Source organism: Melopsittacus undulatus, chromosome 7 (genome assembly GCF_012275295.1).
Source record: "Melopsittacus undulatus isolate bMelUnd1 chromosome 7, bMelUnd1.mat.Z, whole genome shotgun sequence".
Classification (NCBI taxonomy): domain Eukaryota; kingdom Metazoa; phylum Chordata; class Aves; order Psittaciformes; family Psittaculidae; genus Melopsittacus; species Melopsittacus undulatus.
Genome location: NC_047533.1, coordinates 18,865,747 through 18,937,835, shown reverse-complemented (window position 1 = coordinate 18,937,835; position 72,089 = coordinate 18,865,747). Strand labels below are relative to the sequence as shown.

General features: G+C 39.9%; 1 protein-coding gene across 1 annotated transcript; it reads left to right on the top strand.

The window, feature by feature from the left end:
* Nucleotides 1-13,978: 13,978 nt before the first annotated feature.
* DHX15 (DEAH-box helicase 15) lies at nt 13,979-62,280 on the top strand. The gene is made up of 14 exons (XM_005142881.3): nt 13,979-14,183; nt 22,167-22,515; nt 28,241-28,434; nt 29,599-29,758; nt 30,172-30,390; nt 40,861-41,028; nt 44,852-44,938; nt 47,098-47,247; nt 47,389-47,497; nt 48,613-48,804; nt 52,009-52,131; nt 54,130-54,320; nt 60,327-60,496; nt 61,702-62,280. The coding sequence occupies exons 1-14, from the start codon at nt 14,116-14,118 to the stop codon at nt 61,817-61,819; spliced, it is 2,298 nt and encodes a 765-aa protein (XP_005142938.1). The 5' UTR covers nt 13,979-14,115; the 3' UTR covers nt 61,820-62,280.
* The last annotated feature ends 9,809 nt before the right edge of the window (nt 62,281-72,089 follow it).

Below are 72,089 nucleotides of genomic sequence, written 5' to 3'. Positions count from 1 at the left end.
ACAGCACTGCACCAGCTACTAAGGAGAAAAATGACTGCTACTGCTGAACCCAGGACAAATATGCAGGTTCATTCTGTGTATCTCTATCCCACAGCATCTTGAATATCCTAGGAATATTTGCTTCTGTGGTATCTCCCTTCTTGACCAATATTGGAAGTTTTCACCGTTGTGTGCAGAAGCTTTTAGAACCTGAGCTTATAAATGAGGCTAAGAGGTTTAGCTGAGAGCTACAATAGTCATCCTCTCTAGTTCAAGCATGGCTGACATTGTAGAATTCATACTGTCCAGTGAGTAATACTTGTACTGATTTGCTGCATTGTGTTTCATGGCTTGTATTATATTCTGATTCCAAATATAAAGTACAATCAGTAGGATTATACTAATGCAGTAAGTTTACTTCCAAATGTTTTAAAATTAGCGCTTGTTTACAGCTTACTTGTACATTTAATGTATTGAACAGTTACATATGATTTAAGTTGCAAATTCCAATACAGTACTTCTACATGATACAGAAATGCAGAAAATTTCCTCACACCCTCCCCCCACTATGTATTCATATATCTTATGCCTGCCAGATGGTGTGGAGCAAATTATTCTAGCACTCAGTCCATGTGAATTTTAAGCAGATGAATATAACAGTCTGCGCAGCACTTTGCCTTCTTCTATCAATGACTGTGGTGCTGGCCTGTTTGATCACACCCCAGAACAAACAAATCTCATTAATCAGTGTTTTCTTTTTTTTTCCCCTTGGCTGCTTTTTCCTCTCCAATCACTTTTGGAGTATTTCTCTGGAAAATCTTGATTTTAGAGAGAGATTAATTTTTTAGACTGTTTGGTGTTTTGATTTAAAAGTTAATTTGGATTTAAGAACAAGTGCCAATGTGATACAACTAGAGATAGTGCAGTTCACGTATAAATGAAACTTGGCCTGGACATCTGTGATCAAAGTTATCTCCTAATTCTCCACAGCAATTTACATCTCTATAGTTGAAAGGGTAATGTGGTTTAAAATACCATGTACCTTGCATTACTAGGACTCTTACTGAAACTGTCATTGAAGATTCTGAATTATGCAACTCTATTATAGTTACTTCACCTCAAATGTCATGGACATCATCCAAGCAATAATTTGATGATGTTACTTAATTTACTCTGTCATGACTAAACTGGACTTGAAGCACTCCTGACTTTTTGTTTTACTTTCAGTTCACAGAGTTGTAAAATATTGGTCAGGAAGGGCCTTTGGAAATCAACTGGTCTAACCTCCCATGTGATTTGGGACTCTTGCCAATACAAGATGAGGTCAGGCATGGTTTTATCTGTGTAAGTCTTGAAAAGTCCAGAGGATAAAGATTTCACTGTCTCCGTGAGGAAACATAGGTATGAACCTGCTCCAGTGCTGCACTGTCCTAGAGAGTCAAAACCTCCCTTACTGAAATTTGTGTCTGTGTTGCTCCTATTACATTGTTTGTTACTACAGAGAAGAGTTTTGCTTTGTCACATTTGTGACTCCTCTTCAAGCATGGTAGGCTGCTAAGAGATGTTGCTTAGCTCTTCTTTGCCAGACTGAACAACCCCAGCTCCCTCATTTCTCATGGATGGCCAGTGACTACCTCCTTGATGGCCAATGGCTCCTCCTTGATGCTGTGTCTTGGTGGCCCTCTCCAGTTTCTCCATACCCCCTTCAAAGATGGATACAGACTCCAGATATGCCCTGGTCAGTGCACCTTACCAACAGTGTCTGAATGAATCATATCTCTGCAGATGACGTAACAGGTACTATTTAAGATCGCTGGCTACTGAGTTCTTTCAGTACTTTTCCTGTATTAGGGCTTTGAACCATAAAGACCTTTGGCAATTGTGGAACACACAACTTCTCATACGGTCTTGGATTTGCTTCTTGACTGTACTGGAGCTGCTTACAAGTCTGGGGAAGATCATTCTTTAAGTTTATTTGGTAGCATGAATATATTGTCCATAGTCATCCTCCAGACTAAGAAGAAAATGTAACAAAGCCAGTTTTCAGGCCAAGGCACTATCACTTCAGCACATTTCAAATAAATATTGAGCAAAGTATGACTGTCCATCATATTTGAAAAATCACGGCAGTCAGGTGAAGTTCCTGATGACTGAAAAAAGGGAACTATAACCCCCATTTCCAAGAAGGGAGAAATGGATGTCCCAGCGAATTACAGACCAGTCAGTCTCACCTCTGTGCCTGGCAAAATCCTGGAGCAGATTCTCCTGGAAGGCATGCCAAGGCACATGAAAAACAACAAGGTGCTTGGTGACAGCCAGCATGGCTTCACTAGGGGAAATCCTGCCTGACCAATTTGGTGGGCTTCTATGGTTGGGCTACAGAACTGATGGACAGGGGCAAAGCAGTTGATGTCATCTACATGGACTTGTGCAAAGCATTCAACACTGCCCCACACAGCAGCCGTGTCTCTAAACGGGATAGACATCAATTTGATAGGTGGAGCACTCAGTGGATAAAGAACTGGCTGGATGACTGCACACAAAGAGCTGTGGTCAATGGCTCAATCTCCAGCTGGAGATCAGGGATCGCTGTTGGGACCAGTCTTGTTCAACATCTTTGTTGGTGACATCGACAGTGGGATTGAGTGCACCCTCAGCAAGTTTGCCGATGACACCAAGCTGTGTGGTTCTGTTGATACGCTGCAGGGAAGGAATGTCATCCAGAGGGACCTTGACACACTTGTGAGGTGGGCTGATGCCGACCTCATTAAGTTTAACCATGACAAGTGCGAGGTCCTACACCTGGGTCGGAAGAATCCCATGCACAGCTACAGGCTGGGCAGAGAGGAAATTCAGAGCAGCTCTGCAGTGAAGGACTTGGGGATGCTGGTTGATGAGAAAATGAACATGAGCCAGCTTCAGTGTGCACTCGCAAGCCCAGAAAGCCAATTGTATCCTGGGCTGTATCAAAAGGAGCGTGACCAGCAGGTCAAAGGAGGTGATCCTGCCCCTCTGCTCTCGTGAGACCTCACTTGGAGTATTGTGTGCAGTTCTGGTGTCCTCAACATAAAAAGGACATGGAACTGTTAGAACAAGTCCAGAGGAAGAGCACAAGGATGATCAGGGGACTGGAGCACCTCCCGTACGAAGAGAGGCTGAGAAAGTTGGGTCTGTTCAGCCTGGAGAAGAGAAGGCTGCGTGGAGACCTCATAGCAGCCTTCCAGTATCTGAAGGGGGGCCTACAAGGATGCTGGAGAGGGACTCTTCATCAGGGACTGCAGCAATAGTACAAGGGGTAATGGGTTAAAACTTGAACAGGGGAAGTTTAGATTGGATATAAGGAAGAAATTCTTTACTGTTAGGGTGGTGAGGCACTGGAATGGGCTGCCCAGGGAAGTTGTGAATGCACCATCCCTGGTGGTGTTCAACACCAGACTTGACAGAGCCTTAGTTGAGATGTTTTGGTGGGAGGTGACCCTGCCCATGGCAGGGGGGTTAGAACTAGATGATTTGAAGGCCCTTTCCAACCCTAACTATTCTATGATTCTAAAAATAGAGTCTTTTGCACTGCTGTTTTCCCTACAAAGCTTTGTGATGGGGGTGGGAAAGAGCTGGATGTTAGGGAATTTGGGGCAGGGTAGGGTAGGTTGCAATGTTAGTTGCCAGAGCTAAATTTTATCATGAAGTAATTTTTTGCCCTTAATAATATGTACATATTTTTGTAAGTGAAGACCTATTCAGAAAAACAGAGTACACGCTGGCAAGAGATCTTAGTGTGGAAGTACAGGAACACTGTAATATGTGGTAAAGAAACCCTTACTTATCTCCTCTTCAAAACTAGAAGACCTTGTTAATATTCCAGCACACACCTGGTTTGTAGAGCTGCTGGCAGTAACAGCAGATCTATCTGAATTAAAACAAAAGCTGATGGAAGAAATAAAAAATACAGTGCAGCAGCCCAGTGCTAGTACCTGTGTGTGGTACTTGCCACATTGAGAAACAGGCAGGAAGGAGGAGGCAAAACTAGTAGCATCGGTGCAGACTGGGATGTATTGCATCACAGTCATCTTGAAAGAAAATACAATGAAACTCAGAAAGCTGCATTCACTGAATAACAGCAAGGTTGGAATTTCAGCGAACACTTAGTTCTGATTTTGACTCAGGGTAGGGTATTTAGATTTATATGGTATTTAACACTGTGAATTTTTGTCTTTCCTTGTTTCTTATTCTCACCTGCCTCAATGACAAAGTTACAGTTGCATTCTACACAGCATCTGGGCTCATCTCCTGGGGGATGTGTGACATTGCACCTAGAACATATGGCCACTTTGCACTTTCCCTGACCAAAGTTTCAGTTGCAGTCTTCTCTCTTAATTTGCTTTATATTTTTTTTCCTCCAAAGAAATACTAGGTCTGCTTCTCTCTCCATTGTGGTTTACAGCTGATTACTCAATATTGGTAACTTGCAAATTATTTTTAACTGAAAGTAAATGTTGGTGTGTGGGAGTAGATACACAGTGCATGCAAGCCCGTGCATGTGTGCAGCACAGAAAGACTGCTGAGGACAGGCAGGGCTGGTAACCACAAGCTGTATGTGTTTCAGAGCACTAGGACAGAGGGGGAACAATAAGTAAGTAACAGGTCTGAGGTTTGCAATGAAATTTCATATCACTGTGCTGTGAAGACACACACATAAGGTGATACCCTTCCTTTTCCCTAAGTGATTTCTCTTTCATCATCCTGTGACTCTTGCATCTTCACTTTAAAACTTTATCCCTCTAGGAAGTCTGAGAAAAAACTCTGTTCAGAAGGCTGAATTTTGTCTTTCTTCTATTATTTTTTTTTCTCTGTTTCTTTTTCTGCTGTAGCTGTCAGCTCTTATGCTTGTCTGTTCCTTTACCACTACCGTTTTTTTCTTCCCTTGCATTCTCATTTTTTATACACCCTATTTCCTTCCACCCAGGGGAACACAATGTTGGAACTGAGATAAACCTAAAGAAGTAGTATTCCTCCAGGGAGCATCCAGACAACAGGCATGAGCAGAACTAGATGATTTTGTCAATGCAAGACCGCATAGGACAAACTATATTTCAAAACCTTCATGCTGCTATAAATGAGCATTTTTCACACTGACCCTATGAAACAGCACAATTTTTGGATTAAGTCAGATGTTTTTGAAAGCACTGATGCCAATCTCAATCTTAAGTATTGTGGAGTTCGTATAGAAAAGTTATTTGTTGTTAAAATTATGAACATATCTCTTAGCTATTTCTTAGTATTAACTATTGAAAACGCTTTAATTCAACAGTACTAATCACCATAGCATTAGCTATGGGTGACATTTACTCTCAATCAGACTAGAGGTAAGAGATGCTGTGATTACAAACAGTAGCACAAGACCACCTGCAAAATCTCTACTAGTTATTGTTGAGTGGTATTACTGTAGCACAAAGCAGCAAAGCTCTCCTAGATCCATCCTGAGGATTACAAGACAGTATTACCCTCAGCCTCCTGGTAACGTCTCTCTCTCTGCTGGACCGTTAATACTTTCCTGCTACCCTAATCTTACAAGAAAGCAATTTATAAGTAAGTGCTCCCTAACTCATTTCTGTCCCAACAAGAAAGGTTAACTTAAACCAGTCCAAAGATTACCTCTTTGTTAATGTGGCTTATTTGACAAAAGAGATAAGAAAGCTTATAAAAACTACACCTATGGGAGTTGAAAGATGTGTAGGAGGTATATTGGGGCTTTCTGTTTTATGAACATCTATCACTAGAGGCAAAAGAGCTGCTAGGTCTTGTTCTGGTTATTTAAGATTTATTTTTAAGTGTCCAAATAAATGCACTGTTAAAAAGATGAGCACATTAAGAGTCTCATTTGATTCAACATCTTCTACAAGGTCTATGGTGTTTCAGCTATGTCTTGGAGAATTTGAAATGTTTTTTCCTACATGCTTTGCTGTAGGATGCTGCATGCTTTTCATAGAGTATGAACTTTTTTCAGAGAATACTTGTACTGAAGATCCAGTCCTTACCCCATCACTCTCCCACACAAGGTGCTAAACAGTATTGCCTTTTTTTAAAGGAAAGAAGATTCTCCACTATAAATTTGCTCCAAGCTATTAATGACTATTTCCACTGGAATCTATGGAAAAAGTAAAGCTAATATCAATATCTGAGTATTTCTGCAAAAGATTATAAGTGTTGTTCTAAGAACAGCTAATATTATTCATGTAAATGCATCCAGATCAATCAGGATGTCAGTTTAATGTAGTATCAGTCAGTTGGTATGGAAATATGCATATTAAAAATAGCTTTTACAATAAAATACACACTTCTTTAGTCCTGATTCTCCAGCGATATATTCAGGAACTGAACTTTATTTACTATGAGCAGTGTCAGGCTGTTGTGTCATGGATTTTTTCAGGAGATCTGGCAGATGACACAGTGTGCTGTCTCTGGTTACCTGTCTGTGTCCCCATGCTACTCCATCTGTTGTCCTTGTTGGGAATCTAAACAAACTAAGAAATTCCTTTTATGCTGTTGTTGCTAGGCTATATTTTCAGCCATATCGGTTTCACAGCCTGGTGCACTGCATGACTACCCAAATAACCATGCCATAGCATGGGAGAATGTTCTGCAGATATGGGACTGAACAGTCAAGACTTGGAAGGTCAGGGACTGCTTAGGTAGTGCTGAAGTACAATCTCGAAAAACCTCATTTAATCCCATGGAACTACTTGCTGCATGTTATGGATAAGGTTGGGCTGTTATAAGGCTACATATTTCATGTACCATTGCACAGACAGCAGGTACTTCAGAAAAATGTCAAAATTGCAGAAAAAAAGCATTTCTTTAGCTGTGATAACCTTAAACCTGCCTCCCTTATTATAGTAGTATTACAGTAATAGTACAGCACTGTTATAATAGTAGTATTACACATTCATAAAAGACGAAGTTCAAACCAGCACTGCTTTGTTTAGGCCACGTAGGCTGTATAACACCTAACAAGCACAGATAAATCCTGGCCATTCTCTTTTCTGGAGCTATCTCCTATAACAAGAAAATGTTCCCTGACATGATACAAAATGGGGCCCAAGAAAATGATGCCTGAAAGCAAACTGCATTCAGGACAAGTTATCTGTTACACAGTCCAGCTCCAAAAAAGTCTGAGCAAGAATATGGCAACAGCATGCTCCTCACCATCCTCTTTCCCAGTGCTTTCCAGGTCTGGGCAGAAAGCAGCACTCACAGGATAAATTCAGTCTGCACATGTATAGATCAACTATACTATGTCCCTAGAGCAGGCCTAGTTTTAAGACAAGAGAGGGGCTGCACATATGGCTCACCTCTGCAAAGGCAGAATTGTGTAGAAGACAAGGTCACCACTACTCTAAATACAAAAAGGAGCCTAAGGTCACCTGAGACAGTTCTTTATGTTAACCTAGACGTGGCTGCTACAATTTTTAAAAATGCTGTAAGTATAGCACCCTCTTTGTCTTCAGCTGAGAGATGAGTTGCTCTATCTCTACAAAGACAGTCACTCACCACAGTACTGTATTGGTTCTTTTGTTTTCATAAGGAGCAGCTCTAGCAGCACCTTCTTTTCCTTTGGGAACAGTCTTGCTCATTACAGAGAAAGATATTATTACAGGATATGAAATGTAATATAATAGTGCATTAATCCCCACTCCCTCACCCCCAGAAAAAAAGCAAAACTTTGCCAATGTCTTCTTTTGGCTCCTTAGGATCCTTCTACTATTTTTCTGATTATGAAAAGATTGTACTCCCTGGGGGCCTGGGGTTAGAAGAATGATACACACTAATAAACAATGTCACTTGTACAAAGACAGGGGCTTTATGGTAGCAAGCTATCAAGAGGGAGCTTACACAGCTGTAGAAGTTTAAATCTGCTTTCATGGTTCTCATTGGCTGCCGAGGATTTTTCTGCAGTTGGACTTTTAGCATAATTGGGTGAAAAGTTTTCGTCATCTGGGGGAAGAATAAAGAAAGACTATTTGTTAAAAAAAATGCGCCCAGCTGAGCAAGGTATGATTGTTGATGTTTATAGTTTGTCATAAACTATTTCTACAACATGATGGATTTTTAGTGTGTATAATTTTCTACCGCTATTATTTTGTTATGTAGTCTAGAACTTACTATGAAGATAATTTATCTCTTTAGATGTTACAAGCCCATGAAGTGGAGGTTTCTAGACCACCTATTTCACTGCTCACTATTTTTCTGTAGTCAGCTTGTTGAAACCATATATGCTCTATACTGATAGCAGAAACTAAGCAAATTATTTTTTTAATATTTAAGCAGATATTCAGTGTAGTACTACTGGTAGATCCAGCAAGCCTAATCTTAGACATGAATATGCATGTTTTAAATATTGCATTAAAGACAGGACTTAAAAAAGTCTGAAGGAGCTAATGCAATAGTGAACAGGGGCGACTGTATGCAATACAAAAGGAATGAAAAATATCTACCTATGTGCTACATTTTTTCCTTCTGCTGATGTGAAACATGTGCAAGGAAAATGCAGGAAACAATCAGATGCTCACAAAAGAATTGCCACCTGAAAAACCTGCATTTGCTCTTCTTCCAAAATTCTAACACAAAATCAGACAAGCTTGAAATTGTGGTCTTCTCTGACTTTAAACAGTTCCCCATTAAATAGTTACTACTTCCTAAAAACACCTTATATTTAAGGAGTTTCTAACAAGGTTTCAGACTTAGCATAGAAAGCAGTTAGATGCTAAATTGCTTAGAAGATAAACTGCCTTCATGTACAACACGTTAGTCTCTAGTTTCAGATGTTTCTGAATTGCAGAAGATATTAAACAATGCTACTTTACTGTGAAGACCTAGAAGTTACGAAAACAATGTATGAATTTCATGTATACTGAATGTAAATTAAACATATAACCTAATTTACTCAGGGGTGATGTTTTACAATTACACTATTTCTTTTATTTAAAGCATATAGTGAATACTTGCTCTTGCAAGGTTTTTCTGGGGGGGTCTAAAGGCGATCATAAGGCCTTAAGAGGTGAGTGAAGGGCTCAGAATAGCAGCTGGCTGTCTACAACCAGGTATTTCCTTCTAAAGAATGGCATTTATTTTAAAAACTGATTTGTCACTCTGGTTAGGGTTCTAGGAGATACAAATCCTGCAATCTCATTCTCCTTAATCTCTTTCTCACTCCTGTTTTTCTTCTTTACAAAACTTTACAGAAATCATGCAGGCCTTTCTGACCTGCAGAGTCAGTCACAGTGGCGTGTTCCATATGGGATAACGTTTAATAACCATGCACAAAGTCTACATAGCGTCTGTATGGCTGGTAAAGTTTGCTGTCATGGCACTACTGCTGTTGCCATGCTGGCTTCCTACAGTGTACTTCCCAGAGCAATTCAAAGTGTTGTTTTATATATATTTGAAGTGTTGCAAAGTTTAGCTTCTGTAATTACAGATTAGCTGCTTCTTTTCTTCACTGCAGAAATTGAGATCAGTTCATGTATTCATCTTCATATTTTTAAATTTGAAAAATGTGGAAGTCTGACATTTTTAAACACACTGATTGTGTGTTCTTGTCTCAAGTATTCTTTCTCTGATGATATGACAGAACATGAGGATAATATCCATTTATTCACATGGGCTTGGTGGGGAAGGGCAGAATGAGAGCTTGTCTGTGATAAGCATTTGCATTTAAGGGTCCTGAGTAATTTTCAAAAGGTACAACTCATTGTTATCTATAAAGATATATACACACATAAAATTTTAAACCAGTTATTGCAATAATAATTTACTTCCTTTTGATATTTTGCAGGAAATTATTTTATATCATGCTTTGTAGATTCATAAAATATAGGAGTTGAACTTGTTCCTAAGAAGTAAACTATAAAAAAAAAAAAATACAGTGGCAGGGCAAGTGTGGCCATAGCATTGGGAGTATGTAAGACTGTAGTTCAGAGTCTACCACAAACTAGCCAGCCATAAAAGAAGTTTGTACTAGAGAGACTTCCGGGCTCTAAGACTCAAGAATTTGCAGATTTAACCTCTCCTAGACATCTGTCTTATAACTGTGCTCATTATTATGGCTTCCATTGCAGCAGTGGTTTGTGGTTTCACTTTGCCATGCCCTCTTTCAACCTAAGTCAGTTAAGAAGGTGTGTTTCAACTAAGATGCTAGACTGGATAGATCTCATTTTTATGCCTTTTATAGATTTGGTAATCTCCAGGAAAGAGGTGAAGCAATTAGCCACGGTCAATAATATCCTAAACTATGACACTAGACTTTTCTGTCAGAAACCTCACTCCCCATCAATGGTAGGCCTTTGAATTACGGCTTGCCTGAGCCCCATGTTTATGCTTTTGGGGAGAAAGCAATGCACAAACAGAAAAAAATTAGTACCTTAGAAATAATGTTTTAAATGTTAATGCCTCTTTCAACCCAAATAGCATAGCTAGTATTATGCATATACCAAAAGCAAAGAAATACTCACTGGAAATTGGCTAAGAGGATTTTGATACCATTGAGTATACTTTTTAAAACTGGGGTAAGAAATGGAGAGTAGAAGAGTAAGTAGTCAAATGGCAACTGATAAAAAGGTCTTCTGTTTCAGTAATCTAAGATTTTCATTTTTACAGATGGATATAAAATACTTTGGGGGGAGAACATAAAACCTCTTATTTAACAAATGTCTTTGAAAAGGCAGAAAATACTCTTAAATATGCCCTATTTTACACATTCCTTTCATCCTTCAGGCTTTTGACATAATGCTTATCAGTTTGTCATTATGTCAATTTGTGCTTACCAATCTTTTTTACTCCTCTCATCTTACATTTAGGCTGTGATCCTGTGAACATTTACCTACATGCTTAGTTTTGCTACTCTTTGTAATCCCTTTGAAGTTAAAAGGATTATTTGCATTAGTAAAGTAAGGCATGTGTGTGCTTGCAGGATGAAGGCCTTGCATTGTAAACTCTATGAGATGGGACTAGATCATTTATTATGCAGTCATATAGCTCAAAGCATGGTTGGGTGGAGGATGAGTTGAGGAGTTCACGAAGCTCGCTCCCAGTGTGAAGTTGTATGTGGGATATCTGTCTGGGGCACAGTGCTCAAGTAGCTGCTCACCCCAAGTAACATACAATCTACTTCCCTTCTGTTTTGCATTTGCCACTGAGATATAGTTTAAGCCTAAGGTCTTATACCCTCTGATACATTTGCTCCTTTTTTCCTACCTCCTAAAGCAGAAACTCCCCTGGTGCTGGCCATACAGTAATGTGGAGGAAGACCCTAAGTAGCTTTACGCTGCCGTGCATAGGGAGGAGCACTCAAGATCTGGAATGTGTAGCTGCAGAGGTCTCCAGGCTCCTGTTGCTGGATGCTGTCTCCTGAAAAATGCACAGCGGTAGCTGCTCATTCCAACTAACACATGTAATGCTTTCATCTTGCCCTGTTTTCCTACCTTCTAGGGGACCTGGCAAGTATTTTTTTCTCTCTTGAGAACCTAATGTGTACTATTCACTCTAATTCAATAATAATTTGTTTTTGTTTAAGAGGGACATAATTTAAAATCCACTTAGGGACATATGTAGGAAGTCTTCCTGCAGCTCCATTCTGGGAACACAGCTCTGTGTACAATAGCACAGCATCATAAAAAATAAGTTTGATATTTGGGATAGATGTGCTGTAACATTTATTCCCTGGCAACCTCTGACATAGATATTCCAGCATTTTTTGTAATGTAGCTTGAAAATTTACTTCCAGCTTCACAGGAGACTCTCAAAATTCAGTTTTCCAAGAATATTTACCTTGGTTGATAACTCTAAACAGCAAAATATTATTTTTATTACACTAGTGTCTAGAACTCCAGTTGAGGTCTGGGTGCCACTTTGTTATATTATCTAAAATTAGGGACAGGAATGTTCTTCTTTTAAAAAACATAACCTAAGGACTTGTCTACACAAAACTTCATGAATATATGAAATATTTTTGTAGTTATACAGATGTAATCCCAGAAAATCTTTGGAACATGAAGCTATGGATAAATACCTGCTTGCTGACCTGGCTGTACCTGTTGAACAGGTCACTGCTGCTAGATGATCGCCCCTGACCACTTTCATACTTGTTAGCTGAACCATTTATGGGTATGCTCCTTTGCTCTCACAGTAAGATTGAGCTAACAAAAAAAAATATTATTTAAAACATCTGAACTAACCCGATTCCTTTGACCAAAATGCTTAGGGAATGAGTGCTCAAGTAGCTGAATAATCTCTGGCAGGGCTGCAAAGAGTGACAGAAGCAAGCCTTGCAAAGTGCATGTTTTCCAACAAACGTACCTGGATGAAGAGAAATGTTTTTAATTTCTGCCTTAAAGTTACCTGTCTATGGTATTAAATCACTACCCTGGTGGTAAAGGAGCATGAAACAGGCTGGGAACAGAGAGAGGAGGAACAGGGAACAGAACAACCAGTAGTTGATAGTCTCAAAATAGCTGTCACATGTATGACGAGCAGTGCCTCTTCCCTTTCCAGGAGCTCCTAAAGACTGGTTTTTATGAGCTGTGCTGAGGTACCAAGCAACTACACTAGAAGGGGAAGCAGCTGCTGAGGCTTAGTGGTGGGAAAGAGCAGAAATCACTGACGGAAGTTGTGTGAGAGTAATGGCTGCTCGGTGAGCACAAAGTGTGCTTTCCGACCTGAACACATGGTTGTTAGAGGCATCTCCTCATCTGTCTGTCCTCATCTTCTCCTGCTCACCTGTGCCTTCTGTTAGAAGATAAATGCTGCTTGTGTGGATGGTTAATCCATTTCTTAAGAGGTGAACAAGAAACAACTCTGAGAACCAACTCTTCTGGACCAGGCTTAAACTTGCAGTTTTCTGCTGCTGGGTATGCTGCTTGGAATTGTGAAAAATAATTTCGGCTGTAACTGTTCAAGCAAAACCTAACTGTCGAGAGGAAATGGCGCTTGAACTCGTGCCTTGTTTCACTGCAGGAACTGTGTTACTAAATGGCATTGTCGCCATACTCATGCTTAGAAGGCTTTAATGTAGTAGAACTAAGTAAGAACTCCAGGTCTGCTGGAGTTTGTGTTGTGAACGCAAGCTTTCCTTGCCCTGGTAACCTTCCATAGACACAGTAGACAAGAGAAAGTGTCAAAAACTAATGTTTCTGGGTCTTTGAAAGACAGTTAATTTTTTCCTCATGAAATACGTTGCCATGAATATTTATTGTCGACATTTGAGTAATTAAAGGCTGTATGTAGCCTTAACATTCCTGGTTATCCAGTATTTCTGCTGCTACAGATGACTCTTGAAAGATTGCCTTTTCTGCATGTAAGGCTTACATACCCAGGGAAATCTGTCACAGCCTAAAATAGGTTTATCAAGATAGTTATTCTGGTTTAAACTTCCTGTGGGAACTCCCATGCCCACGAACATGTACCTGGGCTAACAGTGAGGGAAAAGGGGAACCCCTGTGGAAAGGGGTTTTTCAACTGCCTGAAAGGAGGTTGCAGTGGGGTAGAGGTCAGCCTCTTCTTCCCAGTAACAAGTGAGAAGAGGTGACAGTCTCAAGCTGTGCCAGGTTTAGATTGGATATTAAGAAAGCTTTCTTCATGGGGAGGGTGATCTAGTATTGGCTTCTCAGGGAAGTGGTCAAATCACAGTTCCTGGAAGAGTTCAAAAGCTGATGAGGCCCCCAGGGACACAGTTTAGTGGTGGCCTTGGCAGTCCTGGGGAAATGGTTGGGCTTGATGATCTTAAAAGTCTTTTTCAACCTGGTTGACTCTATGATTCTACTCTTGTGGGGCGCCAGCGGCAGCAGCCAGGCCTAACTGGGCCTCACCGCACAGCCGCGCACTGCCTCGGCGCCACCATCATGGCGAGCGACGCGCGACCGCTGGTTGAGCTCTCGCGCTCTCCACCCCCTTCACAGCTCCCTCCCTCCCCCCGCCCCCATCCCGCGCGCAGCCCCGGCGCTTCCTTCCGGCCGCCATTTTATCCGCTGTGCCTGGCCTCGCGGCTCCGCTGCTGTCGCTGCTGCTTGCGGAGCGGAGAGCGCGTCCCTCCGCACCGGCTGCCCGCCCTCCAGCTGCCCCATCGAGCGGCTGCTCGCCGCCGCCATGTCCAAGCGCCACCGCCTAGATCTGGGTGACGATTACAGCTCCAGCAAGAAACGCTCCACCGACGGGTAAGGGGTGGTGCGGCCCAGCGAGGGGAGCGCGGCCTGTGGTGGGTGTGGGGGGGATCCGAACAGCTGCCTCGCAATCCGCTCCCTGTCCTTGGCTCTGGCCCCCCCTTGTGCGGCAGGGTCTCCGCGGGGAGCGGGGCGGCCGCCATGCCGGAGGGAGGAGAGCATTGCAGCGGTCGAAGCCTCGCGTCGAGTCACCAGCAGCGCCGCCTTGTCTGGGCAGGCCCAGGAGCCTCGGCGGGTCTCGGGAGCGCTAGGCCTGGGAGGGGGATCGGCCTCTCCGTCGGGCCGGCCTCCTCGGTGGGGCAGAGGAGACGGATGGCGGCGGGGAGCGGGCGAGGAGAGTCTCATGTGGCGGAGCTGAGAGGGGGAAGGGGAAGAAACCGCTGGTCCAGGCACTGGAGCGGGTTGGGCTGGGCTCCCGGCGCGGCGGAGCCGGGGGCGGCGCGCTGCTCTGCCCACTCCCTGCGCCCGGCTTTGTCTGCAGCTTTCTCACGTCTTTATCCTTTATTTCTTTCTCTTCCTTTTTTTTTTTTTTTTTTTTTGTTTTGTTTTCCCCTCTCTGGTTTGAGAGGTCTGGTAGATGAGGCCCAAGAGGTCAGCATGAGGTTTGTTCCGCCTGTATAATTAGCGCCTACCCTTGTAGTAACGTTATTCCTTTGTTAACGTTTTTCACTCGGTAACCGGCAGGGTTATGGTTGATTTAACCAGTTAATGGGGAGATGGGTTTTGGGGTAGGGGTTGAATTATATTATTTATTTGTTTAGTAGCAAAGGTGAAAGTTTTGGGGCTGCTGTACAAGCTTGAGCAGATTTTCATTAAAACCTCAGGAACACAGATACTGCCCTGCTGCTGATCTTTTATACACAGTTGTTTTAGAGTCTTCCCGCATAATTAGGCAGTGCGGAGACGGGTGGCTCTTTAATTTTCTGACTTCTCAAGGAACCCAAATACTGTGTTTATTTTGTGTGTTCTTGGTGGAGCACAAAAGACTTCCGTGAATTAATCCACTTCTGAAGTCCAACAGCATTGTTTTGTACTAGAGTATTTATCCAAGAAAAATCTTGTTCTCAAAGCTTGCTCGAATAGACTCGAAGTCTACTGTAGAAGTTGGTGTACCCTGGTAAACAGTCTTTACAAAACTTGCTGGTTTTTTTTTTCAAAGGCAAACTTGTATAGCTTCAGTTTTTAGTCCCTACAGTTTGTTGTATTTTTCTCTGGTAAACAAACCTGAATGTTTATTATTAAGCATCTATTTCCTATATGGAGGATCTCCGTAATTTTGTTGTTCGAAACACGTATTTGAGCTATTTATTTCCTTTAATACATTTTTGCACAATTTGACAGAAGTTGAAAAAACTTTTTGGTGTATGCAGGGAAGTTGTGTGTATTCAGCTTTTGTTGTACACAGATTTTTCTAGCATTTTCAAATGGTCATGGCCAAACTGGGTGTTATTTAAAAGTGGAGCAACTGTCATAGTTGGCTATATAGATAATCACAGTTCAGTGTTTGTGTGTGTGTTGATGGGATTTATAGTTTTGATATGGTTTTATTTGGAATTGTTTTTACTTATTGCTGTCATCCTGATCTATAATCTTACCATTTTGTATCTATTGAAATGAATTCCCACCAGTAGTTACACTTTTAAACCAGAAATCTTTGACCTTAATGGCATGTAAAAACTTATGCAAGTGCTGGTCTTATGCACCATCTTTGTACCCTCCTCTGCCAATGAAAATGTTAAATGGTATAGTACTGAGAACAAGTTACCATAAGCATAATTAGTGAGCAAATTATTTCTAATATTACTTGGAATCTTATTTCATGTAGCACAAGACGTAGTCATGTTGCACTGTTGATTTATCTTAGGGTGGTTCAGTTTTACAGCTTATGGAAGGCTGTAAGGAAGTTGCACAGAGAGATTCTTGTTATTAGCATGTATGTGCATGTCTTCCTCTGTGCCAGGAGGCCCTTTGTGCAGTTTGGTTTTGGGGCTGGATTAAACTATTTTAGTTCCTTGGATGCTGGATTAAACTGAATTAGCTCCTTTCGTTTTACATGGAGAGTAGTATGTCTTTCATTCAAACTGGGTCACCTGACTGAATATGAATACATTAGTCTGTATTTTCTTAGTTTCTTTTTAAGTGAGGCCTGTATTGGTATGTGTAGCTAGCTCTACATGGCAATGATGCCAGGCCAGAAGCCTTGTAATTGTTGGCATAACCTTAAGCATCAGCATGACATCTGCTTTCTTCCAGTACTGAAATATTGACTATGAATTAAAAACCTCTTTGGAAAACTGGGAATTGTATGGAAGGTTTATGGTTACAGTGCTTGTTTGAACTGCTTTTGTACTGTTTAAAGTCTGAGTGAATTGAGAGCAGTCCTGAAGAGAAGGACTTGAGGGTGTTGGTTGATAAGAAGCTTAACATGAGCTATGGCTGTGCACTTCCAGTTCAGAAAGTCAACTGTGTTCTGGGCTGCATCAAAAGAAGTGTGACCAGCAGGTCAAGGGAGGTTATTCTTCCCCTCTGTTCCAGGGGTACTGTGTTCAGCTTTGGGGTCCCACATCCTTTTTGATGTGGATCTGTTGGGGTGAGCCTAGAGAAGGGCCACAGTGATGCTCAGAGGGCTGGAGCACCTCTGCTCTGAAGGACAGGCTGAGGGAATGGGGGTTCTTCGCCCTGGGGAAGAGAAAGCTTCAGGAGAACCTTAGAGCAGCCTCCCAGTGCATAAAGCTGAAGAAGGACTTTTGACAAAGGCATGTAGTAATAGGACAAAGGGGAATGGCTTTAAACTGGAAGGGGTAAGATTTAGATTAGCCATGAGGGGCTCTTTACTATGAGTGAGGTGAGACACTGCCCAGAGGAGCTGTGGCTGCCCTGTCCCTGGCAGTGTTCAAGGCTAAGTTGGATAGGGCTTTGAGCAACATGGTCTAATGTCAGGTGTCCTTGCCCACGGCAGGGTGTTTGAACTAGGTTATCCTGAAGGTCCCTTCCAACTCAAATCATTCTGTGAATCTGTGGTGGCTTTGTTGTGTTTTTCCCCCAGAACATGCAGAACTTTGGTGGTTGTTGTAACATCACAGTTACTGTGTTAGTGGCATATATCATTCAGACTACTTGTACTTTGTTTTTCTGTGTATGAACAGAATTCCTCCTTTACCTGCATTGGCTTTTCTTGCACCAACGGTGGCCATGTCTAGTAATGGAAAAAAAACACTGATGTTCTGTTAGATGTGCTTAAGACTTTAATTCTGATGATCAGTGGTTTTACCTTGTGCCTTCTTAGTTTTTATGTGTTTCATCCTTTTAGTGATTGCTACAGCATTTGTTTTGTATCTGCATGTGTGTATATGTGTGTATATCATAGATGTGTAGACATAAGTAAAAGCAGAGAGCAGATAAGGCTAGTTGAAAAATGGGGCAGAATAAACCAATCCCCAGCCTTTTCTGGTTATGGAAGCTGTTAGGAGATTCAGGCACAAGACAAATATTAAATTATGATTCCCTTATTCATTTCTATGTTTGAGGTCAGTTTTCTTTATGTAGTAATGACAAATAACTTAAATGTGACAGTTCATAAATGAAGAACTGCCAAGTTGCATTTTTAGAGAGTTCAGTAAATTCATGTGACAGCATAACTGTCATTCGTCTTCTCCCTTGTTGGCCAGATGAGTCTGGATGTGTTTGGTAACTGATGGGAGCTGGGAAACTTTGGGGCGGGGGAAATGCTGCTGTAAAGTGATAAGTATTTGGGGACGTGGTTAATGTTGTATCTGTTCTGTGTTGAGATCTGGTTGTCCCTGCTTCTCTTTTTATAAAACAGGAATGAAACATAACTTTCTTGACTAAGATCAGTGTTTTTACTTCTGAAATACAGGTAGAACTTGATAGGTTTTTCTTATTTGTACAATTAAACAGCTGTAAGAGTTCAATGAAGAAATGGGGGATTAACAGGACTTTCCATTCTGGATCATATTTGTAGTCCATTTAATCCACTATCTTGTCCTTGAGGTTGTATTTTTATCTATGCTTTAAGCCCACACAAACTGCCACCATCGCGGAAGAAGGCAGTGCTGCCCTCTCCCTTGTGCTGCGAGTATCTGGAAGACTGATCTGGACGAGAGCTAATGTTGGTGGAGGGGGTCTAGGGAGGGCTTGTTCTTCACAAGGCCTTTTAAATTCTTAGACAACACATGGGAAGGATTGGCAGCAGTGTGGATCTGTTCATCTTAGCAGTAGCACTGGTTTATGTGAGGCTGAAGCATACCTGTATATACACTTCATAATTTGTGATTTAGAATCTTCTGACACCAGACTTACTGTTGAAGTAAGTAGTTGTGGAATAGTTTGTTTGTGTGTTTTGAAGAATAAAAATCCTTCAGAAGCAAGTGTGCACACACACAAAACCCTACCGAAACACAAACCAGTCCCTGCCCTGCATTAGTAGCATGTCTTACTCTTCTTTTGAGTGAAGTGTGTGCTGTTACCAGGTTGTTGTATTTTACCCTGGCTATACAATTCTTAAATTGCTTTATACCTTTATTTACTTGTTAATGTTACTGCCTGTCCATGCGGTTGTTCATCCCAGTACCTGCAAATACCTAAACTGGTTCTTAATAGCTCATTAACCACAAGTCCACAGCTTTATTCCTGGTACATGCTATTAGACTCTTACAACATTAAGAGTAGCATAACAGAGCCTACTACGTTCAGTTTTAACACGGGTGACTTTTCTGTACCAGAGAATATGACCCTATTGGGTTCTGAAATATTTGCCTGGCATTCTGCATTAAGAACAGATTCCTAGCTTGTACAGTATTTGACCATGTTAGAAGTTGTGTTGAAGCTATGGTATCTTAGATTCAAGTTAATGATTTGAAAGGGCCTTAGTTTTTTAGACAATTCAGTGTCCAGATATATACATCTATATACAAATATAGATAGATATCTATATATATAGATATAGGTCCAGATATATAAATCTATATACAAATGTGTTAGGTAAGTGACAGTAAAAAGTATGTTTTGTACTTAATTTTCAATGGGTCAGTGTTAAAAGAAGTCTTATGAAAAAAAAAACCAAAACACCTTGTTGCTGAAGCTTCTGAAGTTATAGTATGTTGAATCAAGCTCTCTGGTTCTGTTGAATACACACTGGAAGGAAGGGATGCCATCCAGAGGGACGTTGACACGTTTGTGAGATGGGCCAGTGCCAACCTCATGAAGTTCAACCAAGCCAGGTGCAATGTCCTACACCTGGGTTGGGGCAATCCCAGACACACCTACAGGCTGGGGGGAGAAGGCCTGTGGAGAAGGTCTTAGGGCTGATGGTTGATGAGACACTTAACATGAGCTGGCTTCAGTGTGTGCTCGCTGCCCAGAAAGCCAACTGTATCCTGGGCTGCATCAAAAGAATCGTGACCAGCAGGTCGAAGGAGGTGAACCTGCCCTTCTACTCTGCTCTTGTGAGACCTCACTTGGAGTATTGTGTGCAGTTCTGGTGTCCTCAACATAAGAAGAACATGGGGCTGTTGGAGCAAGTCCAGAAAAGTGCCGTGAGGGTCATCAGAGGACTGGAGTACCTCCTGTATGAAGACAGGCTGAGAAAGCTGGGGCTGTTGAGCCTGAGGAAGAGAAGGCTGTGTGGAGACCTCATAGCAGCCTTCCAGTATCTGAAGGGGAGCTTATAAGGATGCTGTGGAGGGACTCTTCATTAGGGACTGTAGTGATAGGACAAGGGGTAACGGGTTGAAACTTAAAACAGCAGAGGTTTAGATTGGATATAAGGAAGAAGTTCTTTACTGTAAGGGTGGTGAGGTACTGGAATGGGTTGCCCAGGGTGGTTGTGAATGCTCCATCCCTGACAGTGTTCAAGGCCAGGTTGGATGAAGCCTTGAGTGATATGGTTTAGTGTGAGGTGTCCCTGCCCATGGCAGGGGGGTTGGAACTAAATGATCTTAAGGTCCTTTCCAACCCTAACTATTCTAGGGTTCTGTGATTGAAGGGGAAAAAATACATCGTACATGGATTTCATTCATTTATACATGAGTCATGAGAGTGCTGGTTGTTTCCAACATGCGGCATGTTCCAACTTAACATTTACAGAATCTTTACTGATATAATCTTTGTTACTTCATCTTATTTGTAGGTAGGAATTAGCTTATTACTTCACCAGTTATGTTTGAATACCAGCTGCATGTTAAAAAATAAGCTTTGGAGACAAATGTTGATCAGGGGTGTTGGTTTTAGCAATGTTCTAATTCTTTTAGGCATGCCTTAGAGCTGGTAAAGAGGGGAAGGCTTTGGTTTCCCTTAATGGCTGTTCCTGAAAATGTTCATACGTGCATTTATTATAAAGCTGGCGTTAACTTTGTTCTTTTTGATAGGATATCAGTTAACATAATGCATAAAAGAAGCTGAAAATATCCTCATTTTTGCAGGCAAAGATGCCACTAATTTCCTGACTGGTTCAAAAAGTGATGAGGTGTTTTTGTAAAGCAGGTGTTACTACAAAATGCAGGGTTAGTGTAAGTTTAGAATTTTAATTAGTAGCACATAGCTGTAGTTCTCTGGCCAAACAGGATGTCATAGAATCATAGAAGGGACCTTAAAGGTCATCTAGTTTGAGGCACCCCTGCTATGGGCAATACCTTCCTCTAGACGAGGTCACTCAAAGTCCCATCCAACTTGGCCTTGAACATTGCCAGGGGTGGGGCAGCCACAGCTTCTGTGAGCAACCTCCAGGAAAGGTTCCAGTGTTTTCAGCATCCTCATAGTACAAATTTCTTCCTTGTATCTAAATCTGCCCTGTCAGGTTGAAGCCATTCCTCCATGTCCTGTCACTACATGCCCATGTAATAAGTTCCTCTCCAGCCTTCTCATCAGCCTCTGTTGGTACTGAAAGGCTGCTCTAAGGTCTCCTTGGAGCCTTTTCTTCTCCAGGCTGAAGAAGCCCAACTCCCAGCCTGTCCTCAGAGAGGTGCTCCAGCCCTCTGAGCACTTTTGTGACCTTCCTCTGGGTTTGCTCCAACAGATTCATGTCCTCTGCAAGTGTTTTGATGTTTGTAGGAAGAGATCATGTGCAAGGACAAATATGTGGATTTGCAAAATAGGTTAACTGCCACTAAGATCAAAGCCAGAAATATGAATTTGAGTGGATAGCTACTGTGAAAATAATACTGTGTTTCTTTTGCAAGTGCATTCAGCTTCCTTTTTTTACAGTATTTAGAATAAATGGGAATCTGTGAGTACTGGTTGTTTTAAGTGTGTGGTAGGAGGTGATACTTGAGAAGATGGTACAGCTTGGTGTAGTGTTAGGTTAATGGCTGGACTTGGTCTTACAGGTCTTTTCCAAGCTAAATGATTGTGTGAAGAATAGTGGCTGGTTTTACATCAAAGTTTCAGACTGTGGATCCTGTATATCGAAGTTGATTGACTCAGAATTATATGGAAAAGTTTGAATTAAAAAAAAGCTACAAAGTAGGTGTAGGATGTTAAAATCAAACTTCAGGCTCACTTGTGATATTGAGTTGTTTTTTGTGGATTAGCATTCTCAGCTAGATAGGCAGGAAGGCTATTTGATGTTCTCTTTTCTGCATCAGCAGCAAGTAGAGATGAGAAGAACAATGAGAAAAGTCTAGAAGGTACAGCTGATTCTTTATACTCATTAAATGAAGAGGGTCAAGATGATGTTGTCTTCATGAGGTAGCTTTCTCCAGTCCTGCTTGTAATGAGAGGAGCTGTGGTAGTGCTTATATGTACAGTGAGTGTAACTACACATTTAACATTTGGTATGCATCATATACTGTTACTCTTTGTTGTTTATCTTTCCAGGTAGCTGTTTCCAAGGCTTTTTAAAAGATTTGGTTTATATCCACTTTGTATTAGGTATCTTTAGAGTTGTGTTGTATTTAAATTCTCGCTTTGCATTGAAATATTCAAGAGTCTCATTTTCTGCTGTCTCTTAACTCATTTTAGGAAAGATCGTGACCGGGACAGGGACCGCGATGACCGTTCTAAAGATCGTGACAGGGATCGTGACAGAGATAGAGATCGTGACAGAGAAAGAGACAAGGAAAAAGATTTGCGACCTTCGTCTAACTCTACCTATTATGCAGCTTCTGGGTTACAAACCATAAAGCCAGCAATGATTCCCCACAGTATTAACCCTTTCACAAATCTACCACATACTCCACGATACTATGACATCCTGAAGAAAAGGCTACAACTTCCTGTTTGGGAATATAAAGAAAGATTTACAGATATTTTGATTAGACATCAGTCATTTGTGCTAGTTGGAGAGACTGGGTCTGGTAAAACAACACAGGTGAGTTCTTGTCTGTGTGATACTGCAGTTTTCTAAAAGTTGAGACTGTTGGTAGGTAGGGGTGTGTAAAACTTGCTTTGGTTTCTTGAACTTTATTGTCTAAGAACAGCGCACAAAATGCGAGCAAGACTAAGTTGATTTTTTTTATTTTTTATTTGCTCAATGGATATAAAAGTGTCGCTGCTTCTGTTAAGTTTTATGATTGGTACTTAACTTTTTGATAAATGAAGGTAAAGAGGTCTTAATGGCCAGACAGAAATGTACTAATCCACATACTGAAGTGATGGTTCCAAATAGTGTATTTAGCTGTTTGTGTACATAGTGGCTGGAAAGTAGGAAAAATATTGCAGAGGTAGGGACTTGTTAGTGTTTGAAACTTACTGCTAAAGGTAAGAACTTAAAGGGACTTAAAATGTTGGATACAATTCTGGAATGATTTAATAAGGTAATGTGTTTTGGTAATACTGAAACTTGAGAGGAAGAGGCTTGTGTTTTTGTGGTACTGAAACTTCTCGGAGGTCATACAGCTTTCTGGTGCCGCAGTTGAAAATCAGTTTCTTTTTTTGTAGATTCATGGCTTTAAAAGTCTTCCTTGGCACTGAAAATAGTAGTAGTGGATCTGTAAAGCCTCCTTAAACCTTAGAAGAATTTTGGTGACCAGTAAACAGGGAGGACCTAAGACAAACACCACTGTGTATTTATAACTGAACAAACTTGCTGAAAACTTCAGCCTGTCCTTTCTCTGTATGGAAAAGTGATGTAAGAGAGTTCATTGTTCTGTGTCTTAATAAATTCCTTTTATCCAGGCAGAAAATAAAAGCTGAAGGGTATTTTAGTCTTTATGAAACAGGTTATAACTAACTTATCATAAGTCTTGTAGAAATAAATCTTAGTCATAAAATAAATTTGAACGTTGAAAATCTGAAGGACATGGTAGTACACTGGATACCTTTTACAGCTGTGTCTGAAATGTTTGAAATTATATGCCCTTGCTGAAAATTTTAGGAACCAGTGTCTTGCTCAGAAGGTACCTTATGACACGGTATGCATTGCTGCTTTTATCATGTATAAGTTGAGATGTGGATTTTATAGAATTCTTCAGAAAAGCTTGATTATGTAGTTACTTGGAAGGGAGAATTCTGAATGTTCATGGAAAAAAGTTGATGCTTATCTATTTGAAAGCAATATTTCTTTTTTCATGATCTGAGATATTGAAGATCTGAAAGGTGTGCGCTTAATGTCTCCTTAAACTTCCACAGGCATAAATCTTCTCCTCTGTTGTTCTACTACTTTACCACTTAAGTTTCTGAAGGCTTTTTCAGAAAATAAGGTATCTTTCATAAAAATGGAATTTAGCACATAAGCTGTCTTGGAAGCTTCACTGCTTCCTCTGAATTCTCTTTCTGAGATTGCAGATATGTTTTGAAACAATTGAGAGTGTTCTCTGCAGGAACAGAGCTGAAAATGATCCTGCTGCCACTTAGCGAAAACCTTGTTTTGCAGGTGACAGTGTCACATTTTTTTTTGTGCTGTGTTAAAACCAGTGGGGATGGTGTTTTCTCCTTATATACACTGATCAGACCAAGATTATTAATTACCTGTGATTAAGAAACCTTTTAGTGTTCAAACTGAAGGTGTACATTAACTACTTACTTAGGCTTTCTCTTACTGGTATAAAGTGGGCATTATCTGAAATACATAATGAATTGTTCTTCCAAAATCATCTTCCCTGTGGTAAGTGGTGGTAAATTGAAGTCTCTACAGTAGTAGTCTTTTTGAAATTCAGCAGTGGCCTGTCAAGTCCCTTCCCTGGTTATTCCATGCACGTTTTCCCTTTAGTCTTGTAGAGCATCCAGGTTTGGGAGTGCCTGGTTTTGAGAATGGAAGTAACAGGAGAGGAAACTTTGAAAAGGGTCTTCTTTGACATAGACTTAAATCTGAAGTAATGAAGAAGGATGTTGGAAGCCAAGGCCATTCATTTTCAAGTCTTCATTGAAAGAAAACAAGCCACTGCAGATACTGATCTCCGAATATGCTCAGTGGTGGGATGGGTGTGCTGGATTCTTTTAGAAAGATATTAAGTACTTGCTATAATTGCAGCATGTACTCCCTTTTAAATGTGGGATCATATGTGGTGCTGGTACAAAGTTCAAATTTCTTTTGTAGATGGAATAGTAGAATAGCATTTGCTTTTACATGAGAGCCCTAACTGTAAAGGGTAGGATGTTTGCTTGTCAGCAGGTTTTCTTGGCAGGTGAAATTCAGAAGCAAGGTTGTTCTGAGTATTGCTCAATATGCTGTTCTTGCAGACCACAAGAGAATTTATACAGGTAAAAGTCTGATGCCTTTTCTACTAGTGAAAATTTTGGGAATTTTACCATATAGTTTTTAACAGAGAAAGCTTTCAATAAATTGAAGTAGCTCAGAAAAGCCACAAGGGCAGTGCTCTTCCTTCTCTTGCCCTGCATCCCTGTGAAAACATGACTTTCCTTTAGCTTTCGAATACTCTTAACAGCCCTCAGTTCATTTATCTTTGAACTTAGAGGCCTTTGTATGTGTAGTCCATAACTTCTCATGTTCATGGAGGCTATATTTGAAAATCTCCCAGTTGAACAAGTCCTTGAGGTTAAAGGGTGCTAATTAAAGCTATTTCTCATTATTTTGATATTGATAAAATTGGCTTTTTTTAGAGGAAAGCTGGGGGTTTAGTGAAAACTGAGGGACACCCCATTAAGTAGGGGTTACCTTGTATATAAATGGAGTCACCCAAAAAGTGTGGTCACCCTCAGAGAGGTCATGGGACCCCCTGAAAGTGAGTGGAGGGGAAGAGGGTGAACCCTCTTGAATGGTTGCTAGGGCTGAAGGAGCTGCTCCCCCCTCAAAGCCACCAGACCCAAAATACTTCTTGTTGCCTAAACCCCCACCCCCCTCCCGAGTATCAGGGAGCTGGGGGGCAGCCCCAGAGTGGGGGAGTGCCAGATTTGGGGTCTTCCCCCAAAAGACCACCAGGCAGGAGGTTTGGTGGGAAATGAGCAGGAGCACCTGCAACAGGGACTTGGGAGCACAGGGAGAGAGTGGGAAGGACTGAGAGGGACTGAGAGCACCTGCATCAGGTAGTGGGAGCACTGGGAGGGATTGGGAGTTGAGCATGGCTGCAAGTGGGAAGACCTGTGGCAGGGACAGAGCACTGGGATATTGAAACCCCAGGAGTATCTGGGGCTATAGTGGCCTATATTAGTCTGTACTGGTGCATAGTGGTCCATACTGCTCCATACTAGGGTTGTAAATTTGCAGATGACACCAAGTTGGGTGGGAGTGTTGATCTGCTGGAGGGTAGGAAGCTCTGCAGAGGGATCTGGACAGGCTGGATCCATGGGCTATGGCCAGTGGTATGAGGTTCAGCAAGGTAAAGTCCTGGGTCCTGCACTTGTGCCACAGAAACCCCCTGCAATGCTCTAGGCTTGGGGAAGAGTGGCTGGAAACTGCTCATGGGAAAGGAGCTGGGGGTAGTGATGGAGCTGGACCTGAGCTGCTAGTGCCCAGGCAGCCAAGAAGCCACCAGCATCCTGGCCTGTATCGGCAGCAGGGCCACAGCAGTGATTGTCCCCCTGCACTGGGCGCTGGTGAGGCCACACCTCGAATCCTGTGTTCAGCTCTGGGCCTCTCACAACAAGAGAGACATTGAGGTGCTGGAGCAGGGCCAGAGAAGGGCAATGGAGCTGATGCAGGGCCTGGAGCACAAGTGTTACAGGGAACGGCTGAGGGACCTGAGGGGGTTTAGTCTGGAGAAGGCTCAGGGTGGACCTTATTGCTTCCTACAATTGCCTGACAGGAGGACAGAGCCAGGAGGGGGCTGGTCTCTGCTCTCAAGGAAAAAGGGACAGGACAAGAGGAAATGGCCTCAAGGTGCACTGGGGAGGTTTAGATGAAATGAGGAACAATTCCTTCCCCAGAGGGTGCTCAGGCATTGGAACAGGCTGCCCAGGGCAGTGCTGGAGTCACTGTCCCTGAAAGTGTTCACACACTGTGTAGATGAAGCCCTCAGTGCCATGGGTTAGTGGTAGCCTTGACAGATTGGGTTGGACTTGATGATCTTAAAGGTCTTTTTCAATATATTTGATTTTATGATTTGTAGGTTTTTGGTGTCAGTCGAGGTTAGCTTTGTTCAGTTTTGTAAGAACCAGATGGTAAGAAGTGTTAGGATATTCCCAGTCATGACTTACGTAGAAAATGTATGGCACGTGCCTCTTTCCTGGTGTTTATATTGTACACAAGAAGCATTGTGGTGGTCATCTAAATTGGCTTAACACATTGAAGTCTATGTAGGCATTTTGACACCAGTGCTGTACATTTTGCTGTTAATGGGAAAACCACTTCTAAATTACATTTATTTCATGCTGCTTTCACTAACAGACCTGCTGTTTGAAAGTATTTCAGGAATTGCTCTGCTTAAAGTCCAGATGCTTCACCTGACATGGTTAGAGTTGAGTTTTTGTTAGGGACTTGGGAAGCAGATTACTTCCTTTAGTAGCCTATTAGATGAGTGTGTGTATGTTACAGGATAGGGTTTCAGGTTCCTGCTATCAGTGTTCAAGAACTTCCTTTTAGGAAGGATAGGGTTTTCAGAAACCTGAGTTCTTGTCAGCAGTCTGGTAGTCTCTTGCCATACTTTGGTAGTCTATGCTTGCTTTTTTTATTAATTTATAATGAAAGTGTGTTCTTCATTTACAAAAAATTAGTTTTTCATTAGTTTACAGTTGTCTGCTTGTGAGTATGTTTTGGTGTTCACTTATGTCCATTTTGCTGTGGAAGTATGGTATTCTAGAAGAAAACTTTCTCTGGTTTAAATTGCACAGGTTTTCCCGTTATTCCTCATCACTGCAATACATACAGGTGGTTTTTTTTTTTCCCTGTGCATATGTGAACTTTTAAGAATATTTAAAAAGTGATTACTGAGGAGGAGTGGATTTTTCAGTCTGTAGACTTGGAACTAGTGGTGCCTGGAGATGTCTCCTCATAAAATGTTGTACTGATAACATGTTAAAAATACTCTTTATTTTCATCAAACTGTTACTGACCTTAGAAATTCTTATGACTAAAGCTTCTTATTTTGGATGACTCTTGCTGTTTTCAGATTCCTAACAAGAGCATAAAACCGCTGACTGACAAATGAGCGTCAACACAGGAAGGAAAGCACAGGGGTTTCATATCTGGTTGACAGAATTTTAAAAGAACAATAATTGAATGATCATAAATGTAAATTAATTTTATTTGCTGTAATTCCTGTGTAATTTTTTTTTATATCACTAAAACTTCTTTTTGCTTAATGTATGAATAGGAATTGTTTTTTAAAGCCACAAAATATAATTTGTTTACTGCAAAACTTAATGAACTGTGCTACGGATCTTGATTTTGAGTGTTAACTTCAGTTTTGGTTACTTTGGAGTGTGTTGTATCTGAATGAATACTGATCTAACAGTGCTTAAACTTATTGTGAACCTGTGTATTTCCTTAATGACTTCAAAGATAGGTACATGCTTAATGTGAGTGTGCATTGTTTAGTGGCACTGGATCCAACTAATTAGCCTGTGTCTCAAGCCTTGGGTATTTTTTGTGTATGCAGTTGGCATCTTAGTGAAGTTATAACTAACTTCACAGTACAAAGTTTATAGATTACATCTGGTCATTTAAAGTGGTTTTTAAAACTGAATTTTATTCTTAACAGATCCCTCAATGGTGTGTTGACTACATGCGCTCATTACCTGGACCAAAGAGGGGAGTGGCATGTACCCAGCCTAGGAGGGTAGCTGCAATGAGTGTGGCGCAGCGGGTTGCTGATGAGATGGATGTCATGCTGGGCCAGGAGGTTGGTTACTCTATTCGATTTGAAGACTGCAGTAGTGCAAAAACCATTCTTAAGTAAGTATGGCAACTGTCAGGTAAAGGTATAATACAGTGTACTTGGGGGGTGTGGGGTGGAATTAGAGGGCATTGAAGGGTGTGAGCAAAGTGTTATAGAAGTAGTAATGAGGAGGGGGGTGAATATATGCATAGGCACTTTCTGTGAGTGGAGAGGGGATAGGAGACACATCATGAACTGAGAGAAACCTGAGGTATGTGTCTTGCGTAGAACTGAAAAGACATCATTCCTCATAAAGAGATTACTGCACCGTATGGAAATTAGTTTTAGGTGATCCGTAAAGAAGAGGATGATCTGAAGAAGTATTTCTGTGATCAACATGCTATTAGAATAAAGCCCTTCAGCATTGAGGTTTTTTCCATGTTAACACATTCAGTTGAGCTTTCTTTGATATCTTCATATTTGGGGTAATTCTGGTGAAATTCAGTAGCTTGCTTTAGCAAGTAGCACTACCACGGAGTTTTCAAAACTGTCCTATACCTTCCTTAGGAATACACAATCCATAGTGTTTTAGTTGTCGGTTGTTTGTAGATTCCTCTGCTGTGTGGGTGGAAGTACACCTGTTGATGTGTCATTTGCATATGACATTCAGAATGCACAGTTAAAAGGGATTCCACATACTGTGGTTCAAGGAATAGTGCTTCTCTGTCAAAAGGAATCTTTAGCTCATATAAGTTGTTGAAGGCTGGAATAAAAGTCAGTATGTAAAAAGAAAAATAAAAAAATAAAATTGGTGGAAAACATAAAGTGAACTGATGATCTGCAAACAGAAAAGGGACAACAATTGCAGAAATAGTATTTCTAGGATTTTGGAGTGTGGTTTTCCCTTTATTTTTCTCTCTCTGATTTGTAGGCTTAGAAGCCTGGCAGTAAACGTCTACAGACCAGTTATAAATGTTGCTAAATCTTGTTGGTGCCCCTCCTTTTTCTTCTAATAAACTTCTCCCCCCTGCTTCCAGATCTCACTTATACTTCGCAGTAGTCTATGTGAAAGCTGGAAATGAGCTTGTTAAATTATTGGATATAGTTTAGTGGCATTTGTATTTTTAAAAAAGCTGATTGAAAGCTTAGTTAAAGCAATGTAGTTAACAGTACAGAAGAGGATTCTGTAACAGATGTCAGTCAATAAAATCTGTGTAAAAATTGGTTGTGTTTGTGTTCAGATATATGACTGATGGGATGTTACTTCGTGAAGCAATGAATGATCCTTTGCTGGAGCGCTATGGTGTTATAATTCTTGACGAGGCCCATGAGAGAACACTGGCTACTGATATTTTGATGGGAGTCTTGAAGGAGGTTGTAAGACAAAGATCTGATTTGAAGGTCAGTAATAATTAAGCCCAGCAGCATCCCCTTTCTAGCTGCAGGCATACCAAATAAGGGATCTGTGTGCTTACCGTTAGCTGTTTTTTATAGTCAACTGAAGTAGATAAAGTTTTTTGGTCTAGTGATGATCCATATTAGAAACATAACACTAGGAAATTCTTAATGCAGTTTGTATTGAGGAAAATACTGGAAACAACAGAACTGTAGCTTAATCTTTCTGTATTTGACCAGGATTGTTTTTTAGATTGTTGTAAATAAAGGTGCTGTGTTTAGGTGGTAAAAGAATGCTTAAATTAGTCAACAGTCAAGTTTAGTCTCTTACATATTTTATGTGTAACATTTCACAAATTGCAAATTTTTTGAGTAACTTTTTTTTTCCTTTTTTTTTTTTTTTTCCTCCAAACCTACAGGTTATAGTTATGAGTGCTACTTTAGATGCTGGCAAGTTTCAGATCTATTTTGATAATTGTCCTCTTCTGACTATCCCGGGTCGCACCCATCCTGTGGAGATATTCTATACTCCAGAACCAGAAAGGGACTACCTTGAGGCTGCCATTCGAACAGTGATCCAGATTCACATGTGTGAAGAAGAGGAAGGAGATCTCCTGCTCTTTCTTACGGGACAGGAGGTACATACCCATTCATCATTCCATACAGAAACTGTTCTTAATGACTAGTGTAGACTGAAATGCTTGGATTTCCATTTGTAGTTTATAATTTGAATGACCTGAGGTTTTCTACCTGCCATACATTTTTAAGTCCCTAGTAATCGTATGTATCTGTGACCTGCATATGCTGTGCAAGCTCTCTCTAAAGTTAAAATTCTCATCTTACTCATGTACTTTTAAAATGGAAACAGAGTATGAAGCCTAGTCTTATGCTTATGTGGACTCAGAAGTTCTGGGTAGAACTACCTGGTAGCATACATGTTTTTACTGAAAGTGTAGTTCCGTACTCTTCTGGATGTGTATTGTACAATATCTGAAGTATAAAACTTTGGTTCTGTTCCTTAGCTATCAGTGGTAGTGGTAGTTTTAATAGAAGTGTTTGGGTTTTTTTCTTATGAAAAAGAAGCTGTGGGTGTTGGGTTTGTAGTCTTCCTGTACCACAGATACAGGGAGTTAGTCTCAGAAATTGACTCAGTGCCTTGCAAGAGGATTGTACAAAAGCACTTAAGCTAAGCTACATCAGGAAATGGGAATTTTCTGGAAATCTTAAAACCTTTGCTTGAAATAAACTGAGTTCTTTTTAGTCCTTTGAAACTCTTTAAAATGTCCTTACTCATAGGCTGAAATGGAGAGGGTTAAAACCCATAAGCCTTGTGTGAAAGTTTACTTGACTGGGTTAACTGGTCAGAAATCAGTATTTTTGGTAAGGAACAGAATGCAGCTAGGCAAAAAAAATATAAATTTCTGGTTCTTCTTGCTGTCGTCCTTTGAAGAAATACCTGTCAAAGGATGTGGAATAATTCAGAATCTTTAAGCATACATAGTCTTAACTATACCAAGGGGGAAAATGGTACAAATAACTTGTGATGCTAAAGATACACAGGCTTCTTGAGTAGATTTGTTAGTCATAAAGATGTGTTGCCTCTTAGATGAGTTTTAAAAGATAATTGATTGAAATGTCTTCTGACAGGTCATCTTCTCCCTTAGAATACCAAAACAAGAACTGTCACTGTAAAAGCAGATAACTCTGGCCTTTACATTTGTTCTTCTTTGCTTAGGCTTTTATTGGGAGCTAAAGTACAGGTAGGGAAAGTACTTGAAAGATTATGGCTTTGAAACTGGCCTGTTTGGTTTTAGTTAGAAATTACAGTTCAGACTAGTCTGGCACTTACATGTTAGAGTTGGGGAAGGCAGCTTTTTCATGTGTGTGAATGAACCAGCAGCAGCAGAAAGGAACACTGCTGTCCACAATTTCACCAGGTTCTGTTTCCCTACACGGATGCTAAATTCGGCTGATCTTTAACCCTTCACGAAGAACAAATACTTGCCCTTCTGATTACCAGTTATAAATGATATACTTGCTACATGTATTGCTCTGAATAATTTGTGATGACAGTTATGGGAGTTGGGTGTGGGGGGAGAGCATGTGAGACACCTTCAGATGTTACCAGCTCTGAGCACCACTCATGTTTGGCAGATGAGTCTAGACCCAGCTGCTTTAGTGCCAGCCAGTGCTACCAAGGTACCCTGCCATTTTGTATGAACAGGTTCTTTGATTTTTTCACTGGGCTCATTTACAGGACATAATGCACTATAAATAATTTTTTAATAAATCATACACATAATACATGCTCATACATACAGCTGTAATTATGCATAAGTGTATCTAGCTATGTCCTTACACTGTCTTACTGAATCACTTAAAACTTGCAGTGGTAAGCCACCATCCTGTGTTTTTGTTCTCCAGTCTGCTTATCCCTGGCTGATAACTGTTACGGGGTACTGGGGTGGCTCTGCCTAGAGCTAGGCTAAATTTAGGTAGTCAGCATGAAATTGAAGTCTGGTTTAGGTTCTGTAGAAAAGCTTTGAAGTGTTATATTCATGACTTTTTGACCACTGTTAAGGCCTTTGAGCCTTATAATACAGGCTATGTGTGCATTACTGTTGAATCTGACCTACTGTAATCTCAAGAACTGGGAAGCATGGTGTAGGTACTGCTATGTGGTGTGAATTCAGTAGGTTTAGTAGCTCAAGTCTTGCATTTGATTTTTTCTGGGCAGAAATACCTTGTTCTTCTGGATTCTGGAAAACAATATGAATAGGGTGCAGCATTATTTGATTTTGTCAGAAAGATGCATTTGCAAAGCCAATGAAGTTACATAAAAGGGAGATAGTCACAGAACCATGTAAGTGTGAACTGGTTAAAGAGGCCTCAGATGAGGAGCAATTGCAGTGGTCTAAGAATGAGGGTCCATAGTAGCTACTGCCTTTGTTTCCCACTGAACTTGAAGTAATTTTATATGGGCAGTAAAATGGATAGCAGTTAATGATACAGATTAGTTAAGACACAGAGTTGATATGAAACCTGGAGATACTAGGGAAGGTTCTGTGTTGTTATGCCTGAAAATGGAAAGAAGTTTTAAGCACATTTGGAAGCTAAAGGAATCTTAATTTGTATAAGCCCATTACTGGATGAAGATAAAATTGTTGTTAATGGTGCAGAAATAAGTGTTCAATACAAATTTCCTTCCTGAATCTGAAAGGAGCAAAAGTCTATGATTATGTTGTATGAACTGCTTTTCAGACCATTAATAACAAAAGAGGATGTCTTAAAAGCAGCATTTATTAGGAGTAAATATTTTGACTTGTCTCACAGTCCCTGTGAGGAGGAGAGCTCATTTCTTAAAAGAATAATAAACCCCAAACAAGAAGACCCACCCTGGTATAAAAGGGTGATTCTAGAAGACAGAAATAATGTTCATATCTCATGCCAATGTTAAAAAATAAAGGTATAAACTGGAAAACCGTAAGCCAGGTTCCCTGATGGTCAGTCACAGGCAAAATTGGAAACTCTGACAAGGAATTCTGTTCTCAAGGAAAAAGTGTAATTACATTTCAGGCAACATGTCTTTTTTTTTAGACAGTAGGTTTTGTCAAACTTGTTCTCAGTCATTGAAATTACAAATTCAGTAGTCTAGTTGTGTTAGCTACACATTTATTACTCTTGACTTTAAATGTCTTAAGACTGGCTCACCTGTGGATCTTGGAGGTGGTTGGTTTATTGTCTGCTGGAGTTCTGCTAAAACAGTATTAGATTTCACACTCCATTAAGATAAGTAATCTGAGAGTAGGTGTGAAGTCCTTGCAGATTAAACTTGGGGGAAGGCAGAAGTAATGACACAAACTGTATAAATCTTACATACCTTAGTAACCTAGGCACTTAAAAATGCAAAGTGTGCTTTCTGCCCACCCCCACCCTTTTCTTAATAAAGCCAAATGCATTGTTACACATTTAGGAAGAAGAACCCAGGCTGCATCTGGAGAGTTGAGCACTGTTGCTCTTGTCTGTAGATAAATACTGTGAATAATGTTGTGAATTTCTGGTGTTAATGTTCCAGAAGGGTTCAAAGTGATCTTTGTAAAACTGATTGTGGGGAGAAAAGAGTTGCAAAACGTTTCTTAAGTTTTTAGTAGAATGTTTTGTAAATGAGGATTTATTTTAAAGGCACACTTTTCATCACAGTGGAGCAGGTTAAAGTCTTGGACTGCAAAAAAGAGACTTTCTCATGAGGAAATTGAACTCAGAATGGACAACTTCTTTTTACTGTCTGTGGTAGTGATTGAGTTTAAGGTAGTAAGTGTACTGGGCTACACTGAACAGAAGTCTTGTTTAGCCTCACAGAAAGTATTGAGTTGGGGAGCATAAACTGAAAGAAGAGTACTAATATTCTGTTCAATTGCTAATGGGAGGCAGGTTTTTTTGCTCTTCATTCATTTGAAATGACATCAATATTAAATACGTCAAATAGACCAGACCAAAAGAATTTTTAATATAGGAACTGTGCCAAGACCATTTTCCAATCTGACTTGATGACAGAGCAGTCTCAGTTATGGTCAGGTATTGACTTGTTCCATGAATGACTCTTTTTTTGTATAAGGACACCATTTCACAAAGTTCTCCTTCTCTGGACTTGTGTTGAGAGCATCTTCTGAGATGCTGCAGCTCTTAGGGCCAGTTCTTCTTTTTGTTGTTTCTTCATTTTAGTTTGTAATTTTGCTTTCATTCCTGGATGGGGAAGGGGAAATTAGTGAAGTTCCATGCAGTTTTAAGGGGGAAAGACAAAATTTCTGGAAGGTTTATGTTGTCAAAGCCAGAGGTGGCTTGCAGTGCCCATCTTGTTACAGGAACCCAAAAGAGAAGGGGAAAGGTTACAGGGTCTGCCAGATATTTCTGGTTTGGGAAGTACTTTCTATTTATCCATTTAGATTTTTTTTTTCCTCTGCATACTCATTTTACACAAAGTAAGATTGCAGTGGCATTAGTTTCCTTCAGAGTTCAACAGATATGTCTACTTGACTCATCTGGAGTCTGTGTGTAATATAGCAGCTGATCTGCTGTACATAAGCCCTATCTCCTGTTCTAGAGTTTAAAGTATGTTCTAACTGGAGCAGTCCTGAAGTTTTGCTCACCTCATGAGATTCTTTGCAAGTGCTTGGGGTCAACTGAAGAAAGGGATTTTGAAGTAATGTTCGCAAGGACTATGTTTACAAAATCATTGAATTGTTTTGCATGCCAAGCCCTGAAATTGTTCCATTAAATGTGCTTAAAATGACATCACTTTTCACCATCTTTTTGTAGAAACAATTTTCCTAAAGATAACGAGGTACAGTTTAGATCTTAAGATTGAGTGGAGCCTAAGGAGCAAGTTAAATGGGTGTCTATATATACCACTCTGGCCTGTGAACCATAATGAATGCCAGCACTTGAAGTACAGTGGTGGCTCTGGGTAACTTGTGGTCGATTGCTAACTGTTGTTTAGTATCAGTCTAATTTCAGGCCTCATCTGTGGCAACATGGATGGGTCCTGCACACAGCCAGAAGGGAAGGAAATTCAGGTTATTGAATAGTTAGCTCAGCATGAGCAATTTAACTCAGTAACTTAGTCCCGCAAAGATGATCAAAGGACTGGAAAGCCTGCCTTACAAGGAAAGTCTGAGAGAACTGGCTTTGCTTAGCCTTGGGAAGAGAATGTGTGGGGGAAACTTTATTGCTTTATCACTGTGTTCCAGTATGTAAAAGGTGGCTACAAAGAAGATAGAAACTCCCTTTTTACAAGAAGTCACGTGGAAAAGAGAAGGGTAATGGGTGCAAGTTACTCCTGGGGAGATTCAAATTGGACACAAGGGGAAAGTTTTTTCACAATGAGAACAGTCAGCCATTGGAATAATCTCCCCAGGGAAGTGGTGGATTCCCCAGTACTGGACACTTTTAAGATTTAAGCTGGACAGGGTGCTGGGCCATCTTGTTTAGACTGGGCTTTTCCCAAGAAAGTTTGGACCGCATGAACCTTGAGGTCTCTTCCAGCCTGTGAACTTAATTGCTGCTGATTTTTCTGCCTGCTTTTTTATGTTTGGGTTTTTTGACTACCATTCAATGAAAAGTCTGTATGTAAGAAGCTTGGCAGTATTTGTTCAGCAGAAACTTGCTTCCCAAAGATGTGGTGCATTAACTCAATAATATATGCAAGTGCTCCTATAATCTTTTTCTATTTTCATTCCTGCTAATAGTAACCTTTCAGTATGAGCGCCTCTCTACAGCAGAAATACTGTCAGGGAAAGAAATGGAAGTGAATTTCTACTGAACATTCAGTTTGAGTAGTGTATTAAGACTGTTTTTGACAGCAGATGAAAAAATGTGATGTGCATGATAAGCAAAAGTAGTCTCTTCTGTGGTTAATTTTATACAGCTCCTTTTAGATGAACTGCTAATGATATATTAAAATCCTTAGCTTTTTGATGCAGAGCTAGGGAATATTAAGTATTGGAGTACTAAGATGATAACCTTAAGCAGTGGAGATGTCATATTGGAGGCAGCTGGTGAGGTATTGTTTTGTAGTTAATTTATTTCTGAGTCTCTTTCTTTGCTGTGTGTTCTGACACAGCCTGAGGAACCAACATGTTCTTAGATTAAAATGACACAGACCATCCTTAAGTCATACCTAGAAGATTTTCTGTGATAAGGCTTTCAAAAGTGAAATGTTTTAGGACAAAATAGTATTGCAAAGTAATACTTAAGTACTGCTCACATTTTTAGTCTTCCTAGTATTTACTAATATAAATACAGGAGGATGGGGGGGGGTTGCAATTACTAGTATTAGTCCTGTAAGTGGTCTTGAAGTTTTCCACTGGCTTAACTATCAGTTCTGTCCCTCTTACTTTCAAATACTTGACAGCTTTTCATCATGTCTTCCTAGATCACTTCTGTGAGGTTAAAGAAAAGAGCTTCTTAGGAGACCTTCCTTTTCTCTCCCTTTCCCATGCTATCCTTTGAGCAATGTGGAAGGCTTTATATTTACTTCCTGCAATGATGGTGTAAAAGAAAACTTTAGCACTGTTACAGTGATAGGAGAAGAAAATGGTTTAGTTTTACATATCAGAGGGGTAGGGATTCAAAGTACAGATGGCTCCACTACTGTTCCTAATATATCAGAGTGAAATTGTGTGTGCTGTTCTTGCTTTGTTTTCTAAACAAGACACTGCTAAGTGCTGATTCCCGTATACTTCCGTCTTCCTGAAGTCTGTGGCACCATGGGGTTCCCACTGTAATCCTGAAGCCTTTTGATATCTCAGAATTGCTTTCTGATACTGAAGCTCCTGAATGAAATCCACCTGTTGCCTGTTGTCTACCAGTTGTTTTGAAGTCTAAGCAGCCTGTTCAGGACTGTGTGAAAAACCAGCCTTATCACACCAATTTCTTGGGAGGATTATAATATAAATTACCTTACATGTAATTTAATCAATATTATTAAATCAAATTATTTTCCTGATTACTACTGCTTTTGCCTTTTGTGAACTATTATTTAGCTCCAGGTACAAACTACAAATCGCTGGCTCTCACCTGGGTGTTTTAGATGACTTTGTTTTTCCTGGTTGAAAAATATTCACCACCCCATTACCTTCTTGATCACCAGTATATCCATAAAAACAAATATTTTCACTAGTTCTTGTCTGTCCTTGGGCTTTTCCAAGGAGAATTGTGTATATGTGTTGAGGACTCCACATCAATATATAATAGTCAGACTACTATGAGCTTCTTAATTGCTACTTGATCCTAGTTTCCATAGTGTTGCTGCTGAACTATAGATACTATACATATATTGTTAATTTATTTTGGTTAGATCAAGCAAAAAGTCTTAATAGACTGGGACAGTTCTGCTGAATAGATGTGAAATACAGGTATGTTGAATCTGTGTGGCACTTGCAGCTTGAGATAAATAGGCATTTTTGCTATCATGTAACCTTTCCTCTTCCTGAGCTGTTTGCTGTTTGCCCTTTGGTAATGAGCTCTTTTTAGAATGAGAGCGCTTATGGACAGGTTCATTGACTGCAGTTTTACTGAGAACTGTTTCTCAAGTAATACTTCCAAGAAGTCTTCAATTTTGTGAGAAGCTAGGATTAAATTCAGGTAGTAATTTCAGCATTGCCTAAGCCTTTCACTTTTTCGATGTTAGGCCTGCTTTCTTTTTGATTAACTCTGAAGCAGGTCTTTGTGCTAATGTGCAGGGCAAGCAGGGGTCTGACTTGCTCCTTTGATCCTGTGTCTGTGCCTGTTTCTTGCACCCTGGTGTTTGCTGTCTCAGGTAGACAGGGTAAGAGTTGGGTCTTTGAGGAGTTCTCAGGTGTAAATATAAATGCAAGGCAAGTTCACTCTAGCTTCCCCATTTTCCCTCCAAGAAGAAAAGCTGCCTCTTACGTGTGGGTTGATGGAATAATCCCCCTTCAAGGGCTTCTGTAATAGATTTGGAGTAGGTGGTGTGCAAATGTTTAAATGTGTGTGGTTTTTAAAAACAGCTTTCATGCCTGAGTAAATGGGGACTATTGCATTAGATTTGCTCAGTCTTCAGAGGTTTGAAGTTAGGATTGTGCCTTCAAGTGTATCTCTTGTATCTCCATGTGATACAAATGAATGTTTAATACTTAAATGAATCCTTACTATTGTCAGACTGTTCTTACTACACATACTCCTTCTAGGTTGTGTACTTTGGGATATCAGTCCTAGTTGTCTGCTGGAATTAGGGGGTGGCTGTGGATAGAGTTGCAAGTAGAGTGTTTTACCAGTGTGGTAAATAAAAGGAAACCACTCTTTTTTAATTAAAACAATTTGGTACTAAAGCATTTTCTTTTACTGTCTGTAGATGTGTGGCAGTGGTTTTCTGTGACTGGCATCCTTTTTTCAGCAGTTTCTGGTGGGACGTCTGTAGTTAACTGCGAGCCTGCAGAGAGTAATGGTGTTTTATGCACTTGTCGTCCCTATGTTGAAGTATTTTAATGAGTCCTGATTAGGGAAATTTTGAAATTAAATTTGGGAAACTTGAGGGAGGAGCGATGCTTTTATTGTCTTGGAATGATGATAGGTGGTGGTGAACACCTGTGGCCTGAGGAGTGTAGTGCTTTCATTTATCACTGCTTTCTTGTGTCTTACTATCTCAAGTATAAAACTCTCCTGGAGTCTCTAGTCAGTACTGTTGAAGATGTACTGTCCAGCATCAGAGCTTCCCCAGTTATGCAGAATCTGCTCAGGTTCCATGAAACTGTACTGGCCTTCAGATCTGAACTAAGGTCTGTGCTGGAATTTTGTTTTAGCATTTGGCTTGTGGGTGTTTTTGTTGTGTGTTATTTGGGTTTTTTGAAGTATTAAATGTAATTTTAGATCTTGGGCCTGTTAAATATTGTAACGTTTATTATAAAAAAATATTGTAAATATTTAACAGGCCCAAATATAAGCTTGTCAAGACTTTAAATGGGTGTACATTTGAGGGAGTATTGCTGCCCAGTTAGTCAACTATTTGGCTGAAGTTAGGTTTTTCCTTTTCACTAGCAGGCTGTTACTGAACTTAAAGGGCTTTATCAGCAGAACACCAAACACTGACATCTGTGTATAGAAATTAATTCTCTGTTAATAAAGCAGTAGTGGGCATTTCAGCTCAGTGCTTTGTCTGCCCCTGCCATTTTCTGATGGGTCTGTTGGATTTGCTGGCGAAGGGCACCTTTGTTTAAAAGTTTTTGTAAATATCTGCAGTTCATTCAAATTGGCAAGATAATGCCAGAAAGCATTAGGCTTACTTCTAGGTCTTTTTGACATCAAAAACGAAGATCCTTCATTTTGCCATCCTTATATTAATTATATGTGCTGATCAATACAGAACATGAGTATTGCATTGTCTGTGCTTTAAAACATACTCGCTACAGTTGTGCTGAAAACTTACAAGTCTCTTAAGAATAAATTAAAAAGGCCTAGATTTCTTCCAGGTTTCTAAAAAGGAATACGCTTTTGCTTTTCTAGTTACATTTTAAAGTAGCGGTTTTACCAAACCTTTACATTAACCTGTTGTGTATTTGCTTAAGGGCAAATTCAGGCTGGTAAGTTACAAGTGATAAGGGAGGTATAGTCTCTTTTTCTTGGAGTATGTTGGTTTTTGCTTTTGTCTGCTGTTGCTACTTGTTATGGTGACTTCATTCTCCCATCAGTGGTTCAGCTGGAATATCAGTAGTTGGTAAGCATGCCTTTTAGTTATAGCAGTGCAGGCTCTGTTGTAATTTTCAAGTTGAAGTTAATGAATTGTGCTATTCGTTCACCTAAGTTCCTGTTCACTTTAATTTTCATTAAATGTTGTAATAACTACAGGTCACCTAGCTGACTTAAATATAGCTGTTTTCTAATGAAATGGAATTACAAACAAGTGAGTTGTGGTGAACTTTCTTGTATGGTAGGCCAGCAAATAGTGTAGAAAATCTTGAAGTAAGAAAAAAGGCATGAAGAATCTTTATCCTCTTCAGAGTATTTCACTTCCTTAAGCATAAATGGGATTTCAATTAGTTTTGAAGTAAGATCTGAAACACTGGATTCAGAGGTTCAGTTTTGAGCATCTATGTTTATACTGTAAAGGTGTTTGTTCTCATTAGGTACAATGAATCAAATCTTCCATATAATTGCATTAGTGTTACGTGACATTAAAGCTTAATTGGCTTATTTTAAATATCTTGCACATCAATTTCTTTTTAGATTGTGGAAATTGAAAAGGTCACGAGTGTGGTTTCATATTCCAGGGTGAGAGATTTCGATTTTAGTGCAATTTGTACAGAATTAATTAGGAGACATGGCTAAAAAGAGAAAGGATGTTGAATGCAAATTAGGGTGCTCATTAGAGTGTAGAAGCTGAAGCATGCTGAAGTACTGTGGAAATTCAATTGAAAATGCAGAAAGCACCTTGATTGTTTTTAGTTTTTTGGTTAATATTAAGTTTTATGTTTATAAGTAGAAGTTACTGTAATTGTTCTTCAGGATGCAAAAGTCAGATGATTGTCATAAGTCACTCCGAGAATGTGCTGCCTTTTTAATGGAGTTCTCTAACCCATATTTTTGGTTTACAGGAGATTGATGAAGCTTGCAAAAGAATAAAACGTGAAATCGATGATTTAGGCCCTGAAGTTGGTGACATCAAAATCATTCCATTGTATTCCACCCTTCCTCCACAGCAGCAGCAAAGGATTTTTGAACCTCCCCCACCAAAAAAACAAAATGGAGCAATAGGAAGAAAGGTAAATAGTACTGTTTCAGTATGCTGCGCAGTATTAGGTACTCACACTTGTGTGGGCAGTTACATAGGAGGTTTAGCTGTTTTAAATGTATTTGGATAGCAACAAGTAGAAGTGTTTTTTGACGAAGCCTAGACAGTCCATGTTAAAATGTCCAGATAACATTGAATTAAAATTTTGTTTGCTTCTCAATGCAATTCAGTATTATGGCTTCCACCTCTAAGGCATGAATAATCTAGTAACTGTTTGGGAGTGATACTTACCTTTTTTAGGAGAAATATGATAAATCAGGTTCAGTATTGAACTTGATAACCATGTGAAAATTACATGAAGGGGTTGGATTTTTTTTCCCCTAAGGAATTATTGAGACATTAGTTTCGTTTTGGGATTTTGTTTTGTTTGGGTGGCTTTTTGTGAGTGTGGTGGTGGTCTGTTTAAAAACAAGCAAACAGAAAATACCCAGCACAAAGTGGACTCTCTCTTTAAGGGATGTTACCAGGCAGGTTATTCTGTGTCTCAGGGTTTATGAGAATGTGCAAATTAAAAAAAGTACACTGAAATCAGATACTTTTTTGTATCAGTAAGCGAGGAATTTAGGTTCTTCCATTGTGCAAAATGGACTGAGAAACTGAAACTTGACGTGGAGCTAGTGAATGCTCTTCATAAAATTGAGTTCAGTTCTTGGATGGTCACATAAAAAGGTTAGAAACTGGTTATTTCTCTAAAACTGAGCATTAGAAAGGAGTCTGGATAGAGCTTATCCAGGTTAGATGCTGTATGAAACGGCATTAACAGCACTAATGCTGTATGAAACAGCATTATTCTATGCAGAGCTTGTTCCTTGATTATTTGCTTTTTTTTTTTGTGCAGTACAGTGCATGTAGAATACTAGCGTTAACTTTCTAGAGTTCTGGAAGAATAAATCACTTAAATTTACTGAATGATTCTTTTCCCTATTGAAGTTGATTGCAGAAAGCATTCAGTCTGAAGTCATGAAACTAATGCTGCGAGAAGATTATATTAGCAAATGACTTAAATGAATGCAATTGCTTGTCATTGGTGAACAAGGGATAGCTCTGTGTATTTCATTACATTTTTATTTATGTTTAAAACTGCACACTTCAAAATAGGCAGTTCCTGGTTTTCCTGATAAGAGGATAACAGATGCAGTATGTAACTTTCATTATGTTGAACTGACAAAGCCAGTACTAGTGTCTTAAGGGGAAGACACTCTCTGTGTAGCTATTTCACTACAAGAAAAATTGCCATGCTGGAATGGTATTAACTGTAGGCAAAAGCAGGCACAAAATACATAAGCAGTAATACAATTCAGACCTATGAAACCAGTGGATTTCATTTGTTTGAGTGTGTGTTTGGGGTTTTGTGGTGGTTTTTTTGTTGGTTTGTGGTATGTGTTGGTGTTTGTTACCACTTTTCCTCTTTGCCTGCTGTGTGGCTAAAATATTCTTTTGTGTTGTTTCTTACCTTCTTAACAAACACTGGCAAGGAGTGAAAGCATGTAAATTTGTTTAAATGTTGTTTTATTTGTCTTAGTGATTGAGGTATTTAAAGTAGGACTATGCTGCTGTGCCTCCACTGTCTTAGAAGATGTCTGCTTTTGCAGTCTCCTGCAGTCGTTGAACCTAGTTTAGCACTGCTGAGGAGAGAGCAAGGTAGTAGGAGGTCTGAATCATTTCAAAGCTCTAATGGTCATAAAAAGTGAAGTGCTTGCTGCATCAGTATCTCCTGAGCTTTAACTTTGTGAAAGAAAAGAAGGATGCTGGAAGTTGTGTGGCATCTTGCAGTAGTAGTGATGGTAACAGCTACTACTTGTATAGTCTGGTAACTTAGCACTTCTTTCGTCTTAGGTGTGCTATTAAGATCAGTTACCATTGCAAGAAAACTTAAAAGTAATGGTAAGGTTAAAAAAATGCTTTTAACTAGTTATGGCTAATCAGAGTATTTATACTGTGGAGGAAGATGAAGATGACTTACCTAACAAGGAGCTTTTCTACTCCCTTCTCCTATGTTAGCCCTTCTTTTTAAGCTGCATTTTAGTTTGTTTCAGGGGTCTTAAGCATTACTGGTTGATACACATGCTATATAGGTACTATATATATTTTAATATTTGAAGTAACTTGATTGACTCTCCAAAGCTCTTTGGTTTAGTGAACTGTTAATCTGATACTCAAAGCATTTTCAACGTAAGCATTTCAGTAATTGCAAACCTGCACTTAAAAGCTTATTAGCTGCAATTTATTATTTTACATAGTGTTAGTTTAATTTGTTTGATTTCCAGGTGGCTTTGTACTTAGATTTGGGCTTGTAAGATGTGTCAGAATTTCCTTAATTGTTTCTTGTGGTTTTTCACTGGTTAATTATGGTTTTCAAGTACAGTGATGTTAACAGTCGAGATCTGTACATATGACAGTTGCTGTATGAATAACTGCTTTTCCTTCTGCCTCTGGAAAGTTCTGTGTGATTCAAGAACAAGTGAAATGGCTGGACCTTTGTGCATGAAGCATATTAGTAGTACTGAGTTACTGATATTGAAATGTTCTAACAGAAACTGGTGACTAAAGGCAGGCCTAAAATCTTTTGATGCTGCTCAGGAACTGGTGTTTGAAGAGTCTGGATATGGGTGGTTGTAGATTAGTAGGTCTGGAGAAAGCTGAGCCTTTTTATACAAGTTACACTCTTAGCAACAAGCTGAATGTGACTTGCCTGGCCTTGCAACATGGGAGATGCAACATGCATCTCTTGCAATTTTTTTAAAATGGAAATACATTGTGCTTTTGTGTCAGTGCTTAGGTTTTGTTTGGTGAGTTCTAAGTAGGTGGAATACCATAATTCCAGCTTAATTTCAGTTTTCATTTTCTACTGAAGTGTTGCTTTCAATATATAGTAGCATCTGGGCAAGCTTAAGACCTGAAGCCTACTTAGGCAAGAGACAAGCTGTGAGTAACAAAAAACAGGCTTGCAAAGTGATGAGGAGGAAGAGAAATCAGCAGGATTATCAGTCTAGTCCAGCCACTGGCTTCTTTGTGATTGTGAACTGTTAGGGGCGTCTCATATTTGATTTTCAGAACAGAAAACGATGATGACATAGTGCTCTGAAGAGCATTAAGAGGTGAAATGCAAGTAGTATTCATGAAGTGCTGAATGGATTTTGGGTCTTTACTGGGGTAGCTGGTTAAAATTGCTGGTATCGTGATTTTAATGGGGTTCCTATTGACATGAGAGCCAGTGATATCTATAGACACTGCATGTCAACACAGAATTTAAATGTTGACAAATCAAGACTCAGAACTTGGATATCACCTTTAATTTTTGCAAGACTTCAGAAAGTTTACAGGAGTTTTAGAATGTAACCTTAAGTATGTTTGAATATCTAGTAATTTAAAAAAATACACCAAAGTTGATATGAAATAATATTGCTTGGGACTTTAGATGGAATGTGTTGATAACCGCTTTATTCCAAACAAAGTAAAAGAACATGCTGTGCTGGTACAGTTGTGTAACCTTTGATTTTATGTTATTTAACTTGTTTTCCTGTTCAGGCTTGTAAAGAAAAGGTAAAAAGATGGGATTACCAGAGGATGTTAAAGGGATTTGTGTAACTTGTCATTTTGTATCGGAGATCAGTGTTAATTTTAAGGAAAAAAGAAACAGAAGAGCAAATGTTTTAATTACAAAAATCACTATTCCAACACACATTATTGATAAAGTGAAGGAAAGTTTGCTGAAAATCCTTGATGTGAGACAGGTTCAGAGCTCTTAATCTTCAGGACAAAGCTATTTCCTTACTATTTCAATTTTTCTGCAGGTTGTTGTGTCCACTAATATTGCTGAGACATCGTTAACAATAGATGGTGTGGTGTTTGTGATTGATCCTGGCTTTGCAAAACAGAAGGTAAGCATTGTTTAATATCCTCTTTATTGTAGGTATGAATCTAGTGTCTGGTTTCCTCTTCCCTTTCTTAACACTTACAGGGTTTTTCCCAATTGAAGTCTTGACCTAGGTTGGTTTGGGTTTTGTTCAGTTTTTAACTCATGCTAGGCTTGCACTTTGTCTGCAAACTTTAGTTATCTAGAGCAGTCCAAACCTGTGCTGTGCAGATGAATTTTATTTAAAGAAAATAAACTTAAATACAAGAATATTGAAACTGGAATATGGGCTACCGAGATTCTTTAGAGGGGGTGGTTTTGTACCATATGTCTGTGTTTGAGAATGCTCAAGTAAAACCGAGAAGTTGTATGAAAGTAAATAAAAATGGTGCTAGGAGCCACAACTTCTTTTCAGTTGCGTTAGTGTATAAAACTCCAGCACTAAAATGAAAAGAGAGAAGTAATACTTAGGGCAGTATCGTTTCTTGTCAGTATTTATCTTGTACTGTTGTAGCCCTGAAGATTGTCATTGAACTTGTGCTGCTTGGAACATCATGGGATGTTCAGAGGAACTGATGTAGCTTGCCTGCAGACAGTGCAGTAACTAAGGGATAAAATTAGTTTAGCTTTTTTTCCCAAATTACAGCTGTTGTTATAACTTAGTTTCCTCCACTTTCCTTTTAATACTCACATACACTGTCAGCCTTTTAAACTTTAGCAAATTGGGAGATATGGCAGAATGTAAGTACAGCCAGTGCCTCTTCATACACAAGTTTCAGGTGCCATTTAGGCTGAGGTTTGGTTTGTTTTTTTTCCCCCACGAGTAGTTCTTATACTGAAAGAATCTTAGAATGGTTTGGGTTGGAAAGGACCTTAAGATCATCTAGTTCCAACCCCTCTGCCATGGGCAGGGACACCTCACACTAAACCACATCGCCCAGGGCTCTGTCCAGCCTGGCCTTCAGCACTGCCAGGGATGGAGCGTTTACAACTTCTCTGGGCAAGCTGTTCCAGTGCCTCACCACCCTCACAGTAGAGAACTTCTTTATATCCAATCTAAACTTCCCCTGTTTAAGTTTTAACCCATTACCCATTGTCCTGTTGCTGCGGTCCCTGATGAAGAGTCTCTTTCCATCACCCTTGTAGGCCTCCTTCGTATAGAATCATAGAATAGTTTGGGTTGGAAAGGACCTTAAGATGACCTAGTTCCAAGCCCCTGCCATGGGCAGGGAGATACTGCAAGGTTGCTATGAGGTCTCCATGCAGCCTTCTTCAGACTGAAGAGCCCCAACTTTCTCAGCCTCTCTTCATACTGGGAGGTGCTTCAGCCCTGTTATCATCCTTGTGGCCCTCCTCTGGACTCAATCCAACAGCACCATGGCCTTACTACACTGAGGACACCAAAACTGCACACAGTTATACAGAATACCTTCTGTAATAAGAAATGAACTTGTTGTACATGTTTTATACCTATTCCCACAATGAGGGTGTTAAAACATGGCCCAAAGAACATCTTCAACTGAAACAGCTAGCTGACTACTGATTTTGTTTTTGTAGTGTGTTCTTTTCCATGAGCCTATTGCGCTGGCAAGGCTGCCGTTTATGTATGACTGCAGTGGAAATTTTACAGTAAATTCTAGCATATTTCTTGAACTGTGACGGTCTGCAAGTACCCTTGAAATACAGCCTTGCTTTGTCATCAGTCTGAGTTTTACAGTTGCATTTAGCCTTAATGTTAGATTTTTTTCTGACCTCTAGACCATGGTTATTCAATGTTATAATTTTTATCAAAACAGTTTTTATTTTTCCCCATGGAATTATTTGAGCATCAAGAATGTGTTTAGCGTTCTACAGAACAAATCGGACACGTTCTTTCTGCCACAAAAATCTTATCTAAAAATACACACATGTAAGGAGGGCAAAAAGGCTGGCAGGAGTTGTTAAGAAATGAACACAAAATAAATGCTGTTCTTGAGGCAGTTGTATTCGAAGCTCTTTGTCACTGATCCAGAGGCTCTTGTAGCCAATTTTTTCTTCTTTCACATACATACAGCTTGTGATTTCCTAGTCAGAAGCTGTTTGAAAATAAGTTTAAAGCACTTAATTTTTTTAGATAGTTGTCTCATCTGTGAGCAGTGTTCATTCTTCATCCTTCTTTCCTGTTCTGATTGCACTTTCAAACAGGTGTACAATCCTCGGATCAGAGTGGAGTCTCTCTTGGTGACTGCAATTAGTAAAGCTTCTGCTCAGCAGCGAGCTGGCCGTGCTGGTCGTACTAGGCCAGGCAAGTGCTTCAGGCTGTATACAGAGAAGGCTTACAAAACTGAAATGCAGGTAAGAATGCATATATAAGAACTCCTTATCAATACAGGTAGCCTAGTGCCTTGCTACCAAACCAAATCAGAATGTGAACACTTGTGTAGTTTAAAATAACAAGTGTTCTGAATTTCCTTTCTTTTCCTCTCCCTACCACAGGACAACACATACCCTGAAATTTTGAGGTCTAACTTAGGATCTGTAGTACTGCAGCTCAAGAAGCTTGGCATAGATGATTTGGTGCACTTTGATTTTATGGATCCCCCAGGTATCTGTTTCTGTTTCATCTTGCCTACTGTTATGCTTTAACTTCTGAAATCCTTATTTTGGTGAATATTTTATCTAATAGCATCATATAATGTGTTTTGGTGGGGGTTTTTTTTCACTTTTTAATCTGCAGCGAATGTCTTGTTTATCCTAAAATCTAGCGATATGTGTGTTATCAAAGCCAACTTACATTTCTGTCTGCATAATGGTTTTGAGTGGAACTGAGTAATCTACTGAGTATCCCTTACCTGCAGAGGATAAGACAAAATTATGGGCATTAGAAAATCTGTAATTTGATTAGGTGTTTTACTTACAACCTTGATTACACATTCTAATTGTGCATCAGTTAACAACTGTATGTAAATAGGCTAGTATTTTTAAAGCTGAATACATGTTTTTATCCAAACTATAAAGTTAATGTGTGTCTCCCTTTTAATAGTGTTAAATGTTCATACATTTTTAACTGGGTTATTTTGCTAATTAAAAATGTAGATCAGCCATATTTAAGTACATTAAAGTTGGTTGCTTTTCCCCCTAAAACGAAAATATAATTTATAATCTGTAGGCTTTTAAATGGCCGTATGGAACAGTTAAATCCTTTGTGCTGTGCAGCATGTATGGTATCTTAGCAGGAAAGCATTTTGGTTTTCCTTCTGTTTTTTTGAGGGTGTGATATACACTCACTATGAGGGATTCAGGCTTAGATCTGTGAAGGACTATAGATATCTAAAGTGAACATGGATAAGATTTTAGAACTGTATCCATCTATTTTGTATGGAACAGGGGAAAGTGCATCAGTACTTGGTGGAAGGTTGTGATATTACTGTGATAGTGAATATTTTACAATTCCACTGCTGTCTGAGTTTTTGAAAAGCAGTATTCTTCAAATATTCAAACCTTCTGATCTAGTTAAGAGCTCTTCTAAACAAGTGACACCCACCCACCCACCCGTGTCTGGATGTATATAACTCAATTTGCTACCAATTGTGTGTTTGGAAGTCAGTTGAATGAAAAATAAGATGGTTTATAATAGTCTGTGCTTCCTCACTTTTTACTTATTTAGGTATTCAGAGCAGTTTGATTAATGTGCCTACCTGAATATTTTTTTTCTTTCAGCTCCTGAAACTCTGATGAGAGCCTTGGAGCTTTTGAATTACCTGGCTGCTTTAAATGATGATGGAGACTTGACTGAGTTGGGATCCATGATGGCTGAATTTCCATTGGACCCACAACTGGCTAAAATGGTTATTGCAAGTTGTGACTACAACTGTTCTAATGAGGTCCTATCTATTACTGCCATGTTGTCAGGTAATAGCAGAGAAAGAGATACTAAACAAAATATAAATCTTCAGTTTGGGGAAAATTTGAGTTTGCCACATCAAAACCATAAATAATATACATATTTCTAGTAAAATTAGAAATGTCTTTTAAACACATACAGGTGTTTAGTCAATCATTATGGGCTTACATAGAGACCTTGAAGCTAATGAATAGTAATGTTAAGAAATTAACATATTAACAATAAAATAGTCAAGTAGTTTGCTCTGAACTTCAGGTAAAAGTGTGTGTATATATATAAGTTGATGGGGGGGTGGAAATCAGGCTAGTGGAACAGAGATTTCTCTTCAGGCTCATAGTCAGGACCAGGAATGTCAGCTCAACCACTGTTTTTAAGGTGGTGAAATCTGTTTTTGTATTGTGCATTCTTCTGCACTTTGATAAATCCCAGTATTTCCAAAACTATTACAGTGTAATTTATATTAAACCATAAGGTCGTACATGAAATGATGATACATTCTTTCAGTCATTAAGTGGTAAAGCTGAAGAACAGTCAATTTTGTAGGGAAGAAAAACTTTGGGGGAGGTTATATATTTATAAGAATTAATTTATGTGCACAGTTGTACTTTGCTGCTGCTTTCTGTGAATAGCACTGCATCAAAGCAGAGGTGCTGCTTGAGAGAGCTTGATGAGAGAGAAATATTATCAAGCAAGCAGAGTATTTAATTTCCCAGTTATGTAAAACTGACTTAATTTTATAGTTAGCTGTCATAGGACAAGCAGCAATATTTAGCCTGTTACGAAAATGGGGATTTCTTACAATTACTCTTTTGTCTTTTGGGTGTGCAATTTTAGCAGGCTCTGCACAGTGCAGGTGTGCTGCTTACATGTTTAACTTGGTTGAGTAGATTAAAAAATACGTTTTGGCTAAATGTAAAATCTGTTGCTCCAGTTTAGCCTTACACTGTGTTAATATGAAAGTTTTTAAGCACGAGCTAAAATGTTTGTTGCAGAGTTATGATTGTTCAGACTCAGAGCAGATGGGCAGGGCAGAATCATCGTAATTATTTTAATTAAATGGTAGGCTTAATTGCGGAGGTGGTGGTAGGTTGGTGCCTGTCTTTGTCTTCCCTTTCCCTCTTCCCCCAAGCTCTACTACAGAACAGTGAGCCTAGTATTTTTGTCTGTGGTCTTAAACTGATTTGTCTTAGTCCTTTTTCTATTTACTTTCTATTTCCCAGGCCATGATACTTTTTTTTTGTTGTTGTTGTCGTTTTAAGGCACAATAAATGTCATAGATTATAGAATGAAAAAATTCTTTACTGTGAGGGTGCAGAGGCACAGGTTGCCCAGAGAAGCTGTGGCTGCCTCTTCCCTATCAGCATTCAAGGTCAGGTTGAATGGAGCTTTGAGCAACCTGGTCTAGTGGAAGGGGCTGGACCAAGATGATCCTAAGGTTCCTTCCAGACCAAACCATCCTATGATAAATAAGGCCTTTTTGATTTTTTTCTTTTTTTTTGGGTGGGGCGTGGGAGGATTGGAAGGATTGAAGGTGGGTAATGTGTGGGTTGTAATCTAGCTCTGCTCTTAGCAAAAAAACCCTCAAAATAGCCAAAACCCACTTTTTTTTTTCTTTTCTTTTTTAAACCAGTGGCATAACTGCATTTTATGGTGTCTTAAGTCCCCATAAAGATTGTCAGGCTCTACTAGCAATCCATGTATTAATAGTGTGGACTGAATGGAAAAACTAGGTACCAGAAGAGAGCAGAGGATAGATTGAATAAATAGGCAGATTAAAAGGTCGTACTTCATTTTGTAAGAGTTGTGGTGTGTTGCTGTGGGGTAGAAAGTGCTATTACTTACTCAAAGCAGTGAGTTAAGCCAGAGTAATTTTGAATTTCCTTTTACTAGTCTGAGTTTGAAATTAAAATATGCTTTATATTTTCTCTGCTTTCACATGCAGGGCTCAAAACATAAGGTGTTTATTTTGCACCTGCATTTACATTTTCTTTAGTGTGTTAGTCTTGATTTGTTACCATGTGATTCAGTGTTGCAGTGTCTATTTTCCTCAAGTTCCATCCAGTATTCAACTCAGCATATTTCTGAAATACAGTGTTTGGAGGCTTTTAATAGGAATTTAAGAATAAAGTAAAACTAACTCCCCACAAAAAGGTCCTCATCTGTTAGCACCCGATGAGGTGCTAAAAGGTGTTCTCATGAGATTGGTGGACTTTAGTTCTGAGGAGACTGATGTAGTCCCAAGCAGCTGGAAAAGGATAAAGGATTTTTAGCATCTTAATTTAACTGAAATTAAGAATTACATCTACTTTAAAACCAAACTGATTTTGTTTTCTACTGTAGATGTCTAAAGTGAGGCTCTCATACTTACCTCTTAGTATTACAAACCTATAAGAATGACAGACAATGAATTAAGCTGGCTGCAATACTATTTGTGGCCTCTGGTAGTCTGTATTTGGAAAGGGAACTTTAAAACACATTTTTTTGGATTCAAGTCAGACTGAGTCAGACTTACGTAAGAGTATAATGATGGAGAAAGCTCATCACATTGCGGGGGTGTTTTGTTTTTGTTTCAAGTAGTGCCAAAGGACAGTTTAACCTTCCACCACTACCGCTACCATCACAACCTTTAGACTTATTAATGCATTCATTCACATGTTTCTGCATACCAGTGCTGATAACAATACCATCTGGGGAAGAGGGCTTGACTTTACTGCTGTGTTCTGTCTGGTAGCAGACTTCTGATAAATCTCATGTTTGTTTAGACTGTACTAGTGCAGTACAGTTTCAGAACTATTTTCTTCACTCTGTCCTTAGAGGCTTTCTGAGAAAGCAGTTGCAATTAAAGCATTTGGTTACATGGGCTACTAACTCCTGGTAGAGCTATCAGCACTGGGTCTTGAGCCAAGATCTGTTTAGCTTTCCAGTATACATAGACCACCTTGATGGCCTTCAGACTAGAGATTTTGATGCCTACATATAGTTCTATTTAAATAATCAGGTACTCTGTAGCTTTGAAACCCTCTTGTCTTACAGATGTGGTTAGGTGTTGATGTACCAAATCATGGTAGTAAACAGTCCAAGATGCAGTTGGAGGCCATCCTGCCCTGCCCTATGCTCTGTGAACTGACCTAGCTAGGCCTTGTTCCTCTATCTGTGAATGCGTGACTCATCGATATGGGCGTTTGTGTTGGGCCCATACCAACCTTGTTTAGTCCCACAGTGTTTTGTTCGCCCCACGGAAGCAAAGAAAGCAGCAGATGAAGCCAAGATGAGGTTTGCCCACATAGATGGAGATCATTTGACGTTGCTGAATGTCTACCATGCTTTCAAACAAAGTAAGTGTGCACCTGCTTTAGCAAAATCATTTTAAATAGTTTGTGCTGCCAGCTTTTGTTTTGGGTTCCAGGGACAGATGAGAGGTGTTGGCTTGTTTTCCAAGCCATTCTGTTGTGATCTTAAATACTTTTTCGTTTTGAGTATGTAAAAGTTAAGTGCCCCTTGTCTTTGGGATGGAAGCAAACCCAAAAAACTAGCCAAGATAATCATGTAATAAACTGATGAGTGTGGAGGCAAGCCAGACTTCTAAATCAGCACTGGGTAACCTTGGACAGAAGGAAGTAAACGTGCCTATAATTAAGAAATATTGGAAGTTTGTTATCTGACATTAATTATACCAAAATCTGCTTAATTGCTTAATTTTCAGGGAGAGCAGAGCAGAAAATACAGTGAATTTGAAGAATATGCTTATAGAACCAAAGCCTTTTTAATATAGCTAGAAATTCTGTAATAAGGCCTTGGGATGGATTGAGAGGCAGATGGGTGATGCATCAACAAGTAGTATCTTTGAAGCCCTATGACAAATTTTTTCATTTTCCTCATTTCTGTGTAAGGCTTTTAGGGAAAATATGTGGTCCTCCTCAGCACTATATTTTAGCAGCTTGAAAAAGATGGGAATTAAGAGGGGGAAGCTAGGAAAAATGGCTACATAAGTGGTATGCTTTTTTAACAATGACTTACCCTGGTGGTAAGGAAAAAGATTACTCTTGACTGCCAATCAGGTTAACTTGAGTGCTCCATTTGCATTTATGTGTAAGCAACAGAAAAGCAACAATCTTATCCTGAGTAAAAAGAAACCAAACTGGGTATCACTTTCTGCTGCAGCTTTGATGTAGAAATTTTGCATTGAAATAATCTACCACTTTATGTGGTAATTCTAAATAAATCTATTTTCAGAGAAAAAGTTAAAAGTATTCACAGTTGTTTGAAACAATAGCTGAGAAACTTATACTAAACAACTGGGAGTTGGAGGCACCTTTGCTTGTGTTTATTAGCTTTTTAGTGAACAGGATCTAGTATGTCTTGTGAATGTGTTTTGTGGGGGGAGATATTTCTGGAAGCCACTGCTCTCATGCTCAGATTCCTGAGGGATGGAATTATTTGGAGAATAATCTTTTGTTCAGTTTCACTGTGAAATTGAGTAGGATTTCTGGGATTCAGGATCAGAAGAGAAAATGCTGCTACTGTTTAGAACAATATAAACCAGTTACAGATCATCTAACATGCACAGTTCAAATGGTGCAAATGCAGTGGTACTTCAGCTGTGATTCTGCTGGCTGGTGTACAAGAACTTCAGCATTCATACTTAATTTTAAATATATTCCGTAATGTAAAGCACAAAAAGAACTTAAACATATTCCTTATTGTGAAACCTTTTCAGTGTGAGTTAATAATAGTCTCTGTACAAGAGATACTTTAAGTTGTGTTAACACTGTTTTTGTTGGATTACAAAGTGACAAAAATTTAGAAGAGCGTCTCTTCAAAAGCAGCAATTGGTAGGGAGAATGGGGTTTCTTGGTGTTACACATGCGCTTGGGTTTAAGGAGGGTTTATTTTCTCAAATGCAGTGTAATTGTGTACAATCTTCTTGTGGCCATTGCACGCTTCAGTTAAAGATGGTGCAGTGTTCCTGAATCTCAGTTACATTTTACAGGGCTGATTGGGAAAATGATTTCTGTAGTTGTGGGTGTGATTTTTACATTTACTGGTGGGGATATTTCAGCCAAACATCAGTGATTGGGTGTGTATTGGGGGGGGGAACGGACAGGGGGAGCTACTTTGTCCTGACCACATGCTGCCTGACTAGAAAACAATTTGGGCAAGTTTTACCTATAGTGCAAGAAAATGACTTAAGAGACCAAGAACTCTTGTCATATATGAAAGCTTGTGGATATTTTTTTTCTGAATCATGTGACTGATTGATCAGTTGTTGTTTTACTTACTTGCTCTAATTGGATGGAATACTAATTTTTGATTCACGTGTTTTAATGTTGCAGATCATGAGTCGGTTCAGTGGTGTTACGACAACTTCATTAACTACAGGTCCCTGATGTCTGCAGACAATGTACGCCAACAGCTGTCACGAATCATGGATAGATTTAATTTGCCTCGTAGAAGTACAGACTTTACCAGCCGAGACTATTACATCAACATAAGAAAGGCATTAGTTACTGGGTATTTCATGCAGGTATGTATGCATCCTTGCAAGGAACATAGCTCGGTGTTTAGGTGGCTTTTAATGTTAAGATGGTTATTAGAATTTATCAAAACTTTATGGACGTTAATTAAATTATATATGACTCTGTTGCATCTTAGTCTTTGTTGGATTACTTAGTTTTTGCTCCAGTAGTACATTCTTTAGGCAAATCTTACGTGGTAGAGAAGTTTTAGGCTGTGTTCCTCATACCAAAACACTATTTCTGACATGACTAATCAGGAGTTGGCTACTAACTTGTTAATAACTGGGGAAGGAACTTAATACAGCATTTCAAAGTAACTGCAGAAATATAGTTTTAAAATTATTTGTAATCAGATACAAGTAGGGGAAATGTATGTAAATATTAATTATATGTAGTCCTTGTAGAAGGAGAGTATTTTCTTTGTGACACTTTTCCATATTTATATTTCACTTTAAAAGTATGTAAGTCACAAGTATTAGAGCAGGTCTGTACTCTCAAGATGTATGTAACTCATTGTTTGTAACTCTCTTACCTGTTGAACCAGGATGTATGGAAGCCAGTCTTCACTGCTTGTTGCCTGGTTGCTTTGCATTTCATGTTAAACATGTCTCCAAGCTGGAATGCAGGCTGAGGTTTTTCTTTGGGTGGTGTTTCTTGTGTTTTGGTTTGGTGTTGCCTTTTTTGTTTGCTTTGTGTTTTGGTGGAATGTTTTGGTGTCATTGTCCCTTAATGCTGTGATTTTTCTGTTCAGTGTTTATCCCTGGGGCTAGAAGAGTCCCTTTGCTGGCTTTAGCACATCCAGGAATACAGAAACTTTAATGGGAGTCACTGTGTTCAGTCCTTGCTTTCAGCACTTGTTTTCTTCATCTTTCTTGGGATGCCTTAGCACACAGTCCCCCTGCACCTTTAATTCTGTAAATCTTTTCAAAGACACTCTAGTCTCTGCTGCTCAGGAGGTAAAGATCTTACTTTACTACTCTATTCACAACAAAAATATAGGCTCACATGGATGAAAATGAAAGCTCTTTCAGAAGTCTCCTTGGCTTCTATGGCCAACAGGTTGTCTGCTGACCCTCTCACCCTCATTGTCTTTTTGAGCTGAATCAGGGGATAGCTATCACAAACCTGTTGAAGGCATTTGGAGTGGAAGCCATTTCAACAGTTTCTTTTATCCTTTGATGTGTTTGAGACCATTTTATTTTGTTTTCTTCTTTGACTCTTTAACCTCCATGACAGTGTGCTACCTGTTTGACCTTGACTGAGCTCTCTCATGAATTCCATGTTGTTTTGAATAACTTCCAGTAGAAAACTTAAAATATATATACTTAAAAGTGATGTTTACCAGCTGTTGAAGTACTTAAAAATGCAGTCTGTGTGCACATTCTACTCTCTATAAGCAGGTATTCTGGCTCTGCCATTTGGGGCCCATGTTCAGAAAGCTCTGTAAGGAAATTCATACATTGTTCTTTGTTCTCTTAGTACAGAGTGTGAGTAGAGTACCAAGTCTGAGCACTTGCAAAGTGTGTGCGTGCCCTGTAAATATATATTATATATATAAAATAAGTATATAATATAATAAGTATAGTCTATGGGCAGCACGTGGCAGAAGTTGTTTCTTCAAGCTTCTTAAGCTTTAAATGGAGTGGTAAAACCAGTAGCGGCCCTTGTTCTGAAGTAGTTCTCATTGTTTTATACTTTGGTAATGACCTCTGTGTCCTAAAAAGAGTCACCAAATCTTACTGTAGAAATTCCTGTAGTAATCGGGACCTATGGTTGATGTCAGGGTCTACATTAACTATTAAAATATAGTGCAAATTATGTAATTGGTGTTGAGTACTGTAAATTTGCCTTCAGTTGTGTGTCAGTGACTGATAAATGTGGAATTTCTGGTGATGATGCATCATCTCTTTACCCTTTATATTTAAATACAAACTTGAATTCCAGTAAATCCTCAGACAAGCAGAAGGAGCAGTAAAATAAGTTAAAATCACCAACAATTCTGCATGCAGAAAAACTTCTGGAAGGATAGGTGCTAACAACAAGTTAAGTGTCTTATAGAATTCTTGTGTCCCTGGTTTCTTCTAGTTTTTGTTATGAAAAATGCTTACTGACTTTTTTCAGTAACTATTTCTGTTGTGCATCAGCATATGCAAAATATGTAAAACAGCAGGAATAATATTTGTAGAATCTGCTCATTTAAAAGTACACCACAGAAATGCCATCTTCTGAATACTTAAGTGCTAGATATATCCTGCCTTCAAGGGGAGGGATTGGAAAATCGTACAACTGTAACATATCTGTAATTTGGCAACAAAACTCAAGAACTAGTGATGTAGATGATTAATTGCTCAACAGAGGTAGGAAAACTAAGCTTATAATTTCTAAAGCATTAATAAACGTGTAGCTGAAATAAGTGTGGAAAAGACTAAGCAAAAGAAATTGTTACAATTGAATTTGAAAAGGCAAGCAAATGCCAGAGTAACTTAAAGATGGGTCATCTTCATTCTAGTGATTTTTTGAGTTTGATATTGCTGGTTTTCTTAAGCTTTTGTTGTTTTATTTCTGCTCTAGTACTGAAGGCAGAACAAGACTATATAGTTGGAAATTTAAGTTAGATTTTAAAGATTGATCAAAGTCCTGTGGTGTCTTCAAATCAAAGCTGGAACCTTTTTTGGAAAACATGGCTTGGAATCACAGAATATATCAGGGTCATTAGAGAGGATGAATTTCAGTGGTGTGGTGCTGTACAGGAATTTAGATGTCAGTACTCTTACGATCTCATTCTTACTGCTGTTCTGTCTTTGGTACTGTTCTGTTTGTAGAATGGTATATATTTTGAAGTCTTTATGTAATCAGGCTCCTACAACAATAGAAAGGTAATAAAGCCATTACATGAAGGTGGTCACCAGTGCAATTAATGGCATTCATTTGAGCTTTATGAATATAGAAGAATGGTTTAAATTTTTAATAGTTTCAGAGACACTATCGCATGCTGTGCAAGCAGAAATCCAAGCAATTGACAGTGCTCCTTTGGTGCATGCTACCATTCTTGTTTCAAAAAGACAAGATACAATAATTTCTGTAAGCTGTCAAGACCAGCATGCCAAAATCTGTAGCCTTAAATCTAAAAAAAGTTGGATCTGGCAATACTCTTCCTGCTTTTGCACTTTTGAATGCATTTGGATTGACAGTATTTGATTAAAGACCCCTGGTCGGGCTCTCTAGGTTCAGTGACGTGATGGAGAATACGTAACCATGAGCATGCTTAAAATTTCAGAGGAGGGTGTGCTATTCTTGATGAAATTATGACATCCCTGAAGCCTCTGTTAGGAGAACGTGAACTAAAATGTTTTCCTATGGTGGCCACTGTTCCCATGGGGATTTGTCATATTGGTAACTGCCTTGTAATGGTTTCTAAGTGATCAGCAGGTGGCTTTTTTTAGTCTGTAGAACAGCCTGGGCTGGCTTGGCTCCTTATGATCCTTTGAGAGTTGTATTTGTGTAGTTCCTCGTAGTAGTCAATAGTGTTAATAGCTTTTCTCTCCAATTACAGCCCCATTCCTCATTCAGGTAGAATAATTCACAAATGTGTTGTACTAATACATGATGGACTCCTTGATGATTCCAGGGTTTAGGCGTGTATTTTGCTTACTACCACTGCTCATTGAAAAATTAGCCTGTTTGTAAGATGCTGCAGGTTCTATGGAAGCTCATGATTTTTATGCTCTGAAAAACGTCACAGAATCATCATCGAAGGATTGGTTCGGGTTGGAAGTGACCTCTAGAGGACATCTGGCCCAACCATCAGTAGTACATTTACAGGCATTGGGGTTCAGGAGTGTAGGTGCATATGCTGCCTCCTATGGGTCGTTGTTCATTCCCTTACATCAACCTTGCTGCTTGCCTGAGCCCTAAATTCTTGTAGCTTTGTGATCTGGCAAGCCACTTCCCCAGTTAGAGAAGCGGCAGAGCTGGTGCTCAGTCAGCTGTGCAGGAACAGCTCTGGCCAGGAGGGAGCAGGAGGATGCAGTAGCTGACTGCTGGAGCATCATGGCCTGTGGTGCAGCTGTAGTGTCATTCTGCATGTTTCATGATGCAGCTGTCATTGCTGGGCCTGAAACTCTTCACCAATCTGTATGCTCACAACAGTACTTTATAGAATCTAAATAGGGTAAGTACTGTAGCTCAGTGTTAGCTCAAGATATAAATAAGTCACAGTAGTATGTAACCACTTAAAAGAGACTTATCCCTCATATCTGTATTCTAAGGAAACATATTTTTCTTAATTGGGGTTATTCCAGTTGCTGTCCTTCCCTCGAAATTAAGAGTCAACTGTACTTCTCTGCAGCATTTTTTTTATGTGAGTATGCTTAGTTAGTTAGTTAGTTCTGAATGTTTTTTCCTTAGTTCAGAATTACACAAAATAAATTAGAAATACAGCTCTTTTCTTTTTCCATGTCATTTATAATGATAGTAATCATATGTATTTGGGAAAACTAGTCAGTAAGACCTCACTGTCTTAATACATCTGAGTGAGACTGAGGTGCTAAAGGTAGATTGTGTAGGTTTAAATTTAACAGCGAGCTATTTTCTAGAATGAAACCTAAATAAATGAATTGTTCTGTGGCAGATTAATGTCTTATCTAGTCTGGTTTGCAGCTATACTGCTACTTAATTTCGCAAGTTTTGGGTCAAATTGGATGAAATTAAGCCTAAATGGTTACAGAGCGCTGTTAATCTCCATTGAAAAGAGCCTCTGTTGACTCCCTGGACTTCAAGTAAGGTAACAGCACTATTGCTAAGATCTTGGGTGAAAAGCTTTGCAGACCATTGAAATACTTTTTTCCGCTCCTAAAACATGTTCTGGATATTAATGGCATAAAATATAAAAGGGAAACACACTCAATGTGTTACTAAGGAGATACTCTGACTTTAAAATTTGAGGTAGCTATTGCTTTAGAAGTCTTGGGGTTTTAATCTACTAGAAAAAGGTGAGATACAGCAAGGAATTAGGAGAACAAGGAAGTACACAGCCTACATTAAAGGAAAGCAGCTAACCATGACCTAATAAAAAATGTGTTTCAACATCTTTCACCCATTGTCCATCCTGCTTAATCTTTTTATGGTATTTGTGTATATGTGTGTATATATATATGTAATGAAATAAGTACTGAGGTCATCTTGAATTGCCAGTATCAAAAGGTTAATTCTGGTTACCTGTTCTGTTAGATTAACTGTTCTTACAGAGGATATCCTTCTAAGGATAGCTGTCTCCTTCCCCACAAATCTTAATGAGCTAGGTATCAGAGCATCTCAGTGAGGGAGGCATTATTCCCTTTCACAGAGCAAGCAGCTTAGTCAGAGAGAGGTTAATTGATTTTCACCAAGGTCACAGCAGAAGTGTGTTGCTGAACCTACATTTTCCAGTTCTGAACCTCATGCTGTAACGAGGCTGCTCTTATTTCTGACATGCCAAACTTTCCATTCCTGCTGGACTGATGTTTTTCAGGCCACTGTGAGAGGATTTACAGAACAATACATGCATCAGTAGAATTAATACTGAAACACTGCACTAATAAGAACTTGAGAATACAGTGTTGTGGCTTTCCAGTCCCATGGTAGCTGCTGTGGTCAAATGCTTGTAGTGTCTGTAGTGGACCACAGTTGACTTTGTGGGATGTTGCAAACCTGTCCAATAGATACTCCCTTTTGATCTTCTCTTTGCTTTGCTGTTGTTCTAATAGTGATTCTTCTCTTCAGGTGGTAACTATTTTTGTATGTTGCTTGAATTGTGTATTAGAGTATACACTTAACCATGGCAGTTAGCAGAAACATCTGGCATCTTGATTGTGTCTATAAAAAAGCCTGAATGGTTGAAGTGGTCAAGTAATGTGCCAAATTTAGATGAGATTTGAAAGTTGGGATAGTGTGTTGTGTGTAGAACACTTGAGAGTCAGCTTGAAATCACTTCACTTAAAAATTGCCTATGGTAATGGAAGAATGTTTGTCCCTAGGTGGCACATTTGGAACGGACGGGGCATTACTTAACAGTGAAAGACAACCAGGTGGTGCAGTTACATCCCTCCACTGTTCTTGATCATAAACCAGAATGGGTGCTCTACAATGAGTTTGTCCTTACAACAAAGAATTACATCCGGACATGTACAGACATCAAGCCAGAATGGTAAGCCAGAAGTCTTAAAACAGTCGTGACTTACTGTAAAGCTCTTGGTTTTCTTTTCTAAATTGAGGCAATTCCTTTCACTTCTCCTGAAGCTAATATTAGAGAACAGTCATGGGAACAATGAGGGTGTGGACTTGAGCTCTTGCAGATGATTAAAGGTTTTCTTTGTGGATACTTGTTCCTGTTTGTGGGAGTTGTGTGTGAAACTGACCTCTGTGCAGTGCTCAGGAAAATGCTTGCCTTAAATCCAGTGACTGTGGTACTCCTGCTAGGAAGGAGCTGCTTGGAGGCGCTAGGTTTGGGGAGATGTCCTAGAACCCACTTGTTTACTTAAGAGATACCCTTAGATGCCTCTGTTCTCAGGGTTGAGGTCCTCTTTTTGCGGTAGATATCTTAAAATTTTTCCAGAAGGATCTGAGCAGGATTCAGTGCTTTCTTAAAACATGAAGGAAGAGGTACAACCTGCCTTGTCCTAATATTTATTTGTCAATAGAGTGTCTACTGAGGAAGTTAAGAGGCCTGATCTGCAGACAAGCAAAGATCTGAATTGTCTTGCTTGTCTTTAAGGTTGTACTTAAACTGCCAAGTTACAAGCTTTGGGGACATGTGAGGCTCTTCAGTTGTTGAAACTGTGCTGTTGTGCAGAAGGAGTTCATAAATTTGTAAGTCATAAAACAGCGCATATACAGCCTGCAGTATTTGAATGGAAAAGATTTTAATCCTTCCTCAGAAATCATTTTCTTGGGAAGCACTGCATAGCCTAAAGGCAGGGTCCTATGGCCTTGGTTGTGTTTTTAAGCTTAAACCAGTTAATGTTCAACTTTGTGCGCATGCACAAATCGGTATTGAGGTAGGCTCTGTTTCCTGTGGGCTTCTACATGAAGCGGCAGCTCTGACTGCAGGAGCTGCTGTGACACATACTGAGACAGCAGTGAGGCCTGTGAGGGACACGTGGCTGAGGAGGAGCTTCTTGTGAGGAGGAAAGCATTCTTGTGAGGAGGATATACTTGTGCACGCTTTCTTGCCTTAGCCTCCGGTGCTGGCACAGGATGGGACTGAGATGTAAATGTGTGTGAAACTTTCATTGATCTTAGCATCACAGATGGGCTGAAAATGAAGGATAATTGTTTCCCTCAGCTGCAGAGTTTCTGTAGGATGCATCTTAAAGTTTGAGTATTAGTAACAAACTTTTGCTTTCTTGACAGGCTGGTGAAAATTGCCCCACAATATTATGACATGAGCAATTTTCCACAATGCGAAGCAAAGAGACAGTTGGATCGCATCATTGCCAAACTTCAGTCCAAGGAATACTCACAGTACTGAATTTATGCTTTGAACTGAAGTTACTCAGAGGACAGCTTTAAGAGACGAAAGGATTCAAAGTTCAAGTTGTGCTCTTCACTTTGGTTCAATAATGGCCTTTATTTGAAAGCTTTTTAATTTTTCTTTACAGTAAATATTCCATTCTGATTTCATAAATTAAACATTTATGCCTCCCTTTTGTGTTGACACTGTAGCTCATACTGGAAAAGCTAATCAATGTTTTGCAGTTTATTGAAAGTAGTTCTATATATAACAATGTTACAAGCATTTCTTTAGAAATGGTTGAAAATGCTTCTAAAAAATGTGATTATCGACCATGGTATGCATGATCGTTGTAATTGTTGACATTCCTTTTAGAAGTTGTGAAATGTTACAACTTGTGCTTATGTAGACACAATCTTCGGCCTCAGTACGAAGGTACTGACTTCAATAAAGTCTATTTATACTAATTTGGTGCCACACTATGTCAGTATTTCTGTTGCTTTGATCAGAAGGTGAGAAGGTGAGGAAATAGGTAGTGCCCCGTGGAACTGCTGCTTTACTGACATGGCAGTAGTTAAGGATTTCAGCATTGAAAGTCCAGGTGCTCCAGCAGCAGGTTATGATGACTTGGATACAGTGTGTGCAGCGTTGACCCCTGGCAGACCTGCTTAAGTTACGTAGGAAGTTGGTTTAAAGATGAGATGCATGCAGATGTTTCTGGAGACTGCTTTCTTCCAACATACTAGATCTTTCTTGGACAGAGCTGTAGTTGTGTCCTGTGCAGTGCCTGTGGCCAGTGAGAAATTCCCCTGCTGGGCAACGTTCAGGTGCAGGTGACACAAACGAGAGCATTAGTGATGCTGCAGGACAAATACTGTTGTGTCACTGTAATTTTGTAGTGATTTTTAGTGAAATACAATTTGAGTGCATTTTCACTTTGGGAAAGCTTAACCTATATGGAATTTGTAGTAAGATTTAATCAGAGGGCTGGAGCACCTCTCCTGTGAAGATGGACTGAGAGAGCTGGGTTTGTTCAGCCTGGAGAAGAGAATGCTCTGGGGAGACCTTAGAGCAGTCTCCAGAGCCTAAAGGAGGCCTACAAGGAATCTGGAGATGGGCTTTTTTTGCAAAGGGCATGTAGGGATAGGCCATGGGGGGATGCCTTTAAATTGGAAGATGGTAGATTTAGGTCAGATATTGGGAAGAAGTTACTGTCCCAGTGTACATACTTGGTCAGATTTCAGTTCCTCTCCCTGAAATAATGAGCTTTGACCCTTTTGACAAAGAGGAGTTGGAACAGCTCTTTATGAGGGAAGTTCTCCCAGAACTGGAGCTGTGCACTGCTATGCTGTGAGGCTGGAGCAACCCTGGGCTGTGTTTGCAGAGCTGGCAGCTAACCTGTTAGGCTGATCTGGGACACTGATCTTTGGGAAATCCTATTTAAATCATAGTAGTTTGCTATGAAATTACTTGGAATTGGTAATTCCAGGGTTGTTTTTTCTTAATTGTCATTTATATAACGGGGAGCAGAGAAGTTTTGAAAACTTTGTTAGCAATGCAAGAAAGAGAACATGTCTGACAACACTTGAGTGAATTTATGCTACACAGTGGGGCTGTGAGCGCCTCCGGTTTTGTCAGTGAGGGGGGGAGTCTCCCCTACTTCAGGTGCTGTGGGATGGGTCTGGACTTCCCTGCCCTATGAAATGGTTCTCAGTAGGAAGAAGGGAGGTTGATCCTGTAAGATACTGAGCTGGATAAATTTGAGCAGTTACAGGAGTGTCCATTTTAAAATATGGGGATCCCGACCTGGAGCAAACTGCTTTCACACTAGTGCTCCTGAGCATGTCAGTGATTTGGATCCCTCCTCAAAGGTACCTGGGGTTCACTCAGTATGTGGGGTTTGCTCCCCCTCCTGCTGGTGGGGCACTCTCTGCCATGCTGGGAACTGACTGCTCCCCAGGTACCGATGTGTCCTGTGTCTGTGCACCTTTCAGCACAAGGGTGCTGCTCTGCTGGCTGCCCCACTTTCCTGAGCACAGTGAGGTGCAGAGGCACAGCCAGCAATCAATGTGAAGCCCCTTGAGGACTCCAGAACCAGGTGGCATAAGCTGTTGTGGCGTTGGTGTTTGCGGATGGGGAGCAGATGGCTGTGGTTACCAGAGGAGATGACACAGGAGGGACTTGGGCCTGGTTTCTCTTTTGTAGCTGTCATACCTGCAGACTGCTCAGGCAGTGACAGCTGACCTGGGATCTGTCCTTGCTATGAGCGATGCAGGCCAAGTCAGTGTCCCCTGGCAGCTGCACAGTCCTCCTTTCTCCCAATTAAGCCTCTGACACCTGTGTAAGCTATTGAGAGGTGCTGGGTGCACCCGTGTCACTGGTTTAATTGGAAGTTTGTCAGAGTCCCAGCTGTCAGCAGAGATGGCATAGGCCTCCTGCCCGCTCCCCTCCTGGCAGCCATGGGAGGCAGCTCTGCTGGTGAGCCTCCTGCAATCTGGGAAATGACAAAGCTCAGACGTCCGGGGGATCCAGCAGATGGGACATTTGTGTATGTCACTGACTCCCTAGAAATAACTTCTCTTTCTGCAGAGCAGGCAGAGGAAGCACTTGCAGTGCTGAAATTTAGAGCTGAGGCATATTCCCAGATGGGACCGTGTGTGCTAAATCCACAGTTGTTCCTCACTAGTGACCAATCCTGTAGTGGAGAATGGCTCTGGGGTTGGAGTGTGTAAAGGACTGGGGCTGTAACATAAGGACTTGCTTAAACCACTGTGGGTACCTTAGAGCTACTGTGAATTTCACTGTGTTTTTTAATGTGACTTTGGAGCCATATAGCAGTGGGAGTGAGTTATCCAAGAAATAACTGTTCCTCTCTGAAGGACTTTTGAAAGGGACAGCATAGCTTCTCTGAGAGATGTTCTCTAGTTCCTGAAGGAGAAACTGTCTGGAGCCCTCCTCTTGCCTACAGCTCCTGAGGGATACAACAGATGCATGCAGAGTAAGCTGGGTTTGAGAACAGCCCTGGGGTTTTTGTGAGTTAAGTGTTGGAAAGTAGAACCTCATTCCTGTTTTTCTGGTGGAAAAAACTCAAAAAAGGCTGCCTAGAGAAATGAAAGGAGACCAAGAAGGCAGTGTAGGAGTGAGGCTGCTCTATCTGCTAGAGTATGAGGGTCTCCACCGCCCTCAGTTAAAAACAGCTGCAGCCCTGCTCATCACCAGAACTTTGGGTCTTGCTGCTTGTGCTGTGGACTGCAGTAAGCTGGGGGGAGAACTGGAAACTGCAAAATACATTAAGTTTGCTCACATCAGATGGAATGCCCCTGTGTTCTGTTCTGCCAAGCGCTGCAGCTGACTGAATGGTCCTGTGGCTCTTTGCTGGCCTGTGAAGGTGCCTCACCTACTCCTGCTGACCCCAGCTGTTTGCTGCATTCCCTGCCTTGCCACTGTCACATCAGATGTGTCCAAACTGCTAGGGAGGGTGTGAGCATGGCTCTTCTGGAACGCTGAGGGATTGTTCCCATAGGCTTCATTGGTTGTTGGCTCTGGAACAACCTACAGAGAGAAGTAATGCTTTGTTATTATAGTGCTTTTTTTTTTTTTTTTTACCAGAGGAATTCAGGTGTGTTTTTGAGAATGCAAGTTTATATCAAATAAACTGTTTATAGTGTGGGGCTTTTGGAAATACAGAGTGGATTAGATGATAGGAAAATAGTACAGTGAAAGGAGTCTATTTTTTGAGAGGAGGAGAGTTTTCTGTCTTGATCGTGCTTCTGTATAATACCTCAAAGCTGTAAAGGGCTACTATTGATGTGAGGCAACAGTCTAGGTTTGTTAGGTATGGAGGTAGTTACTAATGGCTGAATACATAAAGCTGTGTTTAGGTATGTATATAGTAACAGGACAGAATTGACCAGTTGTACTGTGTTTAGATTTGTAGGGATTTTATAGCATTTAGAGGTTTTGTCAGAGAAAAGAGTAAATCATGACTTTATGCTTTGCTGTGTCTTGATGCCATAAGCCCCTGAATGTCTTATCTCCTCTGGGAGGTATGTACATGCACTGGCACAGGAGGTATCCCTCTGGGGGCTGCAGGGGTGTATCCCTGTGTGGGAATTCTCCTCACTCCCTGTGGCTGGAGCTGTTGGTGCGGGCCAGTCTCTGTTGGTACATTCTGTGTTGATGTGCTCAGTTTCATGGTTTCTGATCACCAGCCACCTCTCTGTGTGAATGAGGCTTGTGCAACAGCAGCACTTTGTGATGTGTCATGTTCAACCTGTGCTGCTCCATGGTGCGTCTCAAACTGCTAATTATTTGTCATAAGTAATGCAGCTTAAAGAAAACACTATGAGATTTGCTTTCAGTGTATCATTTACAAAGATACCTTAACAAGAGTCACAGGCAAGGAGTTTTCCTTTCACCCAGTCAAGCTGCAGTTATTAATTTGTAATCAGCTTGCCATTGTTTCTTTCATTTCCTGACAGTTTAGCAAGAGAAAGCCAGCTTGCACCATGATGCTAGGTGTATCTAAAGTACAGGAGTTTATGCACTTGCTGTAATTTGTGAGGAATAGCCATTTATCTTGCTTTTCCAACAGTTGAATGTTTTAATAATAAACATTATACAAGTATAATCTTATATCCGTACTCTGTTGACCTTTTAAAAGTATTTAACTTCAGGACTATGTATGTGACGTAAGATTTATGTGATGCAGAGGGGGGGAAAATGACCTACTTGGTCAACCTGGCTCATTTTTCCACTCATACCTTTTACACTGGTAGCATGCTTCCATGGTGTGCTTCATAGAGCTGTTCCCATACAAAACTAGGCATCAGTCTCCAGTAATATGAATGTCAGATATTCTTGAGTTTGAAATAAGCAGCTTCAAAACTGGGATGAAACTGCTGTATGAGAGTGTTTGCTCCTTTCTTCATTGCTCCTTTAGCAAATGCCAAGCTTAGGCTGCCTGTAATTCACACTGACGCATTCGAGAGAACTGGTTGGTTTCCAGGAGCTCCCAGCTTCCATATCAAGGGGATGAAGTGGATGTGGTAACAGCAGTAATGCTCCTTCGGCAGCAGGAGCAGATGAGTTCTGCTGATCTGACTGGGGGGTGTTCTCATTTTGCAGTTTTTACTCCAATGAGGCAGTTTCTCAGGAACACTGAATGTATGTTGGACAGATGATAAAATACTTTTCTTTTGTGTACATCTTGGCTCTGAGTGATTCTTTAAGCTTTTTCCAGCTATGGAAGCTATGCAGTAGTTATGTTGTATAGAAGAATAAACCATAGTACAAATTCATGTTGATAATAAATATTTCCTGTGGCTCTAAACATGTATTATTTTGGGTTGGTCTGATTCTTTCAGCTGAAGTAGGCTTTTGCCTTCCATTTGAATCCAGTGTTTATTTGTAAGTGTATTGCACAAATGTCCCCACCTCATCACCTCCAGCAACCTAACCAGGAAACCTCAAAGCATCACATGCTTAGTGGTCTCCATGGAGCGAGTGGGTGCTGTGGACCCATTCCTTGTCTGCTTTGTCTGTTCACATATTCAGTTATGTAGCCAAACCCTTTCTTCTTGTATCAATAACCAGTTTTATTCTCAGAAACATCAGCCTTTTCAGCTGTCTGAAGGTGCTATCAAAATTACTGTGTGATTTTAAAGAATTACAAACTAAATTTGACCTTTCTAATCTTAGAATGGTATCTTTGAGGTTGTTCCAGTTTGCAGGTTGAGAAACGAGCAACTGATAAGCCTTTTACTGTGACAGGGATAGTATCATTGTTCTAAAAATACTAACACACTGTGAACCTTTCCCGAAAGGCTGCAGTTTGTGCAGGAGCAGCAGCAGGTTAAAAGCAGTGCGAGTCACGACGTACTTCTGTGAGCAGCGAGCTGCCCAAGAGGGCACTGACAGCTTTGTTCCAGTGAGTTACTGTGTTACACAGTATAATGGAAGTAAACTTAAATTACTGCTACTTTTACCTACTCTAAAAAAAAAAAGGAAAAAGAAAAAGATTTGATTATGAGCAGAAATCAAGGGTAAGAGTTGGCAAGAATTTAACATTTCAGCCTTAATGTTCACAACAATATGTACCCTGTTTGTTGAAAGCAGACGTTTCGTTTTCAGTAAATCTATGGACAGTGAACAGCTTCTCTATGTAAGCAAATCGGTGTTAAAGAAAAGCCCACACAGCAACAGAAACAAGAGCATTTGGATATTAGACCAGGTTTGTGCTTTACATGTTTCTGCTCTAAAGCTCCTTTTGGCCTTGTTGCTCTGTGCACCCCAGCACTCCATTCTGATGTCTGTTCTGTGCATTCTTGAGCACAGCTAGTGTGACGTGAGAGGGTAATGAGGCGGTAGAGGTGGGATTTTTCTGCAGCCTAGAGAAACCCTGCTTGCTTCTGGAGGAGAATTAGGGAAGGAAAAGTGAATAGGAAAATATTCCATTGTATGAAATGGTAATGGCCTACTTCATGATCTCCTTCATAATCATATTTGCTCTTCACAATAATTGCCTACAATGAGTATTATTTTTGCAAGTAAAGCTTAAGAATCCAACTGTTTGTAGTCTGCTGGCTTGATGTGAGACTCACATTTAGATCTCTTGTTAGATGCAGGGAGGTTTCAGAAATGAATTTGCTTTTTTTAGCAGTCTCTTGATAAAATTAATTTGATTATAGAAACAACTTTATCAGTCCTGGGCTGTCTCAACTCAGAACAGAGCTTCCTAAATTAGCAACAAAGTCAACAGCAAAGCCTTGTTCTTGCTGCTTCCACACCCTCAACGTTAAAACAGTAAAAGTTTGCAGAGACATTATAGTTGTATTCACTTGATCATCCTTTCCGTTGATTTGAGGCGATGGTTAACAGAAAGGCCATGTGCATACAAACTGCAGTTCCATGACTGTACAAGAGCCTGCCTGGGTTTTCTCCTAGTGAGGTTTGTTTTTATTAATTGGATCAAACAGGATGATGTCACCAAAGAAATCCAGAGTTAATGATCTGTCAAATCCCTTTGAAATATCTATCAATTATTTCTGAGGGTTTGCTGCCTCTTTGTGGCATTTCTTGTGTAAAAATGGAATTCTGTATTGATCAAAGCTCTTCCTGGGATTGTGCACAAGACAGTGAAATGCAATTTCACTGAGTTCTGCAGCGTGCGCCTAGGAGGCTTAATTCCTCCCTCCTCCATGTTCCTCCCTGCCCTATACAGAGATAGTACCAAAGGAATAGCCAAGTGATTTTTGAATGTAACACACTTTGTGATGAGGAGGTGCTACCACAGCTTTGAATAACATGCTTCTTACTTCTTTCATTATCTGAGTGATGGTGAGACCTCATCATGCCTTTTGGTACCTTTGTTCTTAGAAATCTTTACCATGGTTAATAAACCAGTGGTGAATCTATTCTGTTTATATCCATCAGTATTTTGTTGCTGATCTGCATGTATCTGGAAGCAGGCAGAATAGCTGTGGGGGGGTTTCTCAGATGTAAAGATATTCATGCTAGAGGCAGAGACTCCTGGCAATCCAACTGTCTTGATTCCCACTCATTCGGCTTATTTAGGATTTTTTCCCCTTTGATTAGTTCCTTCATAACTATAATCATAGAAATGTTATTTTGGGGAAATCATAACCTGATAGGGTTTAAGTAATTTATTTACATTGTTAATTGGTGGTGAGACTCTAAAAGTTATGAGCTACCTCATAAGTTCATGCCTGCCTACATTTGAATGGCACGTACTCACTTGCTGTTATTTATAATTTTGGGGGTATTGAACTGATGGAGATTACTCATGTTGAAAAGCTGCTGGAAGGCCCGAGCTAGGAATTAAATGCTCATGGTGGCTTCATTTTGTTAGCAGTCTCATTGAAAATATCTTGCTTGCAGGACAATCAAACTCATCAGTGTTCTGCTCTTCCACTTCAGTAGACAAATTTTAATCAGTGGCACACTTGATCTTGCAGAATTCAAGGAAAATAATTTCCTGTATTTCTGAGATGAGCAGAATTTCATGTAATCGAGCTTTTAAACTCCTGGCACTTCTTTTTCCTTTCTTTTTGAATAATCAGCTTTGCTTCATTCATTGCCTGTTTCACGTAACTTCAGTTACCGAGATGACCCTAAGCTTAGATGGGATTAGCTCATGGGTGAAGAGCAAGCAACAGATCCTGGACTCAGGCAAGGCAAATAATAGACTGAGGGTGAGATCAAAGCATTTTGAAAAATGTCCTGTTTTCTCTGACGCTGTAGATCTGCAATTGGCCTTTGCATTTAGGTGGCTTTAGAGAACCTTGTTCCTCATTTCTGATGGTTTCATAACAGCATCTACAAAAACTGTGCTTACACCGTCCCTTTCCTTGGAGCTGCCATCTTATCTCAGCAGTCAGTCAGCAGTTGTCTTTTTATCTTTTGGATGAAGAAAATCAGCGCATGCACTCTTCACCATCTAGCAAACTTATGAGTTTTATTCCAGGTCTTTGTGGTTTTCTTCAAGACTGAACAGCATGGGCTCAGCTCTGGGATGGAGATGATGAGTGCCAAAGCCAGTGCCAGTTACTTCTTTGATGTAACTGAACTTTGTGAAATAAGGGTAAAACTTGACTGTGCAGTAAGCGAGCAGTAACCGTTAAGTACAAGCGGTGTAACAGATTTCAGCAGTAACCAACAATCATCTAGTATCTCACTACTTTCTGCTTTAATTGCAAGGACTGCTTCTTTGAGCGTGTCTTCTTTCACTATTGACAGCAAAGACTCCCAACACAGTACTGCTGCTTTTCTGATGAGGGGAACAAGCAGGTGTTAGTCACTTAGCTTAGTGCACTACTTGAAAGTATTTAGGTATTGCGGCGGTAGATACAATCCTGAGTTCTGACAGAACAGAACTTAAGAAAAGCTGGCACTGATACATTCCTATACCCAAGCATCCTGTGGATGGGAAGTACCTGCTTTCTGCATTTTGATCAGGGACATTCAGTTTTCTGAATGCAATTTTCTTTCAGCAGAACCTTATATATTTGGAACAGTGGTGTGTAATTGAAGTTTGGGAGCAGTATTCTGGGATACTCTAGAAAACTGTACTTTGATCTTGCTCTGTTATGCCAATACTGGAAAACCTGCACATACAGTTCTTGCAGCTGAGGGTAATGAATCCAACATGTGGAAGCTGTTCTGGGAGCTCCAGGTCCCTCAGATAGCTTGGTGCTGGACACTCAGCCACGTGAAGGTGAAAAAAAGCCACCTGGTTTTCAGCTACGGTACAGTGAAAAGCCAGTGAAAAAAGCAGAGCACTAAAATGATATTTTAAAGGTGAACATGATTGCTATGTTCTCATCCACTGGTGGCTCCTTTCTTGGTTATGTTAATTGTACATTTTTGTATTATCAACATGAGTTATCTGAAAGTTAAATAGAAACCTAAACACGCTGGAATCACCACTTCTGCTGTAAGTAGGTTTTTGCTCCTTTAGGGCTAATTGCTTTTATAAACATTGGCTGACAACGTTGCTTGACTTTTCCAAGGGTCTGGTACTTAAACTGTTGATCTCTTCAAACATTAGAAGGATGTAATACCTGGCTCCAGAGGTGTTCATAAAGCAAAATGAAATAATTTGATAGAAGGTGCTAAGGAAGCTTTAAGTATTAGCCTAATAGAAAACCTATCAGTGGACTTTTAAAGCCTTTCCTCTTCAATTTTAATGGACTGTCTTAATTGACTTTAAAAGGCTTTTATGCACTTACGAATTGGCTAAGTAGAAACAGTCTTCCTTTTTCTTTTTTTTCCATCTACAAGTAAGATACAGGGACAACTTCTAAGTTTATTTTAGGATATCTGCTGTTCTATGCCTTTGCCCTCTGAGAAGGGATTTTCAACTAATGACGTCTAGGAACGTCAGGAATAAAACCTGTTACATGTGTCTGCTAATGCTGAGAACTTGGTAAAAGGAAAAAAAAAAAAGGGACAATGGTGAATAAAAGAATAGCACCCATGGGACATTTTGAGGTATTTATGACCACAAGTTTTAAAAATACTGGAGGCCACAGCACTAGGTTCTGATGCTACACTGTTTGTAGGAGGGAAACACAAAACAAAACATACAGCTATGGAGTATCACCTTGTGTTGCAGAATATTAATTTAGAGGCTATAACTGGGTTGCATCCTGATCCCTGTGGGACTGTTCTGATACAAATCTGTCTGCTTACATGGAACATGCAAGTTGAAGACAAATGTCTTTTCTATCTCAAATTCTCCATATGCATGTCAAACCAAAAACCTCTG

Bases quoted from the DNA above. Each gene is read 5' to 3' on its own strand.
- DHX15 (XM_005142881.3), top strand. From the start codon at position 14,116: ATGTCCAAGCGCCACCGCCTAGATCTGGGTGACGATTACAGCTCCAGC. The intron at 44,939-47,097 runs GTAAGCATTGTT...ACTTTCAAACAG, and splicing joins CTGGCTTTGCAAAACAGAAG to GTGTACAATCCTCGGATCAG. The intron at 54,321-60,326 runs GTATGTATGCAT...GTTTGTCCCTAG, and splicing joins TTACTGGGTATTTCATGCAG to GTGGCACATTTGGAACGGAC.